The 72,089-nt window shown below is 37.2% G+C and overlaps 4 protein-coding genes and 1 pseudogene across 6 annotated transcripts; 3 read left to right on the plus strand and 2 right to left on the minus strand.

Moving 5' to 3' along the window:
* Positions 1-5,144: 5,144 nt before the first annotated feature.
* LOC121995034 lies at positions 5,145-8,989 on the minus strand (annotated as a pseudogene).
* Positions 8,990-11,985: 2,996 nt separating this feature from the next.
* LOC121996906 (SNARE-interacting protein KEULE-like) lies at positions 11,986-35,115 on the minus strand. 3 transcript variants are annotated; one of them, XR_006116190.1, is made up of 22 exons: positions 34,798-35,115; positions 32,981-33,039; positions 30,063-30,144; positions 28,570-28,648; positions 25,649-25,699; positions 25,479-25,575; positions 25,350-25,382; positions 25,064-25,192; positions 22,025-22,219; positions 21,844-21,927; positions 21,662-21,760; positions 21,506-21,579; positions 16,809-16,905; positions 15,352-15,477; positions 15,182-15,277; positions 14,759-14,875; positions 14,588-14,665; positions 13,186-13,385; positions 12,846-12,936; positions 12,682-12,771; positions 12,339-12,454; positions 11,986-12,253 (listed from the first exon to the last, which is right to left on the minus strand). XR_006116190.1 is itself a non-coding variant. In XM_042551060.1 (21 exons), exons 1-21 carry the CDS (start codon positions 34,871-34,873, stop codon positions 12,401-12,403), a joined length of 2,007 nt encoding a protein of 668 aa, XP_042406994.1. In that variant the 5' UTR covers positions 34,874-35,114; the 3' UTR covers positions 11,986-12,400. The 3 variants fall into 3 exon arrangements, 1 of the variants encoding a protein (XP_042406994.1); XR_006116191.1 differs by lacking the exon at positions 34,798-35,115 and having other exon boundaries at positions 30,063-30,158; XM_042551060.1 differs by having other exon boundaries at positions 11,986-12,454; positions 34,798-35,114.
* A 2,528-nt stretch (positions 35,116-37,643) lies between these two features.
* LOC121996907 (tRNA-dihydrouridine(47) synthase [NAD(P)(+)]-like) lies at positions 37,644-53,033 on the plus strand. Its single transcript, XM_042551061.1, has 11 exons — positions 37,644-38,058; positions 41,195-41,311; positions 41,391-41,627; positions 42,735-42,963; positions 43,063-43,328; positions 46,542-46,814; positions 50,814-51,095; positions 51,235-51,355; positions 52,260-52,429; positions 52,508-52,614; positions 52,736-53,033. The coding sequence occupies exons 1-10, from the start codon at positions 37,789-37,791 to the stop codon at positions 52,604-52,606; spliced, it is 2,064 nt and encodes a 687-aa protein (XP_042406995.1). The 5' UTR covers positions 37,644-37,788; the 3' UTR covers positions 52,607-52,614; positions 52,736-53,033.
* A 1,130-nt stretch (positions 53,034-54,163) lies between these two features.
* On the plus strand, positions 54,164-58,363 carry LOC121996908 (ATP sulfurylase 2-like). The gene is made up of 5 exons (XM_042551062.1): positions 54,164-54,826; positions 56,321-56,726; positions 56,826-57,086; positions 57,724-57,810; positions 57,879-58,363. Exons 1-5 carry the CDS (start codon positions 54,243-54,245, stop codon positions 58,020-58,022), a joined length of 1,482 nt encoding a protein of 493 aa, XP_042406996.1. The 5' UTR covers positions 54,164-54,242; the 3' UTR covers positions 58,023-58,363.
* A 4,227-nt stretch (positions 58,364-62,590) lies between these two features.
* LOC121994176 (UDP-xylose transporter 1-like) lies at positions 62,591-65,070 on the plus strand. Its single transcript, XM_042548303.1, has 8 exons — positions 62,591-62,754; positions 63,312-63,449; positions 63,539-63,723; positions 63,788-63,855; positions 63,919-64,051; positions 64,149-64,310; positions 64,400-64,672; positions 64,768-65,070. Exons 2-8 carry the CDS (start codon positions 63,329-63,331, stop codon positions 64,831-64,833), a joined length of 1,008 nt encoding a protein of 335 aa, XP_042404237.1. The 5' UTR covers positions 62,591-62,754; positions 63,312-63,328; the 3' UTR covers positions 64,834-65,070.
* The last annotated feature ends 7,019 nt before the right edge of the window (positions 65,071-72,089 follow it).

Genomic DNA, 72,089 nt, shown 5'->3' on the forward strand with positions numbered 1-72,089 from the left:
GCTAATTAGATTTGATCAAACTTTAATCTCATCTAGGTCAGGTCTAATTCTCTTTGAATTATGTCTAATTCACCTTGACTTTGACCATACGAGCCATGAGCCATGAGCCATGAGCCATGAACCACGTGGGAGTTACATGCAGGATTCCTCCATATCACATGTAATTGCAAAACTATAACTGTTTAATTTTTTTTAGTTGATCCTAGATGTTTAATTTTTTTTAATCAACTAAACTAATCTTGGGAATAATTCATCCAGTCCAACAAAAATTTTCTATTAATAATTAAGATAAATAAAAAAGTATTAATAGAGACATGTCTGGATAACCAACATTCTTAAACTCAATTTTTATTGTCCCCACGGATGGATCTAAATAGCGCATGAGGTGTTACCACAATGAGATATGGGGTTCGAATCTCGATAAAGCCGAGGTAAATACCTTTCTTATGTGCTAGTCACTATTCCAAAGATTAGTAGCCGTCCGTGATTTACCTGTTCCGTGTTGATCTTGGGACGGATTGACGGGGTACTAGGGATGAACGTATTCACTTTTTACCACAATTAAACTCAATTTTTACTGAAGAAAAATCTATAATAATGCACCGTAGATGAGATCGATTGTCTTTAGCTTTTTACTGTCATTGTTGCATTCATTGTCATGGTCATTTCTCACCGCCATGATTACTAATAGTAGTATGAGATTTCCCCGTCTGCAACTGCACTTGAGGTTTTAATTACAACACTTTCCTCTGGAGAATGAGTGGGAGTGGAAGGGACTGGGAAGGGGGCCATTCTGCCTCCCAACGCAGCAACCAATGGCCCTGCCCTTTCTCCTTCTCTCTTTTTTTTCTATCTATCTATCTTTCTTTCTTTCTGTCAATCCACCGAAATGATCATGAGCTTCTGATACCCATCACGCCCTTCCAAATCCCCCTGGCAATGAATGCTTCTCCCCATTCGACCAATTGCAGAAGAACAAAGGGAACATGAGATCTAGCTGTGTGTCTAATGTGCATCTATACTTTCCCCACTCATTCTCTCACATCTGGATCCAAATACCACGAGAGTGACTTTGCAGAATCCAATATGTATATCTGTCTCTTTATCTCTTTCATTATTATTTGGACAAAAATTTGAAAGACATTTTTTTAAATTTTAAAAAAATTCTATCCATCAATAATTCATGTATAACTACTTAATTATAACATTATACTATCAAATCATAATTGTTATAAAAATTATGATAGCTACAAATTTTATAGCTCTACAGAAGTTATAGTGAATATAATTGAATCCGTATTTACCAACTATTAAGTAATTATTACAATATAAAAACATTTGTAAACATGTTAGGTATGCGCGCTGGATTTATTTAAAATTTAAACAGGATTATACATGAATTATAAAATGAAAAAGAGCTGTTTAGGAGCCCTCTTTTAATATCCTCGTTGCATTTGTTCATTCCCATCTCTTCGGTGCATCTCTCTCATCTCAATTCTCATGGGAGGGTAAGTGTGAGTAGAGTTGACGAGAAAAAGTTTCCTGTGTCTCACATGGCTAGTTACTTACTGCAGGCTTCAATATTCCTTGTAGCTTCTTTCGGCTTCTTGGTGTTATAACTGTCTAGTCAATATCCACTACTATCCGTTTCTCTATGAGTTCAGAATTTTTCATCCGTAATTTACTTCTTTCGTATTGGTCTTATGATAAGTTAACAGAAATGTTGGAGACGAACGTAATCGTCTTTTGCCACCATGAGTTCAGACTCTTCCCCTTTTCGAGCTCGTCACTTGTTCCCCCTTTCTTTTAGGCCACAGGTTTAAAGATTGGATAATTTCTTGATTCACCATCACCATTTAAGTAAGCACAAATTTTCTTTACAGCTATAGCTTTGCTTAAAAGCTCAAAAGCATACTTCTTTGCTTGTGGCAGGCTTTCACTAAGGTCGGCTTTCACTAAAATTAACCCTAGTTCCAAATAAAATGATGCTCCTCTGAAGTAACTATGCTCCCCTTTGTCATCTATGATGAAAAAAGGTGATTAACAAGCACACTACATATGGTTTGAACAAAACATCTAATTCAGCAGCAATTACTGAAGCTTAGTCAATTGCTCAAGAGAAATCTGATGATAATTTAAACTACGGAAGTTTTCTTCTTAGGCACATTCTTGGCTGGAAAAGGAGGAAAACAACTATCATGAACCATAACCCACTCTTCTATGCTTTAATTGAATATAGCAGATGGAACTCAGGTTTAAAATTTCAATTCGTACTGAGATTTTGATTCTGGACTAAAATGATACGATTTCAATATCATATCGTATCATGTCGATATAGTTTCGATATTTTTTAAATATAAAATATATTAATTAAAAATTAAAATATTTAATATAAATATTTAAAAAATAAATAATCTTAAAAAATAAACAATATAAAAAATAATCTTAAAAAAAAAAGAAAAGATATGAAAATAGATAAATAAATAAATAAAATTTTTATTATAATTTTTAAATTAAAATAAATGAAATATAAGATTTATTAAATAATTTTATTAGAGTTTAATAAAGTCTATTTAGATTATCTCTATCATAGCTAGGAGTTAATTAAAATAATTAATCTAAGTTTAATTAAAAAATATCTGAAATCGAACACCACTCGCGAGCTCACACAACTTCGGCGCTATCGCGGGGTTGCGCGACCAGCCATGGGCGCAGGATTGCGTGACTCCTTCGGCGCGACTGCGTTGGTCGTGCGACCGCAGGGTCGCACGATGCCTCCGCGGTGACAATGGAAGGGTTATGCGACCCCTCCACTACTGTTACAAGATCGAGCGACCCCTCCATTGCGACCACAAGGTTGCGCAACATGTCGCATCTGTCGCAGGTCTGATGCTAGGGTCGTGCTTGTGTCAATCGTCGAGCTGAACAAGATGTTTCACCTGTTTTGACCATCTCGACACGACACTATAAACCATGGATGGAACTTACACCTTCAAGATAACCTCATGAAAGTTTGTTCTTGTTTTCTTTTGAATAAGTTCTAACAGTTAAAGACGACAAAATGCTCAATTTGATATAAGGTACTAGAATTGTTATGTGATCCTATCCAAAAATCGGGAAGATGGCAAGGTAAGGATGTGGCTATTGCGTTGACTGAATATAAACTGCGCTCCGCTCTGCAACATAAAAAACATTAGTGTCGAGCCAAGGAAGGGGTCCCAATGTTGACCCTCCGACGCTCAAGTTAGTCACTGGAAAGAGGAAAGAAAACTAGAGTAACCGCAAACACAAACGTGAATAGTAAATCACGCGTACCTCCGCCTGTCCATGCACTCCCTTTATATAGCGTCCCAGTGGACGACATGTACGCTCTTCGTGACATGCATGGGCACGTTCTCCAATTTATCCTATATATAAAAACCTATCAGGAAAGTGCCTTTGACACCATACCTTAACAGGGCATGTGTATTTTTGACAAGATAGTAGAAGCTTCCATCGTATGATCCGTCTGTTGACCATACCTTGTGTCAGTGACAATATCTCTCAGAAGGATATTAAGAGATATATCAACAATCCCTCTGCTCGGCCGAACGGGATAATCGCTCGATTGGAAGCTCCACCGCTTGAACGGATTAGGCTATTCTTCCCTACGATGACTCGACTCAGTAGTTTATTTCCGTCTGATCGAACTAACACTCCGGTCGTCCCAACGTAACTCTGCTCCGTGATGAGTGCCTAATAATCTTGGTTGTACGCCCGTTCTGTTTACACCAGACTCTGTCGATCGGGTGGTTCATGCCTGATCAGTCACCTCGGGAGAGCTATGCTTGGCCCCCTTTGGCGAGTCCGTTGATTTTCTGACGTTGACCTCATTAACTTGACTTTCACGTCAACTGCGATCTACGTCCTTTAACTCACACTTAGTGAGCCCCCCATTATCACCGCATTTCTATACATTAGGAATATTTATGACAGTAAAGTGGCACATCATCTCTTCATATTTTTTATAACAAGTAAATTTGTTGATCATTGTTATTATCAAAATCTTATCCCTCATGGAAGCTCCTTCTAGCTGTCGCTGAAGCTCATCTTTTGGAACCATCTGTGGACATGAACCACCAGCTCATACAGATATCATTTTGAAGACTGGATCTCTTGCTTCAGAGGCAAAAGGTGACAAGAATCCTTCCACTAATAAAACACTATCCACTGGATGTGACATTTCAATAAATATAAATAAGATTTGTTTGTTTTTGACGGCTAAATTGATGTATACTCAAAGTACTTGTGAATAAGATATTAACCTTACTTTATTGTTCTTTCCAGCTCTACTACTTTCAGTAACAATTCAGGTTACAATTAATAGATTTTGGGAGTTCTTCAAACATTAATATTTAATTCAATACTGAGGTCGTAAATGATGGTTAGTTGGATTTAATCTTTTGTTTTGTACTTTTCCCCCCTATGTGTTGGAGATCTCTCTTTGATTTAGTACTTGTTGATGCGACTTAATAACTCAGATGACTCACAACTCCAAAAAAGATTATTTTGCAATTGGGATTGGCTTGTTCTTCTAAATAATCTAGTGTCTCCTAATGGATTCTTTTTAAATACAATCATGAAGAAGGCTCAGGACAAGTGGACAATTTGTGCGAACTGAGTTTCTTAAATTCCTATTATTCTAAGGAGAAGAAACAACACATTCTTGACTGGTAAAAAACATACATATAAGATGAACATATTTAGAACCAGAACCCAGTCTGAGGTTGATTAATGGGCATCAACAAAACCACATGAAAAATTATTGCATATTGTTGTAACAGCTATAGAGTATGCTCTCCACTCTCAGGAATACAGTTAGTATCCATTAGTAATTAAAATTTACTGTTTAAGTTGATTACAACAGTGATGCCCTTTCATAATGATATGAAAAGAGATTGAAAATGAAAAGCAGACTTACCTTTCACATTGAAGTAGATTCAAGTATAATATCTTCACAGGTGTCTCACATCAACCGAGGAATTTTGTTGTTCATATTAAGACAGCTAATAAAGCTCAAATGAACAGGATTCAGAAGAATTTAGTGATGATTATCCTAATAATTTTCAACTTTTCAATTTAGTCATGCCTATCCAATTGCTCAAATTGGCTCCTCCAATAACTCTGCAGAACACTAAAGAATGGAAGATAGATTATGCTAAAAGAACAGTGGTAAAAGTGAAGAATCTTGCAAGGGTTGTAAGAGAGGCATCAATTGAGAGGTCTTGATGAAGGTGTACTCCCTCCCCATGGTGCATGCATTGAAAGAAGAGTTGTAGTGTGTCATAGTTTTCTACAATTACTCCTTGGATGAACAGAAAATATCAATAAACATGCCCTTCATTTTATCAACAATTTGTTCCAGAATCTTGTCTTTGGAGAGAACACTATTTGGGTGACCTTCTTTTGACTGAGGTAAACGGATTTTGGTAATAGTGGAATCACTTTCTTGGGCAAACAACAATTTGGACAAATGATCTTTTTTGATTTGTGCCTCATACTTTTCCTTTTCACCTGTCCCAGATGTAATCAAGTTGTAAGTGTATACAAATTTCTTTTGCCCAATTCTGAATGCTCTGCTGGTGGCTTGTCTTCCTACTGCCGGATTCCATACAACATCAATAAGTATAACCCTCGAGGCGCCAGTTAAGCTTATCCCTTCACAGCAAGCCTTGGTTGATGCAAGTAGCACTTTAGCTTCACTTTTTTCATCATTAAACATATTTATCGAAGATTGACGATTTCGCAAATGAACCTTTCCGGTCATCTCCAAGACCTCCTTCCCTTCAATCAAGTTAAACTCGTTGATTAGTTGTTCTTTAATCATAGTCAGTGGCTGTATATACTGACTGAAAATAAGCACTTTCTCATTCTGCGATTCACACAAGCGAACAATTTCGACAACGAATCGTGTTTTTGCCCCTTCAGCTGGATTGAGTTTCAACTTTTCAAGCAAATCCTTGTCTACCAGCAATTCATCTTCTTTAGACATCTTCAGACAAGTCACCAGGGAAGGGTGGATGGAAGCCAAGCAATATTTGTATTCACAGTCTAAGGCGGATTTGGATCCAATGTGTTTTACTTTTTCAATCATGGCTTTCTGGTGAGGTACGGGATCCAAAAGAATTATATATTCTCTCATACCTGCAAGATCATTTAGAACATTATCGACCTGAATGTGCCATAGGAAGAAAAAAAGAACAACCTGAGTTCTGCATTAATTGTTGCATACCTGGAAGATCATTCAGGATAGTGCCATTATGAATGTGCACAAAAGGTTTCAATATAGATCTGACTTCTTCAACATTGTCATCAGTAACATTGCTAGTTAGAGAAGTCCAAAGTTCTTTTCCACCATCTTTTTCAGGAAAGCCAATGGGTTGCTCGTCTATGCAAACCTTTTGCCTTCCTAATTTCAAATTGTTATTTGTGATCTCCTCTGCAAATTTAGGCCGTACCAGACACAAGATATTGTAAAGCTCATCAAAATTATTTTGGAAGGGTGTTCCAGAAAGGATGAGTCGCTTTTCTGCTTTAACTTTTCCTAATACCTTCCATATAAGACTCCGTTGATTTCTTGGAATATGGCCTTCATCAAGAACTAGCAAACCTGGTTTCTCAAGAAGAAACTTATCCAATCCAGTTGTAGTCCTCTCAGAAGACAGTTTCTTGAACAGATTATAACTTACTCCAAGGATGCTATTGCCTTTGCTCCATGAACACAGTTTCACGAGCCGCACTGACATTTTAGTTCGCGGTTGTCTTGAAGTCAATGAAGAAATTATGGCTTTGTCTTCTTTCCCAGTGTATTCTAAAGAATTCAGATTATGAATGGGAATGTTGACATTCCATTTTCTAGCTTCTGTCTCCCATGTTAGGAGCATTCCTCTAGGAGCAATTATCATAGGCCTGCAATCTGGAAAAACCTTCATATAAGTTTGAATAAAAACAATGGATAATCGGGTCTTCCCTGTCCCTGGGGCATGAGAAATCACACAACCCCCTACCACATCAGGTTTGGAATGGGAAATCAACTTGTTTAGATCAATCCCCCCTGCTAGGTTTCTCCACATAAACTCGAATGCTTCTTGTTGATGCTGGTACATGGTCTGGTAAACACCTGGGATGAGATCCCACACAGTTTTTCTGGAATTATTAGCCGAAGCTTCCCCACTTAAATTAATGGATGCAAGAAGGTTTTCAAAATATAGTTGGTCCTGTTCACTGTTGAAATTTCTCATCTCTGATTTTCGAAACATGTTTTGCCCCTACAGCATGCAAAACAAAGTGAACGATATTAAATAAATGCAGTTTTGGTCGATCAAGGTGTGGTAAAATTAAATTAATTACTTACAAAAAATGGAAGAATATGTCTGATTTCCATCCTAACAAAGGAGCAGAACTTGCATATGAGCCCTATTTGTTCATCTAGGATAAAACAATGCTCCCCACTCAAGCATGATGGCAGTAATCTATCTTCCATATTTGTGATTTTTTCTTCTTGACTCTGATAAATATGAAGAGATTGTAATCTTATAATCAAGAGAGTTATCATATAAATGTACCAAAGAAGTTCCATTATCCAATAGCATATATAAAGAACCATAAAGTTCAAAATCACCCAATCCATATATGTGAATCAAATTAGATAACAAAATGAACCGACTGCTATATTGATCTCTAAAGCTCAAATTATTTAAGAACTTCAAAAATGATCGAGTTAAATAAGTATCCTAACTACTTGAGAGACCTTTCTCATACACCTAGTTATATAGAGCTATACAATCAAAAATATTAAGGAAACAAACCTAAAGACAAGGGGAAGAACTTAATGCACACCTTATCAGCATTGTAGGAGCCAATATTAGTAGAACCCATGGCAAAATCAAAATCAGCCCAAAGTTCATCTATAAATTTCTCATGATCAGACTTTTCAACAACTTTGAGTTCTTCATCATTCCATGAGAAAAAGTCAGGTTCCTCATTGCAAGATTCCTTTGTAGGAAAGATAGAAGGAATATCTATTGTATTGTCGCACATCGTATTAACAAGGAGCTCTGGAATAAAATACTCTTTGGAGGGGATATCCCTCTTTCTTTTTCCAGATTTTGCATGGTTTAGTAAAGGTGATGGTTCATCTATCCGAGGTTCCGAGGATTTCTTCTTGTTTGATGAAGAAGACGCTCCATCTTTCTGAGGTTTTGAACACTTGTTCTTCTTGTTTAATGAAGACAATGGCTTGTCTTCCCGAGGAATGCATGTTTTTGAGAAGATTTTTTTCTTTGACAAAGACAACGGTTCATCTTCATCTTCCTGTGATTCATTATCCTCTTCTTCTTCTTCTTCCTCCTCCTCCTCCTCCCACTCCTCCCAATCAATGTCAAGTGTTCCGAAATACCTACAATAAGAGATTTTTGGCTGTTTTCCAAACCATGATCTGGTCCTCGTTGCAGGACAAGTAAATGGCAGTGGATGACAAGGTTTTAGAATTTCTTCATCACGTTCATTTGCTTCCCTATATTGCTGATCTTCCTCCATATCTGTCAAGATTATGATGTCAAAATTATCTTCAACCTCCATAGTAGTTTCATCAGATGTGGAGCGTGCTATCTCTTCTTCATCTACGATTTCACATCTCCCATCATCTTCAAGATATGAATTTGTTGCATCCATCAACTCTGAGCTGGAACTGGAAATATCAGTTGTATTCATATCATCCAACTCAACGCAGGGATCATCCTTTTCGAGAGCATCAGCCCGTTCAATTTCCAAATCATCATCTGGTACTTCCAGAAGAGATGGAGAATCAACTATCACTTCTTTTGACTTCACATTACCCTCGTCACTACCCGAATCTTCATCACTAATTGTAAGAACCGTGGGTTCCAGAGAAGCCGAAGAAGAAACAAGAGGAACCGAGCTCTGTCCTCCTCTTCTTCTTTGATCCTCCATCTCCTACTCTTTAACGCTATCAAAAAAGAACTTAGGATCATTTTCGAGTAATGGGAGCTCGAGGAAGGCGAAGAGGCCCTGTTTCCGGCGACTACAGTAGAAGCGATGGAGACGTACCTCTTGCAGGTAGCAACGCGATCGACGGCGTGAAGCTTGCATCCGAGGCGACGGTGACGCGGCGGGAACGAACGAGGCGTCGGTCGGAAGAGGGCGCAGCCGGAGAGTTCGATTGCAGTGTAAGTTTCTTCCTCTCCAAGCTAACACTGCGGAGCGAGTACGAAGAGAAGCAGAGGAAGCGACGGCTGCCCACACCGAGGCGCAGCCTCCACCGAGGCAGTTTCCGATTCGGTAATGGAAGCTGTCATCCGAGTCAAGGCATTTCCTATTATGGCGTAATAGAATGACGGGATTGCCCTCATAAAGCGTAGACCGTAGGAGTTGGTAGGGGTATAAAGGTATTTTTATAGGGAGGAACATGAATTTTGAATGAGGAGAAATGGTTGAAGGTCCCCGCCTTTTCAACACAAGCGATTCGTTTCAAGTGCAAGCTTGGCGCCGGTTTGGGTGCCCAAGAACGTGGCCAAATTAACATCCGCGGGTTCAGTCGACCCAACTGAATTATGTACTTTCAAATAAATAAATAAAATAAATATATACAATATAATCATAAATTATCAATCCACATTGATGGTAAAAGATGAATACATTCGTTTCTAATATTTCCGTCAATCCGTCTCAGATCAACATGAAGGAGATAAATCTAAATTACCAGTCCACATGTTAGCACAGTTGATTGTTGATCGATTTCCAACTGATGCTAAATCCTCCATTGATTCTCTCAATCTCTCTTTATAATGTACTGTAGTTGCTGAGTGAAATTTCCCATAATTTATCTCGAACCATCCTTAAAGAATTGTTCAGGTGACGATTTTTGCTGGCAATAAATTACCAGCATTGCGAAATCCTATTTCGGATATTCCTGCACATTATTCTTGTTTCCTATTTCTTGTTTCTCAACTATTCAGAGAAAAGCGAAATATCCTATCAATGTTGCTGTGAGTAGGGTTGTAAATAAATTAAATATTCGTAAATAAATTTAGTGTTCAATTTGGTAAGAATTTATTTATGTTCGTTCAATATACACAAGATTAATTAAATAAATAAGTTTGGACAGTTCGTTAAATTAAACAATCAAGCTTGAACATATACATATTCGGCTCGTTAATATTCATGAACAATATTCGTGAACAATATTCATGAACTATATTCATTAATAAAACTCTTTTTCAATATGCTAAATGATCCGGTAGCAAAGGAGGGATTCCGTACGGACAGAGGTTAAGGACACGTGGAGGTCAGGGTCGAGGCGATCGACGTTAAAGATGCGCCGAGCGAGGGCCACCTTGCTGAGCGGCCGCAGCAGAAGGCCAGGTCGGCAAGGAGATAACTCGGCTAAGGTACGAGTTTCCGACGCTCAGGAATTCACATACGATAGTTGATTGGGCCGAAGGGTCGCTCAGCTGGGTCGTAGGCCAACATAGGCGCTATTCATCCGAGCATATGACCGAGCGGCCCACTCGTTCTGCCCCCCCCCCCCCCCCTCCCGGACGACCAGTATTGCCGAGCGGCTCTCCTGCTCGGCCCGATAAAAGACAGAAGGTGTAGAAGAGTACAAAGTAGACGGCCAGAGATGTCCTTTTCGAGATAGGTGTCGCCAACAGATAGCATGGTCGGCGGCTGGACCAGACAGAAGATCGTACGGTGGAAGTTTCCACTGTCATGTCAGAGATATGCTCGGACAATTGCGGTATGGCATCGGGCGTGCTTTTCTGACACATTCATTTGAAGGTATGTTTGGGGAAGCGCTCATGCGTCGAGGAGTGTGCATGTGCCTCCTCGGGGGTCTATATAAGGACCCTCAGACTTCGACGGAGATATGAAATCATCCACATTGTAGCTACAGTTCTTATTATCTTACTCCAGTTTTCTTCTCACCTGACTTGAGAGTCGGAGGGTCGTCGCCGGGAACCCCTTCCCGGCCCGACTTTGTTGCAGGTTCGTCGGAGGTCCACCTCATCCCGACGTCTACACGAAGCCAGCAGAGAGCGCTACATCCCCAGCTTTCATCAGCTCACAGTTCGGACAGGATCACTAAATAAATAATAAAATAAAAATAAATAAGTTTAAATTATCAAACTCAATAACCAAACAAATAATTAAAATTTTCAAACAATCAAATAAGTTTGAATTGAGAGCTCGATAACATCTAAACAAATCAAGCTTGAACCAAGCTCAAGCCAAGTTTGAATTGAGAGCTCGATAACATCTAAACAAGTCAAGCTCATAAAAAATAAAGTAAATCAAGCTTAAACAATCATTTTAAAAATTTGATTTATTAAGCTCAGCTTGACTCAATTCAAGTTTAAATATTCCAAAACTCACTTGGCTCGACTCGTTTGCTGTCCTAACTGTGCAAGTCTAACTCATGGTAAAGGAAATTGTTTTATGCGAGGATACGCTTTGCTAAGCTCGAAGGGTATCTTTGAAATTTCCAGAGTTAACTTTTCATTAAAAAAATAAAGGTAATTCTGTATGTCATTAAGACAACAGTAATGTCGGAATAAGAAAAGCTGAAGGTAAAATAAAATTGATCTTCTTTTATCCTCAGGTAAAAATGTACAGTGAGTCTGGCATGTTCGTCAAGGGCTTTGACGACATTTAACACATAAATCTAAAACCTTTGTGATTTATTCATTCGTAATATTCTTTTTGTTTGATTTTAGTATATATATCCAAGGCAACCAGTTTTTCTATATTTTCGAGATCAACCGATGAAAACCTGGCACTGGTCTTAAATTTAATCAAACAAAATCAGTTGGCTGACTAAATTATGAGTTGCATTGCAGCAGCATTTGGCATGCACATTACTTAATGAGTACGTGACCAATTTGCATGCAAGAAAAATCATAGAGATATATCAATAACCCGCTCACAGCATAAAATGGCTCAAATATCTAATAACAGTGGAGAAGCACAATGATACTTTGCATTCGACTTTTGAGTCAGCAAACAGCCATTTATAACAATCGTCAAACTCTATTGTCACGGAAGGTAGCTCAATCAGACTAATCCACTCTGATGTTACATTTTGATGTAGTTTGTATGCCAATGATACAGTTTGTAATATGAACTGGACTGCTAGTTTTATGTCGTGGAGCTTGTAGGAAAGTCAATCTGCTTCACCTTAAACACAAATAGAAACCTTCAACCAAAATAGAGGACATTGATCACTGAGCCTGCGGAGATTGAAATAATACTTCTAGACAAATTGAAATCTAAAATGTTACATTTGATTACATCCAAGACGACCTCAAAGAAGGCTGTGATCAGCAGGACAAAAATGCACAATTCATATCTGAAGTTCGTCCAAAGAAATTTCTTGAGCTGACATGAGCTTCAGTTTCTGCAATCACAATTTACATGGTAGAATAAATCTGAATACAGTCAATTCATAAGCATCCAGGAGATGGCCCATAACTTCTATGATATCATATCATTTTGCATATGTTTAGTGAACCACAAACTGCAAAATGTATGATTCTAAGTATGAAAAGTATCAGAATAGCAACTTCCTGATGAAACTACCTTCGTAGACTGCAGAATATGGATTTTGGAAGACTTTTTACTCACCGTGATAAACTGGGGAGGATCGTCAAGACTGGAAGAGCCAAGTATGATTTCCCTCTTCAGCTTGGAAGTAAGCTTGTGAACTACACGAAGCTGGCGTTGCAATAAAAAGGATTAATTAAGACATATCTAACAAAGTGCAAAATAATATATGCAAAATGTGGTACCTCAGACCGTGTGGCCCCACCAATGATGAAGATAAACATTCGCTGGCCCATCCTTTTGAAATCACTCGAGGCATGCCTCAATACAGAATCACTACAAGGAACACCATCATTCAGTTAAAAAGCATAGACTTGCAGCAAAAAAAAAAAACATCTAGATTAATCATTCACAAACGACAATCCTAACAGATGGACTAACTTAAACAGGAATATATTTCGTAACAGCTTTAACACTACCTTCTATACCTTTATGTTCCTGTATAATTAACATAACTTTCACCAGTTATTCACACACATGAAAACTTAAAATAGTAGCAATACCAAGACTATCTAGAATACTTACCTTGAATAGCCGTCATCCGAGCTACGAGGTCTAGCCCATGTAGGAGTAGGCCTAGATCTCACAGACTGAGCTGGTGCAGGCATAGAGTGGGTTGTCCTGACAGATACACGTGAGGTTCCATCCACTGTTGCACAAGGATCATTCAAACAGGGATAATCATCCTTCGATAACTCCCCCTTACTAAGTTTCTCAATCAACTCCTAAATGGAAATAATATAGGAGAAAAACAATGAGACAAGAGACAATAGATGGGATGGGAAGTATGTAAAATGAATTTATTTACTGCATTAATATTCATAACTTAAAATGAAAATCAAAAGACAACATAAACAATTAACAGTTATCTAAAAATTCAATGTGCTGAAAACATTTCAAATTACAAATGTAAATTGTGCAGATATATATAAAGCATTAAACTTTTGGTAGAATATCAATAAACACTATCTTCATCAACATTACACTATCCTTACATCATGAATATTAAATTTTAGGATTCTGAATTCATCAACTATGAAAAAAGAAGAAAAATATATTGGAACGCAGGGGAAAAGAAATGCAAGAATATCATCTTATTAGAATGTGCGATGTTGAAATGGATAAACCAGGATATGTTCCTAAAATGCTTATAATCAATATAATACACAGGGACCCAATTCAGAAACATATGAGCCCGCCTATGACAATTACATCTGACTTTTCAATTTTCTAGCTGTAATTCACATAATGCAAACAATTGCTAATAGGAAAAAATGGTTAGAACCCCCATGAAGATAAACCATTAAACAGTAAAATCAAAATTTGAATGAATGCATAGATAGTATACATAGCTTAACTCCAAATTGTATGGAATACATAATTTCAACTTCCATTCCCACTTGACAATATAACCAGCAGTATTAGTTCATCTTTGAGCATACTTTGGATGTTATAATTTGCAACTGAGTATCTCAATACCTATTGATAGATTTCAGACAATGACTCTTATATTTGAGAAGCTCTGTTCATGAAAGTGACTGATTTATCATGTATGATTATCTATTTAAATTGTCATCTCAGTTACTTTAAATACAATTTTACAGCCACCTAAACTTCACCTATAAATTTTCATGTCATTATATCAGTAGAAATCTAGTTCAAATTAGGTAGCTGATATTTTATGGATACAGCACATTTTACTCAACAATCAATAATCCCAATGCTACAATTGTAAAAGAATTAATGAAATCTTTAGGTAAACAATCACATGAATGGGTAGAATGTCAGTTGCAATTTTTTCTTAAAGAAGCTAACAGAAAGGAAAATAAAATATCAACTAATGGAAAAGATTCAAAGTAGTTCCCGTTCTTATCAACTGATAGCCATATAACTGAAGTTAACAGATTTCAAGGTAATAAGCATAAACCTCTATCAAAGGATAAAAACGTGAAAGTTGCCAAGTTTCCTCCTCTGATTTCCTTTCTTTCCGTATTCCATGTTTCTTCTGAAACGCCATAGGAAATAGAAGTTTGTAACAAAACTGAAATCACCAGAGGCATTTTAATTCACATTTCTTAATACAATCAGCAAAGTTTACCTTACTCATATCAAACTTGAGAGAGAAAGTACTTCCAGATGCTTTCTTATTATCAGATGTTCCCAAATAGCGCATGTTGTTTACAGCAATCATGTCATCAGATGACAACTGGGCAAGCTAGAAAAGAATCAAATTAGACCATGGAAGACTTTTGCACGTTACACACACACACACACAAGCAGAAGACCATCTACGAGGTAATCAAAGACAGTAATTAGAAGTAACTTTGAATTTCATAAATTCATCAGTATGTAGGTGCCCCTAAATAATTGGGACTCACATCTTCTTCTTGTTGCATCAACATATATACTTTTCCAATATATGAATATTAAAATAAGAATATCAACACATAAAATGCCTAAAATTATTATTTTCTTGAAGTGATTCATTAATAAGCTATATAATGTGCATGTGGTCACTTACTTGCATTAACTTTGAGGCTCTATCACCTTCAAATTTCTCAGGATTGATTGATGCATATATCATCATTAAACGTAATTTGCTTTCACGACTAGCATCCTGCAGAAGAAAGGTGCTTAACTATCATAAGATACCTGACACAAATCTTACTGTTAATAGATAATATCCTAAACCTGCTTTGTCCTCAAAAATTGTATTAGTTCTTTAGTTCCAGCATCTCCAAAGACAAGATCTTGCTCCAGTTGTCCAATTTCTCGAAGCCCTTGTTCTCTAATTATTTTATTAATTTTCCCTGCAATCTGCAAAAACATTAATTTTTATACAACAATTTCAAAATGTCATCATTCTCTTATTATCATACAATTGACTGGTCCAATATTTTAGACTTTCATTTATAAAGGATGACAGAAAAAAAAATCCATTCTTCTCTTCCACTTTCTCTAAAATCTTGAAATTCTACCTCTTAAATTTTTTCCAGGCTCAAGCAACAATCTCAGATAGCAACATACTATCACCTTCCATGGTTCTTTAGATTTTCTTTAGATTTCTACATTAAAAAATTTCAATAGTTATTGCATATCAAATTAATATATTTTCATTAAGTCTAATCAACCAGTTACCAGAGTCAATCCTCAGTCTGGTTTTAATATGATTAGATGAGAAAAAAAAAATAGACATGGACAACTGAGCTGAAAGCCACTAACTTCAAATAGACATTTTCTAGTATCTATGGGATATAAATCCTCATTGTAAACAATGAACTAAGAAAAGCCTCATGATACCCTAATGAACCATTAAGATGCCAAAATATGAAAATATTAGGAGCATCTTCACATCAATCTCTATAGCTCGGGAAAGTGAATGAGATATCAGTGGCATTGATTGCATGTTGAGGCGGTGTTGGTTGGTACCAATCAGGAAGCAGAAGAATCTAGAGGAAAGAAGAAATGAGGGAAAACCTAGCTCACAAATAACCTTGCTACCGATCAGGAAGCTGAAGAATCGAAGAGGAAAGAAGTTTCAAACTATTTGAAATGTTTCAAATGATTCCTTCTATTTTGTTCTGTGTTGGCACAAGCACGCGAGAAAACCCATGAGTCCATGACTGACCACGGGAATCTCATGCAGTATGCCTGGCAAAGTGTGCTGATGGATTTCGGTGTCGGTCCCATGTCAAAAACGATAAAAATGGACCATATCAAGTGGCATGGGTTCACACTGGGATCTCTAGTAGCTAGTTTAGTTAACTAAGCAAATCAAATAATCCGTGCAAGAGATGGACCTTCAATGTTTAGTTAAACATCAATGTCCAGAAGAATGGTTAACATAAGACACTCAAGAGGACACAGACATCACTACAAATGTAAAAATTTATAGAAACAACGTTGTTGGACACTTATATCCACAGCCACATACTCGTTTACAAGTCTGCATAACATGTAGATAAAAATACCAGGGACAAAGATAAGTAAAAAATCCTAGGATAAGTGGACAAATAAGTGAATCATGATACCCATGATTCTATCACCTTTATGTTAGGAACAAATATGACCCAAAAAATGACCACAAATATATGTATGTATATATACACCAGTCAATTGCAATCAGAAATCATAGGAAAAAGACTAACCTCTACGTGGAGAGAAAGTTTGTCAATTTGCTCACTGTACTGTGGTAAAGCTTGCACCATCTTTTGCAAATCTCTAGTAGACAGTTCACCACCATCTCTAATAATAAGAGCAAAACAGTGTCAAATTCACCATTATGATAATTAAATTGACCAAATTATCAGATAAAATAAAAAGTCACCAAAACTAATTGACAATCTAAATTAGAATGGCCTGTGATTTTTACCTAAAGAAACTTAATCAACAAAAGTCAATTTGAACTTTTAGAAAGGAAGATAATTTCTAGTTTCTAAAAAGCCTATATACATTTGAACAACTAGTTATATTGCTAACCAGACTGTAACATTGACAATTAGGCATAGTACAACATAAGTGTTGGAACCCCAAAGAGTTTTGATGTGATCAAACAAATTAAGTTAGGTCCTATTTTGTCTAACCCTTATGTCTAAGTGTGCAGGAGCTTAGGAACACAGGAAGTCGAGCGGAAGAAGCGGCTAACGAGAAGGACGGCACGGGGAGAGAGCCGACGGGCTCGGTGCGTCCGAGGGACGAGGTAACCGCGGAAGAGTACACCGGTGAATGAGAAGAACGTACGCGACGTTCGAGGGACGAGAAACCGCATCGGAAGCTACTCGTCGGCCAAAGATCTCTGGGAGAAGTTCCTGGAGCTCCACGAAGGAACATCCGAAGCCAAGCTAGCAAGAAGAGACATCCTCCGGAACAGACTAACGAACATCCGTCTGGAAAAAGGTGAGAAGGTAGCCGATCTACACGCGAAGGTAAAGGAATTAATTACTAGTCTCGAGAACCTCGGTGAAACGGTAACAAACCGGGACATCATACGCTACGCACTCAATGAGTTTCCTAGAACTCCAGAATAGACATCAATCGTCGACGCCTACTATATTTCAAAAGACCTGGAGGTAAATACTTTAGAAGAATTGTTCTCTACTCTTGAATTACATGAAACCAGGTGTGCAGGGACAACAAAGGAATCAAGCCAGATGATCGCACTAAATGCAACCAAGAAGGATGAACCCGAGTCAGATGCAGAAGAGGATCAGGAAGCATATATGGTAAGAAATTTTAAAAAAAAATTTAGATCTAATAAATTTAAAGAAATGAAGAATAAAAAGAATCCAAGAAATAGAAGAAGGATGCGTTGCTACCAGTGTCAAAAAGGACACTTAAAAGAAGACTGCCCAGAACTAAAGAAGGACAAAGTCAAGATACCCAAGAAGCACAAGAATCTAAAAGCAGCTTGGGACGATAGTTCATCATCTGAGTCCGAGATTCAAGAATATGCTGGGATAGCACTGATGGCAAGTTATGAAGGGCAAAGTACATCAGAACCCAGCATCGATGAAGGGGGAGGGACGTCAGATGAATACAGCGAAGCAGGGGGGGAGTCAGGCTTCAAGTCTGATATGGTAAGTGAGGTATATCTCTTACCTCCTGATCAGCTTTATTTCGGTATTAAGGCTATGGCTAAGTCTATGTACAAATTAAAAGATAAAAAAACTGAATTAAAAAATGAAAACTTAGAAATAAAAAGAACTTTAGCAAAATCATGTTTATTAGAGGATTTTGATAAGATTAAACTTGAAAATGAAAAATTAAAAGAAGAAATAGAAAGATTGAAAAACTCTACCTGTTCAAATATTTCTGGTTTTAAAAATTATAGAGGACTAAACTGGTACTATAGGTTTTACCAAAGTCAAATCAGAAAAATAGCAAAAGCCTATGTACCTAGAAAATACTTGATTAACCCTGTAGGAAGGAACCTCTATTGGGTTCCAAAAACTTGCTTAATTTAAAAATCAAAATTAGATTTAGCATTTTCAGCAAAAGAATTAAACATGTAATTTCTTTATGCGGCTTTGTGTAGAAAGTGGTTGTTGCTCCAATAACCAAGAAGGTCTAGTGCCTCGCCACTGCCTGGAAGCCAAGTATCGAAATGAAAAGTTTAATTGACTGACTGAAAAAATATTAATTTAAATCACTTAATGCTTTAAAAGAGTTATTTAATTGTTCTAGAAAACATATTCAAAAATATTTTTTACTTATGAAAATTTCTTCTAAATTCTGAATTATGGTTGAAACTTAATTTGAAACTTAAAAATTATGTTTGTCAAACACTTCGAAATTTCTTCTAAGTTAGAAAAAAAAATTTTGTTGCAATTTGCCTTAATTTTTTTTTTTTCTCTCTTATGAAATTTTTTTAACACTTATAGTTTCTTTAAGTTAGAATTTACCTTAAACTTGTTAAAAAGAACCCTATTTTTATGTGATCAAAGGGGGAGAAGAATGTTAAGTCTAGGAGGAGGTATACATTCTTTAAATTGAAAATTCTTTTGGACTTATTTGCAAATTAATTGTTTTAATTGCATATGTTTACCCTAGCTTAACTTGGGTTGCTCACATCAAAAAGAGGGAGATTGTTGGAACCCCAAAGAGTTTTGATATGATCAAACAAGTTAGGTCATGTTTTATCTAACCCTTGTGTCTAAGTGTGCAGGAGCTTAGGAACACAGGAAGTCGAGCGGAAGACGCGGCTAACGAGAAGGACGGCACGGGGAGAGAACCGACGGGCTCGGTGCGTCCGAGGGACGAGGTGACCGCGGAAGAGTACACCGGTGGACGAGAAGAACGTACGCGACGTTTGAGGGACAAGAAACCGGGAAGGAAGGTTGCTCGAGGAGAAGGTCGGAACTTGGGTTCGGGTGAGCCCTATTCCAGATGGTCGAGATCACCCAAGCTAGCGGAGCAGGAACAGAAGACCCGGACCGAGACAAGCTGAACCGGAGCAGTGGAACCAGACCACAAAAAGTCAACTAGGTTGACTTAAGTGTTCCGGGCGCCCGGAACCATTCCAAGCACCCGGAAGTGGATTTTGACCAGATCGAGGTTTGACTCGATCTGAACGTTGAGGGATAAAGTTTTATTCCCCCAGGGCGTCCGGAACCCTTCGGGGCGCCTCGAACAGTGCTATAAATATAGCACTGATTTGCACAGTTTATTCACTTCACTTGTAATCAGTTTCTCTACGCTTTACTTTTCTGTCTGTGCTGTCAAAGTTGTAAAGAGGCAACTCCGCCCGAACGAGATCATCAGATAGTGCACCGTATTCGTCTTGGATTAGCAATCTTCTGATTGCAAACCAAGTAAATCCCCTGTGTCTGTTTTCTTTTAATTAGTCTCTGTTTTTTTTTTACAAGTGTTTGTTATTTAGTTGAAAATCCGAGAAACGTTAGATTTATTTTTTCAGGGCAATTCACCCCTCCCCTCTTGCCGGCCTCCAAAGGGACCAACAATAAGCTTCTGGTCTATTGCCAAGGTTCTAAAATTCGCTAGGCATTAGTTGGGCGCTAGTCAGGCGTTTGGCGCCTAGGCCGCCTAAGCGTGGACTAGGCACCGTTAGGCGGATTCCTCAGTAGCAACATAAATAACATAATAAATCACATATTATAACTCCAACACAATACATTAAATTTAAAATGAGTTCAAAATTACACAACTAATAAAATATCACATATTTGTTCTACTTGTTCTCCATAATTTTCAACAACTTGTTCTCCATCGGATAGAAACTCAATATCATCATTGTGATCCTCCTCTTTTTCTTCGGATGCAAAGTCATCCTTGTGAAGTTCTCTCACTCTAGAGCTTCTTCGGATTGTAGATTTTCATTTGCTCCACTTGCTTCATAACCATTTGCCAAATAAGTCCAGAAAAAAAAATTATATATAAAATAATGAAGATATAATTATATAACAAGTCTGAGAAATAAAAAATATATTTTTATATATTTAAATCTGATTTACTGATTTATATAAATAAATAAAATTTATTAGAATTTTTTTAATTTTAAATATATTTTTTATATATTTAAATCTGATTTATCTAAATTAATAAAATTTATCTGATTTTTTTATTTAAAATATATTTTATATATTTAAATTTTATTTATATGACTTAATAAGATTTATCAAAAAAATTTATTTAAAATTTATTTTTTATATATGTAAATCTTTTTCATGAATTAATAAAAGTTATTTTAAATATATATTTTTATATATTTTATTGGGATAATTTAATTAGGCTTTCTGAAAGCCTGTTCGAAATACCCCATTTAAGTTAGGAGTTGATTGAATTAATTAAAATTATATCTAAGTTGAACTTACAAGGAAACGCTCGGTACCGCTACCAACGGCCTGCCTTGTGACCTCGATGCGTCGGAGGCATCCCGCAATACTTCCAACGACACCGAAGGCGTCACATGAAGCTTCCAGTAGCACCAGAGGCGTTGTGGGACGCCTCCGGTGTCGTTGGAGGCGTCCCGGGACGCCTTGAATGATTGAAGAAGAAACGAAGAAATTAATTGAAAGAAATTAACATAGATTACCTCGAATGATCGAAGAGGAAAAGGCGGTCAAAGAAGCAGAATTCGCGGCGATGAGATGAGAGGCAGACAAAAATTTAAAGAGGGTTTAATTAGGGCTTTAAATTTATATGGGTGGCTGGGCTGCCTAGGCTAACCGCCTATCACCGTTTCAGTGTGGTTGGCGGCTGCCTAGTGCCTAGGGCCGCCTAGAACACTGTCTATTGCTAAGGCTAGATCAGTTGATATTAGATGGCATGCACCCAAGACAAAAATGTACAGTGCAGAACATGAAACAATATCTACCAAAGGAGTTACCTTGAACTATGGATTTGAGCAGCTTTGTTCTTTGATATAAAGTTTGTCATCTTCTCATGCAATCTCTCACTGGCCTGCCAAATGACAAATTTAGTAGTAAATGCATCTTCCATCATGATGAAACAATAATCACCAATCTAAGTTATCAAAACTGACATCTGCTATGTGTGAATCCCGAAGTTCAAGCCAAATTGGATCATGATCTTCCAAAAGAACCTCTTTCTTTTCAGTTGTTGATCCCATTTTGCTGGGAACCTTCACATGAAAAGTATATATCAAAATCACATACCATGAAGAAGAGACACTAAATCTGCAAAAATACACATCCATGTACTAACCTGATGTGTATATTTATTACCCTCCATGTTCAGTAAATCATGACACATTGCATCATAAGTCCATTCATGTATAATAGGGGCAATCTGGCAATTCAACAATAAGATTGTCGCATATATCAAGTCTACTATTTAAGAAACAACTAGGCATGTCAAATTGCAAAAAAAACAAAAAGAAATGTACCTGATCAATTGAGCGATCAACAATAAGAAACTCACATGTCTCCTTTTGGGGAAAATCAGGAATTGTACTTTTGTACTTAGCAATACAGTTCCATATTAAAGCAGCAAGCTTAGTTGGGACTAGATCACGAAGTGTTGTCAATGTGGAAACATCTGAACATGACTTAGCAGCGCGATATCGCAGATAAGGAAATTCCTAGAAAATGCATGTACTCAATGAAATGTGTATGTACTCGCATATATATGTCACATGACAACGCTTTAAAAAGTTCAAATCCCATCTAACACCAATCTCCAACACAAGATCATAATGCAGTTTTTTAATATAAATGACAACAGTTAAGGACATTAAAGAATTTGAAAAGTTGTCTTGCTTAATATGAATAAATAGATAATCTTATGGAAACAAATAAGTTCAAAGGAAACAACGCCCACAATACTAGTTTAAATTAGAATCCTTTCAGGACAATTTATCTTATTGGTTCTGTGTCCTAACAATTCTAGCTTCTGTTGTATTTTATTTTCTAGACCACATTACTCAGAATTGATCAAAAAACAAAAAAGTTGTGACGAAAAGTTGTACAAACCTTCATAACTAGTATGGATCGTAGAAAGGTCCCTAATTACATGCTCAATTACATTACAAAGCCCTCCTATTTATGGGTCAAGCTAATGAGCAATAATGCCTTCTATTTTTCTCTATCCAGTGAATTCAAGTACGATGCTAATTAATTAATGTACTGAGACAAAAACTTAGATCCACTCACATAGTAATGTCTCCAGTTCACATTCTAATGTGAATTCTTACTGTGATTTTTTTTAACCCAGATAGATACATAAAGTTAAGCGGAAAGTGGTCAAGAAAGTCATCCACCGGCCCTTCAGCCCTAGATCCAATTGCTATTTTAGTTTTCTTGGTTGTTAAAATTGTTTGAACTTATAAAAACCTCCCTCGCCCTTGTTCCAACATCTTCAATCATGACTCTACAAACTTCACAACTCTCCTCTTTTTCATTTGAATTCTACAATTTTATTTTCCTATTGCTCTAAAAGTGCCAACTGTTAATCAAGATTTAAAATAGTGTTCCACGCCTAAGTTTTGGTCTGCGTTATAACAATACAGTTTCAGTACCATAAATGCCAACACTTGCACACTTTGGCACACTTATGTGATGCTCTATGATCTACTTTCACCTAACTTGTTTCCCTCCAAATATAAGCTATAACAACTAATTACATCAATTGAACATAAAGTTAGGAGCAACAAGTTAAAAAATTTGCCATACATCTCAACAACTAATACTAAAATTAGTACTCTTCATCAGATGGATGCATTGCATGAGAATATTGGTTCATGTAGTATCCTAGTATGTAGCCCCACAATTTTCAAATGATTAATGCTCCCATAGCATCTAGTAGTACAATTAATTTCTCCACGAATTAACAATTCATAAACTTATCTTGATTAACCATTAGGAGTTGAATTTAGATTGGCACAACTAGAATTGGAACTAACACAGGTATAAGATACGGCTATATATCAGTTTCTCAACTTTGGCATCACCTCTCCTCTTTTGCTACTGCTGATGCCACAATTGACGCTTCCCCCGTTCCCTTCACCACACATTTTTATAGTGTTTCATCTAGCCCATTGATAAGCAAACAAAAGCTAAGGATAAATCATGAAAGACAATTTTCTTTTCTCAACCAGCTCCATCCAAAACCATCTAAAACAAGCCGAGATAAGCTTGTATTAGTTGGCACCAATGAACTTATGTCAAATTGGGAGGCACATTGGCATTTATCTGTGCTGACATACCTAGTCATCAGTGACCGGAACAAAATATGTTGCAATTTTGTCACACAATATCAAAAACATTTGTCCTCTAATCCATTAACTTATTATACAACAAAAAGGTCATATCCTTCTAGAGCAAAGGATTTGTTAGCCTTCATAATCTAAAATTGGCTTCAACTATCACTTATAGCAGGGACCATCTGACAGTGCAGAACATTCATAAGGTATTTATTAGTGGAACTTTTGGTGAGTTAGTAGTTGTATGAACCTAATAATAAGATAATTTGTGTGTTAGCTCGATTGTTATGCACTGTTTGCTTTTTGGATGAACATATCGGTGGGATACAAATGGATGGGATTGCTCCAAAATACTCCAACACTGAGACTGTATTGGTCATTATTTTTATAGGTGCCATGATTTTGAATAAGAGGTTAGCGGTCAATTAAATTATATGCATTGTATGTTACCTTTTGAGCATGGATGGATCTCAATAAGAAACCAAGATTAATAATCATAAAACTCACAACTAGCGTACCACTTATTTATTATTTATTTATCTTTTTTATTAGTTTGGCTTGAACATGATATACTAGTGGACAAATGAAACCACCAGAACTGGCATCCATCTCATACCAATTAGCAGTGTTGAAATTCTTGATTATAAAGAACCATCCTTATTGGCAAGAACCTGAGATGGGTAGGATATTGAGCAAACCACAAAAATTCTGACAACTCTTGGATTTGTATTTGTACATCTGACAGCAAACTAAAAGGATACAAATCACAAAACCACTGGAGTTATATCTTCCTCTATTGTTAACTATTTAGCTGTTTATTTCTGTACAAGGTAATTTATTAGCTAATCTTCTTTCTGTAATTGATTATTCACCATTTACTTCTAAATATTATGAGATAACCATGGGCCATGTTTAGTTTAAATTCCTGCATGCTGAAAATCTACTACATATCACAAAATGCAAGTGCCTTGAACACATATCTATTTTGTAACAGATCAATCCAACAAATTTTTTCAGAAATTAGATCTTGATCATCAATCAGTAAAAATTCAATACCGTGTAAAGCATTTTTTTTACTTTTCAATGATTCAGGACTCTAGGTTCATATTGCATCACAACAAATATCAATCAAAATGAAACCACTTTTGTAAACCAGCAAGAAATTCAAAGGCAAGTAACATTTCGCAATGGAAAACACTAAATTGTCTCATCCTACCAACATACCCTCAAAGAAGCAAGTACAGTAGAAATGCGAATAGCCATTGTATTCAAACAAGCATTGTACTTGTGAGAGCCTTCTGCATTTTCCCCAAATAATTCCTCCAAAGCCCTCTCATGATCAGTTACAAAACCCTGAATACCACATGTCACAATACATGGCAATTAGGTGTGTGCATCCTAAAACAATTGACTAACCAGGAAGTATAGGATCTGGATAATCATAGTCATCAGCAATTTGAAGCAACAAGAAAAAAACAGAATGCAGGGAACCTGAGGACAAAAGAAATACCTGACTATCAATGGCAAAGTATTCCAAATTCGTCTGCAAATATCCATCAGAATCAGTAAAATGAAACAGATCGTTTTAGAAGATGATCTCCAACAGCTTAAAAAATTTAGAACAGTAATAATTCTTGACCTCACTTAATGCGCCTATACGAGGTAAGACACTTGAGTCCCTCTTGATTAGTGCCACTAGATCTTTATTCACAGGTGAACTAAAGAAAACAAATGCCCTAGAAATGCATAAACCCCATATCAGTATCATAAAAAGTTTGAATTGGCTCGAATGAGAGGATACCTACGTACTTTTTATACAATGGGGACCTTCCTGACATATCTGCCAGGAACCTAACCACACTGCACAGATGCATGTAAGTGTTAGAAGCATCAAAAGGTTATTATAAATAAACATGTCATAATCTAAGTCATCTCAAGCATATGCATCTCGCTTCTTGAAACTCATAACCTGGAAAGTTCACATTTTGAAATTGCACCAATGAGAGTTTGACAGATCCTAGACAAAAGAATGAATATTTGACATTTATGAAGTAGCAAATTTGAATGATCTATAGTCCATTATCAGATAGAATGAACAGGAACAGAAGTGGCAAAATACCAAATTATTCTGTGACCTATTGCCAATATCACAAAGGTAGCATAGCCAGCACGATGTCCAACTTCTGTGACCCTTTAAATCTCATGTACACACTATAGGCAAAAAAAATATAGACTATGTTTGGTTAGAGGTAATGTAATCAAGCTTGTAATGTAATTGGACTTGGAATGTAATTGGATTACATGTTATTGGCCTTGTAATTCAGATTACAAAACTTTATTACCTTTTTATTACCTTTTGTAATTCAGATTACATTACATTGCAGTTTTAAAATTGTACCAAACAAAGTAATCAATCTTGTAATGTAATCAAGGTTGATTACCCCTCACCAAACATAGCCATAAGTTTAGGAGTTTCCCACTTACATCGATCATCTTACTTGATATAGCAAGCTTTCCTCACCAGCCTATTAACTGCTGGAGATACAAATGGAAATATTTTGGACCCAGTGGTTGTCTAGCTGCTCCTTTCATCAATTATTCGACTGGCGTAAACCTAGGTAAGGCCACCTCACATCTAAAATTTTTGTTTGTTCATAAGTTTATCTTGTTTCACTCAAACTTTGAATACTCTCCCTATAACAGATGCTATCGTCGTCATCATCAAGCCTCATTTTCACAATCATTTAGCTAGCTTAAATCTGGATAAAGATGTTATAGCCCTAAACTTTTGTTTTGTTCGTAAGTTTTATCTCGATTCACTTAAAACTTCAACCATCCCCTATCGCTATATGCTATCATCATTGTCATCAGTCGTCACCAAGCCAGCAATTGACTATCAACTTTATAGACTGTATCCCTCTATTAAGCTGTATGCAAATCTATATTACTATTAATATCCAAATCAATTAACTTATTTCCATTACATTAACTAAATTCTACTTGGTCTTTCTTCACCCCTTGTATTTTCCATTCCAATTGATCCAACTCTTCTTACTCTAAAATGATTGGTCACTCTGAACATGCTATGTTATCTCAATATACCCAATTTCTGTTGGAAAAAAAGTGTATTATTATTTTATTATTTCTAGTAGCCTACACGTCATCTAAACACTCTCATCTCTGTTGCATTAATTTTTTTGATGTGCTATAACAACTCAATAGTCAGATCCAACAAGTATGCTAGATCGTACTACAACTTTATGAAAATTTTCTTTTGCCCTAAGGGGCACATAAAGACCACAAAAAAGAATCTAGAAACTCCTCTTTATTTCAACCACCCTAAAAAGGAAACAAGTAGCATTTCATTCGACTCTGTAGCTGTCGTGAAAGAACCACATTGGAGGGGGACTGTTAAGGCAAGGATCTTAGAGGAGGGTGTTGACAATGCAGCACATTGCAAGCTTGACAGCAAAGAAGGTTAGTCACTGAAACATGAAAACACAAATATGCCACCTTTTTGTCTTTCTTTTTTCAAAAATATGCATTCAATCCCACTCAAAACAAACATGGTGGCAAGAGGCGACTATGCTCGCCCCCAGCGCCCCCGCCAACCCCCGCCAACCCATCCCAGGGCCAACACAGAGGAGATAAATCACAGGTGGCTACTAACCTTTGGAATAGTGACTGACGCATGAGGGAGGCATTTACTTCGGCTATGCCGAAATTCGAACCCCAGGCCTCATGGTGGCAGCACCTCATGCACGAGGCAAGATCTCCTGGACCACTTTTTGTGGTCCAGGGGATGTGCCACTCGTATTTGTGGCCGGATCGTGACCGCGATCCGACCGCAAATTGTTACGATCCCTTCTTGGGTTCATCGTCCCCACCAGGTTATAGTTTTTGTTTGGAGTGGGCGGCCGGAGGTCGCCCGGAGGCCTCCGGTGGTGGATAAGTGACCAAGTTACTGGGCGCCAAGCGAGGGTGTCCTCCGGACGGCCTCCGGCCGCTCGCTCCGAACAAAAACTATAACCTGATGGGGACGGTGAACCCAGGAAGGGATCGCGATCCAATCCGACCGCAAATACGAGTGGCACATCCCCTGGACCACAAAAAAGTGGTCCAGGAGATCTGTGCTCCCTCATGCACTAGCCACTAGACCGTCCCGAAGGGACCCACTCAAAACAAACATGCAAGAGTAGGTTATCTATTCAACAGATCAGCAAGTACAGACAAACAAGATGCAGAACTGCAGATTGTAAAATTTATTATTAAAACAACTGATATTCATATCCTTTTGTAAATATCTGATGTGACTGCTAACTCAACATTCTGCTTCTGAAGTACACATTTTTACTAAAGAACATAGATCGTCAATCTGAGGAAGTCCATCAAGTCTGTAGTTTTGAATTTAAGATCCTTACTTTTTATCTTTAATTTCATCTGTTTGACTGAACAGATCATATATTAGCATGAAATGTAACTATCCGATTGAAAATTTGAAATGCTTTTAGTTGTGCATTCTTCATAGACATCTAATTTGTAGTACAGACAACAAATAAAAGTCTCAGGCTAATTATTGCTTAAGGAGAATATCAGAAAGTGAACTTGATATAACTAAAATATGCCTTGAAAATTATGTAAAAACTTGTAAAAAAATAATGTCATAAAAAATATGCCTTGAAACTTTTGTGCATGACAGACAAAGAGACTAGATACAAAAAATACATTACTTCTCTCTTGTTGGCTGCATAAAGTATATAGCATCCATTGAGGGTAATGGTTGTCGCCGTTTGTCTAGATCTTCAACCACTGGAGGAAAAGTAATGTGTCATAAACTGATACAATAGAAGTTCATCAAAATGGAGACAAATATCATTGGTAAAAAGAAGTTAAAATCAACAGCTAAGGTGCAGGAAGAAACAGGTAATTAATCGTCATGAGCATTTTACTCATGGTTTCCAAGATGAGAAGAAATTGTTAGACTTTGCTTTAGTATCAAAAAGTACCATCCGCATCAAACATAGTTTACAGTTAGGTAGATTAACATCAAAAGTTGTTTTTGAAACTACTTGTATCACACTGTAATTTGGTAAAGATCTAATTGGAAAATTTTACAATTGACTAAAATTAGCAAACAATAATATGAAAGCAAACAAAATAAGGCAATGCTTACAATTAGAGTATAAGGTGCTTTGATGTTTCAATTCAATCATTTTACAGTTTATTTGAAAATTTAGGTTATTCGAGATCATGAAAATAATTTGAATTGTTATGAATTTAATACTTAGCATATACTCACAAACTATTGACTTCAATTATCTAACACACTGGTGCTGATGTCTTTGAAAATATTTATACATTTATTTAGTACAACTTACATTTCATTGAATGATAATATATGCATTTTTATTTGATATTGATAGTTATCGATTCATGTTAATGTCATGAACTAAAATCTAATTATGGTAGATTTTAATTGAGTTTAAATAGAATCTAAACTTTTATTTGATTTAATTGAATTTGCTAAGGCTCAGATTAGATGCCAACAACCAAAGGAAGGTGACAACTCTGAGCTAGTTCTCATTCGATATAATTAACATATATTGTCAGTTGATTTGTTGTTAAATCAGATCTTGAAATGTGTAGCTAAGAGACAATGAGTGAACGAAGATTTAATTGAGTCAACAACAACAGCCAGCGACTTTCAGCAGGTTCAACTCCAGAGCAAGAATTGTGATTGAGGGTAGGATCTCAACCTTAATTCTTGTGATCGAATGTTAGCTGGATAAATTATATGAATTCATGCCAATGATATTTATACAGATAGATGGAGTGTGAATAACCAAAGTTTATTCTCAGCCATGTTAGCTCAATGGGGAGTGGATGTGAGAGTTCTTTATAGAATTATTGTTGCCTTGCAATCACTCGTCTTGCAATCATTCTTGTGGGAGAAGAGTAATGTCTTTAATTTGGTCTTAACTAGTTGATCACCTATTCTTGATGCAGGTGATTCTACAAAAATAATGTCTCCAAAATTTAGCATCATAATTTATATAAACAATAAGATAATAGTCAAAACAAGAGGCACTAACAAAAAGTAAAGTCCAATAAATCAATGATGATAAGATAAATCAATGACAACAAGAAACATCATATGAAAAGTATCATGAACATATTTATTCAAAACAAAAGAAAAGAAGCAAGAGCAAGATTCAGAAATTACATGAAACCCCTTCTTCAGTAATATCTGCCATCTTGCAAGAATATGACATTACTTTAACAGTAATTTTATCCATGATGAGTACCTACAACCAATGTACTAAAAATCAAATATAAGTGTATAGGAGTACTTAAATAAAATGCAAGGTGAAACAAAGTAAAGCATAGCCTTTAGCTCTCTAAAGACATTATATGAACAGTGTAGGGTCAGTGAAAAAAATTTAAACAAATACCAAAAAAGCAAAACTGGTAGATATGGAACCTGATAATGATTTGGTCAACAGCAGGAAACACACCAGGTTCCAATAACTCTTATGTTAATATTTTGCCAAATATCTCAAGCGACTAACAACAGATCATGTAAGACCATAATTGCTAATGCAAGGAAGAACACTCAACATAATTAATATTGTAAATGAAGATATGACCAGTATTGTCAGTGGTGGTCAGATACTACATGGAGGATAACTAGCATTCATTGAGGCTGATAAAGGAATCGGGTGTTCATTTTGAAAAAGAAAAAAAAACAACAATCTTCTTAAACTAGGATAAATGAGAGGGAATTATTTGAACTAAACTTGTTTGCACATTGCTGTAAAAACAATACACCTATAGAGATTAAAATCTTTCCCAACTCTTATGAACTTAATCCATTTCAATAAACTTGGCATATAAGTCTCGTTACTTGGATTATTCCCTAAAAAATAAATCCATTCCTAATGCCTTGGTCCATGATGGACAGACTCCCTATACGATACTTCCAATAAAAACCAATTGCAATTATATAAGGTGACTTTTTTGTAAAAACAAGATATAATGACTAAACTGAATACAATCATTGAAAATGTGTCATGACAACACTCCTGCTAACGCAGAGTCTAGTCTAATTCAAGTGACATGTCTATGGTTTTAGTAATCGTTAAAACAAGAGATAGTATATAATATCTAATGAATCACCAGAGAAGAAACAAATGAAGAACAAACAATTATCCTAAACATAAAAAATAAAAAAACATAAAAAAATTTGGTTTTCCCCCTAGAACAACAAGTAGCATATAGTAATGAGAAAATATTTCAGCTGGTAAAGCATCCTATATATTTTCTAGTAGTTGAAGAATACTTAACTGGAAATAATAGTCTGATCAAAAAAATTATCTTTTAATCTAAATTGACTAGGTCATAGAATACTTCTCTGTAGCTATAAATCAAGGTCGAAAGATTATTAATATGGAAATCCAAAATGACCACGGTGATCAATTGAGGTGCATATGGAGTAGCTCTCTAAGCTTCAAGAAAAATTGTGTATTGCAGGGTTTTAAATTGCATTCCATGCCAATCAGAATGGCAAACTTATCATGGGCATGCAAAACACTTTCAGGTACATAATATTAGTGATCACAAGTTCTGTTTAATTTTCTAAGCCACTTCAAGTCACAAGTTGTCTTCCTTGATTCTACAAGCTGTGAGCATCACAGTTTCACAAGCCATGACCATGAGCAAGGGATTTCAATGACTGCAAAGCGCAGATACACAACTTGTGACCGCGAGCTATGATATGAATATTGATGAGGCAGCTCAGTGATGGACTGCCTCACCCTACTCCTACTTGCTTTCCTCTTTGATTTTTCATTGTGGCTTCTCCCTCTTCCTCTTCCTCTTCTACATTCTTTCCTACTCAATTTTGTGCCCCCAGGGCTATGGTGCAGCAACAGGGCATGCAGGTTGTCACTCAGGCGCCCGCAATTCGATCTCTAGCTATAGCGAATTTGCAGAAATTTTTCCTCCAAATGGGACGCATAACCAAAGAATGATGGGCTTCTTGGCCGCCCGCTGCGAGTGCTTCCCGATTTACCTAGTGGCCGGTGGGAAAATTCCATGGGGTCGTGCTGGGCAAAGACAAAGGAAGTATGATATGCATCTTCTGTGAGAAATAAACCTAGACACAGATCAGCATACTTGGAAGTTTAACTTGATGAAATTCTCTGACTTATGATATGCAACGTATCAATAAGATTAAATTTTATATGGAAGTTCACTTCATCATAAATATCTAATTTGGTATTAAACGGATCTCTATATCTTAAGGAAAGTATGCTATGAATTTTATGTGAGAAAATAACTTAGATACAAATCAGATTCTCCACATCGAAGCAATAAATTGAGGTCACAAGAGAATGATCTTGTCTCTTGCTTATATTTTTCGGATATCAATACACTTGCTAAAATCTTCCAAAAGGGTAAAAACTTTCTGAGGGTCGTTTCATGGATCAGCAAAAAATAGTTGATTTCTTCCAATAAATCAAAAAGTGTATCATGCTTGAATCTAATTGGAGTTCATGTTGGTGGAGGTGGGGGAAACTGGATATTTTTCAAAACCTAAAGTTGGTGATGGTATTCGAGGACTTGTAATCTTCTTCCTCAACTTTCTCTTAAATAAAAAATAACACAAGATTTTGAGGTTTGCAAAGTCTGTGAGGATGACACCTTGGGAGAGGTTGCAGAATGACACAAATTGATTAGGATTTCAGTATTCACTCTTGACATAAGGAACTAATAGAGGGAGAGAGACTAAGTTTGCCCAGAGACTGAGTAAAAGTTCTGACATCTACTGGAACAAAACATGATACTGGAAGAAGACAAGAACTAGCCTTATCTTTTTGAAATTGTAATTGAAGAAGACTAGTAGAAGTGATAAAAGTGAATATAACTAACAATACCAATAACCTAGTACTTGACAACACATGGAGAAGTAAGAAGTAATGAGCTCACATGTTCAAGTTGAATACAAAATCATGGCACATGACTTGGAAGATCACAAGCAATAAACGAACAAATAATAATCTCACATTCATAATTTCATATATCTTAAACCAATGCACAGAGGTATTCATTATTCAATTTTACTGTAACAAATACAGATACCTTCCATTTTGACTTTGAATCCTTCACTTTGGTCGACCGCAACATCTCATATAATAACCCTATTAGAATCAGGAAAAAGAACAATGACAAGCAAGGGCAAACATATGAAATATGAATTTTGGCCATATATAATTTATATCAAAATACCACATCTACAAATGAAAATAAACAAATCATGTGGAATCCATTCACATGATAAAAAGAAGTTCAAAAATAATCTCTTGTTTTCGGTAAAAAATATGAAATCAAGAATTAGTTTCATGGGAAAAAATAGTAAGAAAAGGAAAACATAGTAAATGTGTTTTGGTAACATAAAATTTATAACAAACATTGCATTGTGAAATGAAAATAAACAAATTAAGTGGAAGTTCCATTCGCCCATGAAATAGAAAAAGACAAAAAAAATGAAAAGAATCTGCCATGTTCTATAAAAGGTATCAAAATAATAACCATACTTCTGCCTCTTTTCCATATTTTTATCTCATCTAGTGAACTTTAAACAATATGAACAGAAGATATTTTTATGTTTATACACCATGAAAGCTATGGTGTATGACGATTTAACAAATAAGAAGATTAGATGAACAAACATGTTATCTTTAGAAAAAAAAGGTAGCATTGTCAAATGAAAGCTCTTAATGAAAACACAACTTAAGATGAAAGACATGATATTGATTGGCTCATTAGTTGTATAAGTCGACAATATCCTCATGTAAATGTGAATTAGTGTGTCGCATTGTATGTGAATGAATATTGCTCCTGTAAGACAAACTCTCCACCATGTAGTGTAAATGAATCATCACTTCTAGTTATATGATTACCACCCCTTTTCCACATCTCTACATTAGCCTCTAAATTGCCCAAAATTTCACCTCTCCCTCATTTTTTCCTTTTCCTTTTTTGCTTTTACAGACTCAAAAATGCCTGAGGTTAACTCTTCATCTTGGAGGGGATAGAATAGACTAAGCAAAAAGAAATGGCTAGCACATACAGACTAATAAGTTATAAAGAGAAGCAAAATTTGGTTGAGCAAGATGTTATAATTATGAAACAGGCTGCCAATCATTTTTCTCCTAAACAACAAAAAAAAAAAGTCTCCATAACAATGTAACAAGACATACCGTTATTATAAATCTATAGACAATGTCTAGAGACAAACAAATTATGTTGATATAACATGTAAAACATTAAAAAAAATGGATAGAGGTAGAGAGTGAGTCGGGCAAACTTACTATGCAATTCTAGAAAGCAAGCAGGCAGGGAAGAATATGGTTTTAGAGAGAACTAGTGGAAAAACAATTGAACAAAAAAATGGCATTACTACATTGGAGCTCCAGTTTGTATTTGTCCTGTCAAAAGTATCATGGACTAAATCTAGGTTTCCAGGACTCATCGTGACTTATTTAAGAAACTTTCGTCCATAGACATACTTGACAGTTACAAGGCACTCAAGAAACGAAATATCAGGGGATTTGTTTCTCCTTTTAAACCCAAGATAGAAACTAAAGACGCTCTCATCCTCCTTAGCATCAATTACTCTTTGCCAGAAATGGAAACAGTTTTAACTTCCATTGGCAGTCAGTTCCCGATCATTTTGCCAAATCTTGTGAGCTAGCATGCATGATGCTGCCCCTTTCGCCACTTAATTTAACCTTCTCTACTATTAACTAATGGTTCCACAAACTAAAAGTTTGAAATCAAGGAGAAACCACATGTGACGAGCAAACAAAGAAAAGATATTCGTCCTTAATCGCCAAAAAATAAAAAGATGTCATGGGCACGCGTAAAAACAAAGGAGAAATGGGTGAAGAGGTTACGGTCTCTTCCGATCTGGCGGAAGGTCTTGTGATCTCCGAAGTGGGAGGAGGAGGAGTCGGAGTCCGACATCGACATGATGTCCTCGACGACGACGAATTGGAGATCTATAATTTGGCGAGTGCGAGGAAGTCGACGACGCAGGCGGCACCGGCGGGCGGTTGTGGGTTTGACCGGTGCAGCCAAGGAGTCTATCCCGTTGCCAAAGGTTGGGAAATTATAGAAAAGGGCAACGGAAGGAAGGAACGAACGCCGAAGAGGAATGGGAAAACGATGTGGCGCAGTCACACGGGTTTTTTTTCGGGAAGGTTCTATTTGCTAAATCAAATTAATGCGAAGCTTCGCATTTCACATTATTTGCTATTAAAAAACTTTATTATTAAAATGCCTTTGTTAAGATAAAAATACATATTAAAATGCCTTTTGTTTAAGATATAGTGATATACTTAACTTTCTCAATTATAGATTTATCAATAGAAAAAATATTGTAATGATAAAAAAAATTCTTAAAGGCTTTTTTTAAATAATAATAAAGTTTTAGATGATATTAAGAAGGCGCAAAATATTTGTTCGTTAAAATCAAAATAGTGGGTCTGATAATTACAACCCATGGCAAGTAATATGATAGACTATAGGAGACCGAGTGGCGTACGCCCTTACACGATGACCAGTTTAAATTATGTATTAATAATTGATAAAAAAAAATAATCCATATTGATATTATTTTGAATTGACTCCTAAAAGTATCATGAAACTTATCGCTTTAAATCCGGCAAATAATATCTTTTATTGATTATATATACCCAATTTGCAACTACTAGAAGATTGTTATTTTCAAAATGACTTAATTTTGAAAATAGCATATAAGAATAAAAAATAAATAAAATAAATATTTACAAAATATATATGTATATTTAGGGTTGTAAACAAGTCGAGTCGAGGTTTAGGATATTCAAGCTTGTTTGATAAGGTAACCAAGTCGAGCTGAGCTTAAAATAAACTAAACTTTTGAAATGAGTGTTCAAGCTTGGCTTGGTTTATTTTTTTATGAGTTTTAGCTTGTTTGAGAAGCTTGGCTTGAGCTTGGTTCATCTAGATATTATCAAGCTATCAATTCAAACTTGGCTTGAGCGTAGTTAGAGCTTGGTTCAAGCTTGGTTCATTTAGATGTTATCAAACTCTCAATTAAAGGTTGCTTGATTGTTCGAAACGTTTAGTTATTTAATTGGTTATTGAGTTTGATAATTTAAATTTATTTATTTTATTTTATTTTATTATTTATTTAGTATATTGAAAATAGTTTTATTAATGAATATGGTTCGTGAACAATGTTCACGAACGTTAACGATCTGAACACATATGTGTTCAAACTTGTTTATTTAGCTTAATGAGTTGTTCAAACTTGTTTGTTTAATTAATCTTATGTATATTGAATGAACATAAATAAACTCTTACCAAGCCGAACACCAAACTTGTTCACGAACGCTTGGTTCGTTTATAGCCCTATGTGTATTTATGTTGTTGTTTTATCGGTAAATTAGAGATAAATTCGCAATCACAATTTTAATTTTGTATAAAGTTCTCATATATAAAAAAAATTCTATTTCCACTCTTACATGTAAAATTTTATTTGCTTCAACTTGCTCATACAAATAGTCTAAAAACGAGTATAATTTATGCTAAATTTAATAATTTAAACTAGAATCGATTATATTTTTTATTAAATTGAGCATGATTTTTTTCGTACTTAATATAATTTCTCCTAAATTCAGCATCATTCAAAGAAAATCTATTATATTTTATATCCGTACTATTTAAAAAAAATAGTATATTTTTCATCAAATTGAAGTGGAAAAAATTCATGCTCAATTTGCTAGAAAATATATTAGATTTTAATTTACTTTAAGAAAAACTATATATATATTTCGATTTTTATATTTAAGAATAGTAAGAATAATTAGATAAATTATATTAGTATCTTGATTAGGGAGTGGAAATAAAGATTTTTATTTGTGATTGGAATCTGCATGTAAATTTTTCCGTGATTTATTGATCGATATCGTATCAGTTTATTTTGGACACCGTATATATATTTAGACCATCTCAATCGGTGCCCTTTTAATACCATTTTGGTGTAAAAAGGACATAAAATCTCCTCCAATGGGGATCCCAAAACTTGTACCAAAATGGTGCAAGTACGGATTTTTAAAATATTATATATTATAATATTAAATTTATATTTAAAATATTCTTAAATATTATAAATTAATATTTTTTATAATATGATCAAGGTGAAATCTCGTCGACTGTAGATGTTGATAACAGTAGATGACAATACTTGATTTCAAGAGTTTCTTGCTAGATATGAAGGAATCAAAAATAAAAATGCTCACTTTGTCCTTAGAAATGCATTAAATGAGGATTTGTGGGAACAATTTGATAATTTTGATAATTAAGGTTCATAATGATGTATTATTAATGAAGTATTATTTGGTTTGTGAAAATATTTTTAAAAAATTATCTAAATTGTTTATTATTGTGTATTATCTTTAAATATTAAATATTAGGATGTTTATTAAATTATTTATAACAAAATACTAAATTTTAATTTTCTTGTAACTAAAAATATAATATCATAAAAATTAGTTATCATGTACAATAAAATTTTTAATTTTAATAATAATTATTATCGTAATAAAAATATTTAATAAATTAATATATATGTTGAATAATATATTATAAGATGAAAAAATAGGATATTTTAAAAAATATATATTTTTTTAATGTAGGAAATGATACTAAATTGATGTTGAATGTGTATCAAAATAAACTTTGTAATTGGAGATGGTCTTGGTAACCCTAAATCCTATGAATCTTAGGAGGTATCCACACCGCGCGATGAACTCAGGTAGTTCCTTTACCCCACTACGAGTATAACTGGCTCACGGCTGCTGCTCCGAAAGACAGTTGCTAAAAAACCTCGTGCCTTCGCCATGGAACCTCCACTGGAGATGGAGTCGGCGGTCGGCGGTGAGAGTGTCGGGGTTTCCGTATTCGAGGGCGCCGCCTGTCCGGGACCGGAGGATTTGGTGGCCAGAGCAATAGCCCCTGTAAAATCCCAGTACTTGCGTGCTCCTCCTCCCAGGTCTGGCTCTCTTGGCAGTGCAGTCGTCGACAACGCCAACGAGAAGAGCAGTGTTCCGAAGGTAGTCGTTACGAAGGAAAAGAAATCCCGGCGGCAGCTCAAGAGAGAACGAAAGCAGGTTGCTTTTTTTGTTGCTATTCTTGGCATAATTTTTGCTTGGTCTCCGGAGTTCTGACTATACTAATAGAATAGAATGGTTTTGTGACCACGTTCCAGTGTATAATTGATACGTAGAATTATTTGAATTTTCGAACGAGAATGCTTTCAATAAAGAAGCGATTGCCATTTCACTTACATCAACTAATGTTTTGCAAATATTTGTGTGCTTCACTTTAGCGCCTCCTCTCGTGCAAGAATAGAATCTAACTTGAAAAAAATAATATTATTTAGAAATAAAAGACCAACCTGGGTTTCTTGCAATTCTAACGACGATACTGATTTCTTTGTGCTTTGTCTATGATATACATTCAAACCATTTATATGCCTTAGTTCAAAAGGTATTTTATTGCTTATTACTATTATTTCCTCATCTCGTGTTTGAAGCATATGAGTTATTATCTCCTTTTTTCCCCTAATCCGTCAATAAAGTTTCTCTCCATTTGAATCAGGTTATTGGAATATCTTGACTTGAATATTGTTTCCACTTGTTTAGGTTTTTGACTTTTTTCTTCTTTTGCCCTTTCAATGATTATTCTCACATGACATGACTTTATCTACTTAAAAGTCATTTTCCATTTTCAACTTGTGTGTCAAGAAGTTACACACTTATTTTTGCTGTGAATATTTTGTGTTAGACTTTAAAGATATGTCTGGGAATACGTGCATTTTATTTTGTCTTTATATATGATGGTACACAAAGTGCCTAGATTTCTCATCAAAACTAGATTGCTGTAGATGTATGATTACTCACCTTTAGATATTGTTTTCTCCTATAATAAGCCCGCCATTTTTTTACGAGAAAAAAAATCTTTTGCAGTCAGAAGTGTTGGTTCCTCCCTTGTTATTAAGGTTTATTATGGGATTTTATCTTTGATAAAAGATTAAGTTACCAGTTCATATTTGATATACTATTTGAGCGAGTAGTTTTAACATGCCAATTTGATGATCCGAAATCATGTGGATTGGACTCAAGGGTAGGTAGCCTCGATCAAGATAAAGCTTAGATGATAGACATCATGGATCAATTGTGGAGCCAAGCATGGAGTCAGAGTTGAATTCAGAACTCGAAAATAGTTATCGAGCTTGGATAAAGATCCGAAGACATGCTACCATGTATTGTGTTTGATGTTGTACTTTTGGGTTTGTTTTGAGTAAATCAATTGCATTAAGATATATATGAGTCTCTAACTAGAGTTGTTACTTAGGGGTCATCTTGTTTCAAACTTCCACACTTGTGGAAATTCCATAAGTTTGGGTTAATGTTATTCATCCTCGTGAGGTTTCATTGTTGACTTGTAGACAGTGTTTCTTGTAAAGGGGTAGTTTAGTGGATTTGTGAGTAGTAATGCACCTTATACGACGTAGGCTGTGGAGTATTTGAACCATGTTATATATTTGCATCAGCATTATTAATTTTATTTCACACTTTTGTACCCACATTTATCACATTTATACTTGTTACACACACTTGCTGCTAACATTTAATTGAGATGTGTTTAAAATTTTTGGGCTGTCTATCAAACCCCTCTCTCTTCTAGCTGGGCAATTAGGATCCAACAAGAGTAACAGCTCATTCAATATAATTTCAAACCACTAGACATTATTTTAAAAATCATTAAGCACTCTTTAGTATTTGCACCTCTATTTATATCAAACAGTCTGAATCTTAACTGGGGATGGAGCTGGATTCTGTGTTCTAGGAGAGGGAAATTCTGACTTGTCATCATGCATAATTTGCTTCAACCATTGCTTGACTAAGGCTTACCAGTATGATTCAGTAAGAAAGTAGATAGAAACTGACAAACTGACAAACTGCTGCATAAAGAACAGGTAAATCTATCCAAGGAAATGTTATATGAGTAGCAGGATGTAAAGTGGAATGCTGTTATGAAGAATGTGTGTGTCCTAGGTTGAAACCTAGGCAAACTAGTGGGCAAGTTAAACATGGAAGTTGGAGTGCCTAAGTTGATGTGGTTGTTACTTTGCTAATCTAAATAGAAGGAGATGTAATGGTGGAGTCTGGAGAGGATAAAGAGCTCGTGTACTTGCAGGTGGAATTTAGAGATGCAAAATTTGAATGGGGAAGAAAGAGTCATAGTGCCCACAAACTTTTGGATAATGAATGACAAAAGAAGGGTATCTTCTTTTTTTTTTTTAAAAAAAAGAAAGAGGATACTATCACAAGAGTCAAAGTTGCACTGTGAAACAAGGTCACAATGGCCACAACCTTTTGGGTAAGGACTATTTTGAAAAAGACAACGAATAGAACAAGTGATTATCATATCCTAACCTTAACACATTAGCTAAATAGAAACAATTGAACACCCCAAGTCTGAGGGGAAAATGATACTGACAAGAAATCGAATATGAGAATGGATTTTGTCTACTAAGCAAAAGAAGGTAATAACTAATGAGAAAACATGAAGGTGCCTTATGTTTAGTTTGCATTTTGGTTTGAAGTGAATAACAGACACCACCGCAAAGTTGTTAATGAACATAAGCTATATAGGTTCCTGCAACTGCAGTGAATCAAGTGCATCACTTATATTGATTTTTTATATACAAACAAATCTATGGAATTTCAACATCTGTAAAAAAATATACAAGAATTATCCCAAACTTTTCTTAGAAGCACCCAAAAACATTACTTTTTTATTAGTTATTTGAAATTAAAACTTTCATGGAAGTGTATAATACAAAAGATTTTGTTGAGGTGTAGTTTTCAAATGTAGTAGAATGAGGATGCAAGGAACTAGTCGAAGTAACATTATTTAAAAGTTCTTTTGAGCTTTTCCTCCAATTAGTGGATTGATTTCTTGAGTTTCTGCCCCCAGCAAGCTTCTTTTTGAGGATAGAGCTATCTCTTTGCTTTCACAAAACTTTCAATTATTTTTCAAACAAAAATAGCTATAGCCTACATTTTTAAATCCTCAAGGTTCTGGCTATCATGTGCAGTGATCTTTAGTGTTATGTGCCATCACACAGACTTTTCTTAATTCGCTTCAACCTCTGTACATGCATAGTTGATAACTTTTTTTTTTATTCTGTATTGTTATACCTGAAAGTAAATTTTTTTTTTTTGAAAAAAATTGTAGGAGCAAGAGTCTGCAAAAAAAATTTGTCCTGAAATTGCCAAAACTGGAAATATTGGTGCCTGCCGTTATAATGATAATTGTCGCTTTAGTCATGATTTGGATGCATATTTGGCAGAGGTAGTATCTTCTCTGGGATCATTTTCCATTCTACTACTGGTTAATTTCTGAAGAATACTTGTTCTATGCTGTGCTGCAGAAATCACCGGATTTGGAAGGGATTTGTCCATTCATTAATGTTGATGAAACATGTCCCTATGGGATAACTTGTAGATATTCAAATACTCACAAACAATGCACATCATTAAAGCCCAATTCATCTGCTAAGAGGAGCTCTGAGGTTAATTGTCTAAATAAAGATCTGCAGAAGCTATTGTGGAAGGATAAAGTTAGTTTTCCTAAGGCAGATTTTCAGCTCCAGCTCCTTGGTCTAAAGGTAGGTGGAAACTCCAAAGGTCCTTAATGAAATGTAAATTTAGAAGTCATCAATCACAAACCCTTGCTTGTATTTGCCTCAAAAGATGCCTCTTCTTTTGCCTTTGCTATGCTATGCCAAATTATCATCTCTCTCTCTCTCTCTCTCTCTCTCTCTCTCTCTCTCTCTCTCTCTCAATAGAGATTTCAACCAACTTCACACCTATTAAGACATTATATATAACTTTCATTTATATTCCATGGATTAATAGGCACATTTGGTTCCAAATATATAGCTTTGGGAAAATTATATCTTTTTTGAAACATCATCCAGCAATCTCATTTTGGCCTAAAATTGATCCAAATGTCATTCTTTACCCCATGGAACTCTTTGGATCTCCTATCTAAAAAATAAATGGTTCTTGCAGATCATCAGCAATTCTGTTTAAATAGGAAACATGGCAAAACAGGGGGCCTTTTGGTGCACTCTTCTGATATTTCCAGGAAATAAGTGCTCTTCTTGTAAATATCCCAGTTACAAAGTATTTATTGCTTGAAACATCTTTATTATTCTATATAAGCAACTAGTAACAGAATTTCATTCATAGTAAGAAGTAAACTTTGCGCAACGATAAAGTTGCCTCCATGTGACCCGGAGGTCACGGGTTCGAGTTGCGAAAACAACCTTTTGCAATGCAGGGTAAGACTGCGTACAATAGACCTAATGTGGCCCGATCCTTCCCCGCAACTGCCCTTTTTAGCAAGAAGTAAACTGAAAGACTGACATTCAGACCATTGCAGGACAGTATTCTTATTTAATACTTTAATATTAGTGACTTTCTCAAGATCAAAGAACATACCAAAACTAATTTTCCTTTTGTAGTTATGAATTCAAGTTAATATAGGTTATTACATAAATATCTTCACCACCTCCTATCTCCCCATAAATGCCTTTGATATGTTCTGACATTGGACCCGAAACTAGTTAACCAAGCTCAACTACTCATCTTTGTAAAAAAAAAAAAAACTGAGTTTCACCTTAATCTATTTTTTTAATTCATGTTCAAATTATTTAAAAACAGAATCATGGTAATTTTCTCTTTCACTTGCCATTAATTCTTCCATGCAGGTGGGTAAGAGTAAACATATGAACTCAGAAGCTGATATTGTTAAAGACCATCAGGAAGCTGATAACAAACAAGTGCTTTGCAGCTCTGAATTTACACAAGACTGTTCTCCAACGTATATAGAAAATGAATGTTTGGGGAGTGATTTTATTTCTGAGGACCCCGCCAGACTCTTGAAGAAGCCAAAGAGTAAATATGATGAGGGCAACTTTGAATCAGATATTAGTCATGGTATGCTCTATGATTCATTTTGTATAATTCTATTGTGTTGAATTTCCTTTTTCCCAATTGGTACTAACGGTTTATTTGCTGATTGAAAAATGTGGGCAGGAACAAACCTTGAAAAAGAGAAAATTCAAGATGGTCAAGATTGTAGCTTACATAATGGACAGGATAGTGTTTCATCTGACTACTTGTGTTCTGAAGTTGAAAGTCTGAAACCACATGCTAGGGAAAGAAAGCTCATTGACTTCAGAGGGAAGCTATACCTCGCCCCCCTAACCACAGTTGGGAATCTTCCCTTCAGAAGGATATGCAAAGGTTTGGGAGCAGATATTACATGTGGGGAAATGGCTATGTGTACAAATCTCTTGCAGGTATGCTGTCAAAACTCAAAACTGTGGTGGCCCAAATCATTATCTTTATCCAGTTTTGGTAGTCCCTACTATTTGAGCATGCAACATGAATTATCCTCTATTTTTTTTTATACAAAGCTATTTTTACTATAATGTTGGTATCTTAAATCACTTATTATTTTACATTGATGCTTGCATTGGTTTTTTTCATCACTCACACTTTTAATTTTAGTCAACTCAATTTAATCTCGCTATAGTATCGATGGGTCATGTTTGAAAATATCTATAATATTCGAACCTATTTTTCTCATTTTATCATTGCTTGTAGCTACGTCTAATTACTTTTGGATGGTAATACTTTGTGTTCATATTTTCTAATAACTTCACACATCTATTTTAGCATTTTTCATCTCTGCTAGATTATCTTTTTTGTATTAATATTTTCTAATTGACCAAAATTGATTGATAAAGTACGGTGAATTATATGACTATCATATAATCCTCTAGCCCAAGGGATGTTATAATCACCTAAGAATCTAGAAATTCCTTCTCTCTTTTTTTCCCTTTCAATCATCAATTCAATTTCAAATACCAACATTATTCATAGACACATTTTATGGAGCTCCCTTCTATTGCCCATCATAAGGATGACAATGGGGTGAGGTAGTGAGAGGTATGGGATGTATGCTTCCTCCAAATCCTTACCTTATCCGGTTTTTCATGTAGGTCAAAGTTAGATATGGTAATAAAATCTAAATTAAATACTTATATATATATATATATATAATCTATCTCACTTTACCTCGTTTTGTATATGTAGGATATATTTTATTTCATCCCCTTTTTAAATTACAGGATGGGACGACCTTAATTAAAGAACCCTCAAAAGCTACAGAGAAGGATGTTGTCCCAAGGACATTGCCACTCCCTCGTCAAGAACCTAAACCGTCATCGTTGATGATTGATCCCAATTTTTTCACAAAACTTGTTGCAGCTAAAGTTATAGGTTATCAGCGCCCCCAACTGCCATATTGCCAACCCTCAGATATTACACTGTTAATATTGAGGCTATCCGCTTAGCAATTAGTATTATTATTAAACATTACCTAACTCAAAAGCTCTGTGATGACTGATGCTCAGGTTGACACTGAGGTCAACATGATGACTCCAATTATTGTTGCATGTTTCACCGCTTTATATTCAAAGCTATGAACCATTCATAAACAATTTCAAAATTATGCAAACCAATTTCAAGCCCCTCCTATGCAAAGGAGATTGAGTTGCCTCTGCCTTTTGCAAATGCAATACAAAATTTTGGTGTCTTCACACCACATGGAATACAGCCAAACTACCTTCGCATTCCAGTTTACGCTGAGAATGTACAGAGAAGGATAATCCACCTGGTTTTGGGATGCGGGTCCTTACGAAGCATATGTTCCGTAATTGAAATCACTTGGAATACCTGTCAAGTCAGTTGATACCCAATTGAAGACTGGCTTTCCTTGGTGGACTTATAAGTACCAGCTCTACCATGATCATTATGATCTACGTTGCATATTTCCTCCGAGTAACTACAGCGATCACACCTGCATACTGGCTAGCATGTTCTTAGGTACTATTGGCAATCCGCCTTCTCCGACTCAGATCATGACTCATTTGTCTAATGACGCATATGCTCCCGGATGGTTACCAGTTCAGAGCCTTTGCTGCCCTGTGCCACGCTCCCCGCGAAGAGTGGAACTAATAGTTGCTCTTGAAATGAGCACCTTTTGATGTAGTTGCAAACTTACTTTCATTTTGCTACTTTATTATCAAATGGTAATGCTTGCATTTTGAATTCATAGAAGACTGTTTTTGTTTTTGATTATGGTGTAACAACTCACTGGAAGTTATTAATCATGAGAAGCAAATTGCCATTCCTACAACCAATATGTGACCATCACAAGTCTTAAAGTTTTTTCTCCTAATTTATTTTTCTTCCTCCCAAATCGTCTTCTTACTCAAATCCTCTTCCTCCTCATCTGCATTAGTCACAGTGTTGCTGCCTTTAAGGTCCTGACCCTGTTGCTACATTTGAGGTTTTGTACCAGATTGTCAATCTGCTGTTGCCTTCTTGCTCAATGTGATCACGATGTTACTATGCTTCACTAGTAGCATCACCCTTATTGTGTGCTTTGTATAGCTAGGAATGCCCTCCATGTTGGTGGCCAAAGTGTGCTCTAGGTGATCTCATCAACATTGAGCAGGTGCTTACGGGCATGCCATCGACAAGGCTGTACTGCTGAACATGATGTTGAGGTGATCCTGGTTGGTAAGGGTGGTTTCAACAGTGCGTACCACCTCAAGCCCAAGGTCATGGTTGGTGAAGAGCCTCTCATTACACGCCCCAAGGCTGCTCATTCCGCAAGTGATATAGAAAGAAGATAATTTGGAGGAGAAAAAGAAATTAGGAAAAAAATCTTTAAGATTTGGGATAGGTCTGCGTTAACTTATGGAGGCACCCTCCATAAGATAATGTATGGAGATTTCAGAGAATGTGTCCCACTATTCACCTAATCACTTTATTCTAGTAATGATTCTACCATATCAGTTGAGGCCAACTGTTCAGTTTGAGACCATGTTTCAGTTGTTTGTGTTCAATAGATGCCGGCGCAATATGCGAATAGTATATTGGGTTACAGAGTTTACAAAAAGAAAACAAAAGGAGTGAATTAATCTAATAACACAATAGGGAATTTTGTTTTGGAATGAAGCCACACTACCTAGCTTCATCACATAGCATTTTAAGCAGAATTTTCTTCAAGTTCGTAGATTTCCCATATGATAGGAAATTACAGCTTTGTTGCTGTTTGATTTTTCTCGTATTATGTTATATTCAAATGTATGACTAAGTACGTAATTTGAAAAGGCTGGTAGCCTGGTATAAATTGGATTGACCCACTAATAACTCAGGGCCCAAAAGCTTAAGCTTCTTGAAATGGCCTAATTTATAGATCAACTGATTTAGAATGAATATCCAGATGGCCTGTATGTTGTGGTAATGATTTGTTTATTGTAATTGTTTTTGGTTTGAAGTGTGATTTGAATTAGAAAATTCAACAGGAGAAACCATGAAAATCAATCATTCGTAACTATTTCAGTTAGCATCTTCTTGCCAAATTGTAATCAGATAGGGACCTTTTTCTACAAGCTTGAATTTTCCCCTTTATATACTGAAATATTTTGTTGTATCAGGGACAGGCTTCAGAGTGGGCACTGCTGAGGCGGCACTTGTCGGAGGATACTTTTGGTGTACAAATTTGTGGTGCTTATCCTGATACTGTGGCACGTACTATTGAGCTCATCGACCGTGAATGCACAGTTGACTTTTTTGACATCAATATGGGATGTCCAATTGATGTTGTTGTAAACAAAGGTGCTGGATCTGCTCTAATCATGAAACCAATGAGAATGAAGAGCATTATTCAAGCTGCTGCGTCCACAGTTTTGACACCTTTGACAGTGAAGGTATACAAACCTTGTACTTTCAAGTAATTTCTGTACTATTGTTTTGTAATAACTTATTTAATTTTGTTTTTATTATGTATACTATAGCACTTCTTTTTGAAATTCTGATATAGTTATCGAAATACAAAACTGGACAGAGCATCAACCTATCCAAGTTCCATTTCATTGGTTCATCAACAATTGGACTGATCTGTTGGATTGGCATATATATTAAATATATCAAGGAAAATTTCTACAGGCTTCACTATCTATTTCAACTACTGTTTTTGTAGAGAACAACTCCAAAAATTAGAAGAGTTGAATTTTTTAAAAGAAGATGAAGAAGAAGACGGAGATCTTAACTTGGAGAGGAGAAGAAATTTGTAGCCTCCAACAACTATTTCAACAGCTATGTTGAAAGGAAACAACTATAATGTTTAGAGGATATGAGAACTAGAGATGAGAAGAAGATAAAGATCTGCCTTGTATAGGAGAAGAAATTTTCAGCCTCCGATAACTATTTTTTAAATAACTGATTTTAAAGGGAAACATTAGAGGAGATGAGAATTGGAGAAACATTACTTTGAAGTGGAGAAGAAATCACAGTAGTAGGATGAAGAAGATGATGAAATCATTGCATACAACCTCAATCCTCATTTTCATCTGCTGCCGGTTGGCATGAGACAAGAGACTAGAGGATTTCACATGACATTTGAGGGAGGATTAGGTGATAGCGGAATAAGTTAACCTTTGCTATAAGGTAAAGCTGTTTTTGACAAATCTGGTCCATTTAGTTCTTCTAAACTGCCCACGCTTTCACTTCATTTGCCTAACTTTTATGTGCAATCCGCCTGGGCCTTTTAGAATGGCTGCATATAGAGGACCAAATATAGGGTATGTGAATTGAATCCCTATTCAAAATGCTCAAGTGGCTATTGAGATTGATTTTTAGAATAATACACTTAATATATCTAGGAGACAACTTTTCTTTGGTAGGAGATAATAGATGAACAAAATAAGTACAACAAAATGATCCTGGTGCATTCAAAAGAATGGTAAAGCAGATCTAACCATGAAGGATAGAGGATGATAATATTTGAGGTGGTAATATACATGGTATCTCTATCATGTGTATTTTTTTTTAACAACCCCTTTTTTGCTGGGGCATCTGATAACTAGATAGCTGTGAAAGAATGTTCTAACTAGAAAAGAAAGACTTGAAAGTACGGTAGAAATATTCTAAACATTCTCACTAAAAATCCTAATGCACAAGATGTGAAAAGTTTCAGAACATTCTTTCAGTAAGAAAAACTGTCATTCTAGAGTAAGACATAGTCATCAGATGGGTCATTCTAGAGTAGGACATAGTCATCAGAATGTATCAAAATATTTAATCCAAGTTTTGAGTGGACACGACTAGGATGTAGTCATCAACATGTATCAAAGAAAATGGCGCATAAGCATGCTTATGGACACTACTAGGGAATAAAGACTGGACACTTAAAATTCATTAGCTTCGCGAAACCAATATTTTGCAAGGTATGTAGATTTTTGGATTGCCCCACCAACAATGGATCTGAAGAGATGTTCAGAACAAATGCAGACAGAGGTGGAGATAAAGCTTGCGGGTAAAATCCTCAAGACTTGTGTTCTATGCCAACACTCTTCTTGGTTCATGGAGTTGAGACTTGTGTTCTATGCCAATACCCTTCTCCGTTCATGGATCTGGAAACAGAGTTGCTATTTAGCAATTTAGTGTTGTTACTAACAATAAATTCAAAGGAAATTCAAGTTTGTAGGGGGAAAGTGATAATGATGAAGCAATATGGTCCTACCCAATGTCTTTTATGAGTGTGAGAGGCCCTTTGCAAGCATGACACTGATAGTAGATGCCGGTGACGTAATACTAAAGAAAGGATTGTTGTTATCAGATATGTGTTCAGAAGTTCCTGAATTGAGGATTTAGGTAGATGGCTCAAAGTACGTGCTAGGAAAGTAGTGAAATTATCTCCATGAGTTAAGAGGGATAGAGAAATGAGTGGGGGTGTCGATTGTAGCTGGAGCTGGAGTTTCCGAGCTTACTCTTTAACAGAGATGAAGACAGTGTAGCTGGCATTGGATGACTAACTAGTGGTCCATCATTTAACATTGGATCTGACTGAACCACGTGAGAGACATGTCCTTCAAATATTCTCATTCCCATAATGGATGCCCATCTCTGGATCTGCCCTGGATGCCTCTACCAGACCCTTCTAACTCTGGATGAACTACAAGAGCAGAATGGTCCATTCTAGCTCAAACTTGTGGGGCAGAAGTAATAGAGTCGTGTAACATCTTCATATAAGTATCTGATAGTGAGGGAATAGATGTTTCTCCAAGAATCTGCCTGCATTGGCTCAAGTTCAGTGTGCAGTCTGAAGAAACATAATAGCAATAAACTTATCATCATGAGTTGAGCATCCAATTGACACAGTGGAGAGCTGAAGTAAATGTCTGTAATCAGTAGCAAAAGCTTGAAACTGACCCAGATAGGTAATCATTCTATTTCAGATTGACGAAATTGGAAGAGATTCTCAATCACCTTGTAAGTGCGACAGATATCAACAAAGCACAAATCATGTGCATTGAAAGAAAAGAAGCATTGAAAGATGCTCATAAGATTTGGATCAATGGCTTGCCAAAGCAGAGCCGATAATTGTCGGTCAGTCCTCTCTTGTTCAGCTCTGTCTCACTATCTGACTTAAGAATATTGGCAGCTCATGTGATCAGATGTGTTAATTACCCTTGATCTATGAACCAAACCCTGATTGTTGCAACCCAGGATCCATAGTTATTCCCATTTAGTTTCTCAATGGTAATAAGAAAAGAACCTGCAAAGAATAGAGTTGATAAAGTTGGAATTCTTGAGGATGAAGGGATGGTGAGGTGGTTGAGGAATACAACCTTGTGGGGACTGAAATCCAATTCCAGCAGCCACGCAAAGCTGAGAACAATCACTTGGAAATATAGGAAGAAGCAACATGAAGAATACTGCAGATTAAAGGGAGAATACTAGTAGCAAAGTGAAGAACAATAGCAAATCTGTATATGGACAACATCAAACTGCAGATGCAGCAGGGAAATCGACAACAAAATGCTCCTCCTGTATCTTCTGCTCTTTTGGTTCAGAAGCAAGAACCCAAGACAGAACTGTCCAGATGAGGAAATTAAGAGGATGAGCTGTCAGCTCCAGTGATGAGGAAGAATTAGCTGATCAAAGGAGGTGAAGAACAATTGGATGTTTGTTGTAATGGCTCCAAGCAATTCATAACTTAGCAGAATTTAGAGTGTGGTTCTATGATCTCAACATTGTATAGAAACACCTAAGATTGAGTTGAATCACCTAAAAGGTGGAGAGAGGAGCTGGAAGGTGGCACACTACCATATGGGGTGCTCTACCTTTGCTTCTGTTGACAGGAACTATGTAAGTTAGAAAGGTCAGAAAGTGGTGGTGTTGGGACACGAGAGGAGAGTTCCCCAAGATTCTAGCTCGGCCATCTGCTGCTAGTAGGAAGCAGGAAGAGCTGAGGAGGGAGAGAAGTTGAAGGTGAGCTTCTATTGACAAGGATTAGGAAGAGGGATCATACACTGATAGATGATGCTGACTGATATAATGATATTCTAATGGTGAGGCCAGATGTGCCATCTGTGATGAGGGTAGGGGGCCACTCAGGAGTGAAACTCTTGTTGGAGAAGGAAGGATGAACAAGAGGGGTGATGGTAGAACAAATTCTTGCAAAACCATTTTCTGAATTACCATTAGGCTAGTGACTGATTCAACATGCTTTTACTGGTTTTGTAAAAACATTTCCTCTCTTATAATAAAAGTGATCTGTTGATGGGCGATTACAGTTTTTCTTAATCCAATTGCCTGATCTGGTCTTGTTCATGTAATTACAGTGCTAGCTTAACTTCTTCATAATTATATGGTAACATAAGAGGGTATGGTCCCTGATTTGCAGTATATTTATGATGTTCTAGGTAAGAACAGGCTATTTTGAAGGGAGAAATCGCATTGATTCTCTAGTATCAGATATAGGCAAATGGGGAGCCTGTGTGTTGACTATACATGGTCGATCACGACAACAACGATATAGCAAGCTTGCTGATTGGGATTACATCTATGAATGTGCTAGAAAAGCCCCAGATGATCTGCAAATTTTAGGGAATGGTGACATTTTCTCATATACTGACTGGATCAAGCATACATCTGACTGCCCTCCACTTGCATCCGGCATGATTGGTAGAGCTGCTCTAATAAAGGTTTCTCCTTGCCTACCATTTTTCATATTAACTTCTAAAATTTTGAATTGTTTATGGTATTTAATTTGAAACTATTTTCTTATTTGGTAGTCATGTCTTTCATGCATCACTAATTTCTGTTCTTTGTCCTAAGTAACAGCCTTGGATATTTACTGAGATTAAGGAACAAAGACATTGGGATATTACATCTGGAGAGAGATTTAATATTCTAAAAGATTTTGTACAATTTGGCCTGCAACATTGGGGCTCTGATGCTAAAGGTATGTTCATTGAGGCATTAAATAAGTAGGCTATTATCCAATTTTCAAGAGACATTGGCAATACTTCTATATTACATTCATAGTTACTGTTGCTCAGAAAGTGGTTGTGTATAGGTACCACTGCAGTGTTTTTGTGTTTTGACAAGGAAACTTATATGCCTGTACATGCACACACGTTTGAAATGGACATACTGTTAGAAATGGATACAAGCACAAACTTCATTCCCTACATAAGTATATGGTAATGGAAGTGTATATAAGCCCCCGTATAGATAGCAAATTTTGTTTGAAATTACATCATAATTTCTATATATGAAAATTCTGAGTGCTATATTTTGACTAAACTAACACAGTCCATGTAGAGTAATTCTTGTTCCAAACTACATCATAGTTTCTGTAAATGAAAATTCTCAAGTATTATAATTCTAATAAACTTACACCCAATTCAAAAATTACAAATGCAGTTGATGATGAAATGATATTGCTGAAGGACATTTAAGTAAACACGTAAAACAGTCTGAGTTATATAGTGGCGAACATTACTATATGATTAGACTGATTAATTATGATGGATTATTAACATGACTGGTCTATTCTATGCTAGCAACATCACTGTCTTCTAGATGTTTATTTATGACGGTTTAATCAACATTTTCTGATTTGTTATTATCTTTTGTTATTTATCTTTTAGATTATTGTATAAAAATATTTACCTGTGCATTTCATGGGTATATACAATTGAATCAAGTTTTAAGGTGAAACAAATCACTAAATCAACTATTGTAAGAATTTTTTGTTTCCACTTTCATTTATCTTCTGTATAAACTCTGATGCTGGATTTTTCTTTTCCTTTGTTCAGTTGATTCATATTATGATTACATCCTCAAATTTGAAACCCTTGTAGGTGTGGAGACAACACGACATTTCTTGTTGGAATGGCTTAGTTACACATGCCGCTATGTACCAGTAGGTCTGTTAGAAATCATTCCCCAACGTATAAACTGGAGACCACCCAGCTACTATGGTCGAGATGATCTCGAGACCTTAATGGCATCTGATTCAGCTGCTGACTGGGTATGGATAATTGATAACGTGCATCTAACGAAAGAAGATTGTTGATTGTTTACAATGGTTGGTTCGGTAACAATGCAGATTCGGATAACTGAGATGTTGCTTGGAAAAGTTCCTGAAGGCTTTAGTTTTGCACCTAAACACAAGTCTAACGCATATGACCGTGCTGAAAATGGCTAACACATGAGGTTAGCATTTTTCTTCTTTGTTTTCTGAATTGCATATATAATCCAGTCATAAGTTGATATTGTGATAATCGACGTGGATGAAAATATCTGATGTGGATAATTTGGTCTTGGAACGTTACAGCACACAAAGCATTCAAGATCTCGGCGTTTGGCACAGTAAGCTTGATGTTAGTTTCTTGATTGTTCTCCTGTTGCTACTATAAGAATGCACACGCAAGTTTCAAGGGAATGGGAAAAGAGTAACTGTAAAATTTCCAATGACCGGTTGGAGTGTCTGCCTGCATCGGATCACCTTTCAACTCTTCTATTTACAATGTAACTCAGAATCTGTGCATTGCTAATGTTAGTACTATTTATTTTACGACTTTGAAATAATTTGTTTTCTAATGAGGTTCAAGATATCATGACTTTTACTTGCAGAAATTATTCAAGAGATTAATAAAAGTATTTGGTGATAATTGTATTGCCTTATGTGGGTCTGATTTAATTCGTTCTGTAAGCATCAATGCTAACCATCCATGCAAATTATTAATGCCTTGTCTATTATGTTATGCTATGAAATAGAAATGTGCAATTTTCTTGTTTACATAAATGCATATTTTTCCTTCCTTTCTACGCCTCTGACACAAATTTCATCACCTTTTCATTGTGAACGGCCTTTTAAGTTGTGCCGGTCGTTGTCTATGACTGATGTGAAGATAAAAAGAGCGGAGAGAATGGAATGGTGGAAAGAGGCAAGCGACGAGGAGTTAAGAACCAATGGAGCCAATAGGCCACTTTATGCGACTTATTCATTTAATGGATGAACAGGAAAGACAGAAAACCAACAAGAGGTATACTGGGGACTTAAGAGTCTGTTATTGCTCTTGACTTGAGATGATCATTGGACAAACAAAATTAAAATTGGCCACTTCTTTGCACGTGTGTGCGTGGGCACAACTTGAGCTGTTAGTATACTTGGCCACCAATTACTTGAGCAAGTGTGCTTGTGCTCTGACGAGCACATTGTGCACATGTGCTTTGGCACAACTCCCTTGAGCCAGCCCTCCACGCCTTTCTGTCATAACTTTGTTTATCTAGTTTAGTTTGTTCCTCTCAGGTCGCAAGAGGTGATAAACCTTGATCAAGCCCCTCATTCGACCTCAGCCCATCAAACTGAGTCCAAACCGATCGTCTCACCGGTTTAGTCCAATCTCATCGACGCACTCATTCGCCGGACTCATTTATATTTAGGAATAACCATTCTATCCTAATTCAGTGGGCCTGTACAGGGAATAAGAAGGTTGAATTCAAACTTACTTTATTTGTTTTGTTTTTTTTCCCTGTCCGAATCAATCTCCATCCAAAATTTTGCATGGCCATTTTTGAAAATTTTCCCCTTTTATTGTTATTATTATTATTATTATGGACCTTTACATATCTGGCTGCAAAGCTATGGTCTCCCGCAGAGCCAATTCCAGCCGTCCATCGAACATGCGGCTCCTGTGCATTATTCCTTATTCTTACCTCTGCCATTAAACACTTCCTTTATAGCAATTTCCTAATCGAATTAAAAATTCTGCATTCCCCCCCTGTTTTGGAGGCACCAAAGCAGGAGAGCCACTCCCGAACCAGCTATAGCAGCAACCATGCCTCTCTCCGCCACCGCATCCTCGCTCTCCGCTTCCACACCCTCGCCATTGCCTCCGACGCCGCCGTCGAGATCGGGATACGCCGCGGCTTGTTACTCGCTTCCCAAGTTTCCATCCCACGTCCGCCTCGTGGTCTCGAATCCCTTGCACAAATCCAACCCCCTGACTCGTTATTGCCTCCCGATGTCGCAGCTCGGTGCCCCGGGGCGCGGCGTCGTGCGGAGTTCGTTGATCGATCCCGACGGCGGAAAGCTCGTGGAGCTGATCGTGCCGGAGGCGGAGCGGGATGCGAGGCGGGCGGAGGCGGCGCGGCTGCCTCCGGTTAAGATCGGCGCGGTCGACCTCGAGTGGGTCCACGTGGTGTCGGAGGGATGGGCGAGTCCGCTGAGGGGGTTCATGCGGGAGCACGAGTACTTGCAGAGCCTCCACTTCAACTCGTTCCGCCTCGACGACGGATCCCTCGTCAATATGTCGTTGCCGATCGTTCTCGCCATTACGGACGAGGATAAGCAGGCGATCGGGAATGCGCCTGATGTCACGCTGGTTGCGCCTGGCGGCGGTTTCGTTGCCATTCTTAGAAGGTTCGTGATTTGTTTCTTGTCCATTATTATAGGGGTTGAAGTCGTCGGTTATCCTCGTTACAGAGTAAATTAATCCAATGACACTACTGTGCACACCAAATAAGGCCATCGGCCATCGATTTTGGTTTTCAACCTGGAGCAATAATATAATTCTTCGGCATCTTGACTACCAATGTCCCTTTTCGATTTCCCCCCAAATAAATGCTTCTTGTTTGCTTGCATGCATCGAACTTTGTATGCAGATTTGGAATATTTTTTGCCTAACATGATTTATTTGGACTATTTTAAGTTTCCTTAGTTAAGAAAGAAGAAAGATCCCTTGTTGCATCAAATTTCTGTGGCATAGTATTAAAAAGAGTAATTCTAAGATCAATAATTTTTTTCTTAACAATTAGACAAAAAATTAGAAGAAACCGAACGAAGCCAAGAAATAAATCTGTCCTAAATCCACGTAGGGTGACCCAAACCTGAACCCTAAGGATACAACTAGGAAGTCTTTGTGGGTCGTTTTTCATGAGGCATTCTCTTATGAAACTCATAGAGTCTAAGAAGCAGAAGGTGATTGAAGAAAGTGGGAGAATCCACTTTTTTAGTGATGCAAAAGATAGTAAACTCCTCTTTAGATACAAGAGCCATCCAAAGCTAGTTGACTCTTAAAAGATGAGATTCAACCCAATAAACTCGGATTGTGATATGATTTGATTAGTGTGGATTGAAACTACTGGACCTCTACAACGACAAGTATACTTAGTCTCTTAAATTTGTGGCTTATCCTCAGATTGGAACTTGACCATTGGTCATATCACTCAGACAACTATATATGGGATGTGAACTTAGTATAAGCTTATTTGTTGAAAAATAACTCAATAAGAATGTACAAAACAAATATATAGTTGATTTTGGAATCAACCCCAAGAAAGCCCTCAATGGCCTATCATCCTTGTCAAGATAATTAAATATAATGACAATTTAAATTGTGTAGGCTCATCAGTGAGCCCACTTTCCAAAAGACTTGCATGGCTCTTGAAAGCTTCTTAAGGGGTAATTAAACAATATATGAGAGAGATAGAAACCACAAATGTTAGATGTGTGACTAAAAAGTTGAAGGGAACATTTCAGTTTCCTTTTTCTATATCTATTTATTGAACAAAAATTGAGGCGATTTTAAAGAAATGAAAGTTTTTCTTTTTTTTCCGTGTGAATTAGAGAGCATGTTTATTTTGCAAGAATTTTGGGACATTTTGTCTTTCCAAAATATTTTGGTATCATATGCAGTGAACATAATATCCTCGTAGACATGCATTCTAACTATTTTGAAAGTTTCACTCAATGCTCACTCATCCTTCTTTCAAGGCAGGTTCAAGTTATATATTGATCTTATTAGGTCAAGGGCATATATTAAAGAGTTTAGTGTATCTTAGTTTGCTCACTGAACATGAATAATATATGTTCATATGCACAAGATCAAGAGAATTTACTGTGCTTGTTCTGCAGAATTGAAATTTACAAACATAACAAAGAAGAAAGAATTGCCAGAACATGGGGAACAACAGTTTCTGGGTTACCCTATGTCGAGGAGGTAATTAGTCCTGCTGGAAACTGGCTGATTGGCGGGGATCTTGAAGTGTTAGAACCCATCAAATACCATGATGGCCTTGATCATTATAGGCTTTCTCCCAGTGAACTGCGCAAAGAATTTGACAAACGCGGGGCTGATGCTGTTTTTGCTTTTCAGTTGAGAAACCCTGTACATAATGGCCATGCTCTGTTGATGAATGATACACGTAAACTTTTGTTAGATATGGGCTACAAAAATCCCATTTTACTATTACATCCTTTGGGTGGTTTTATCAAGGCAGATGATGTACCATTGGCTGTGCGGATGGAACAACACAGCAAGGTCATGATTATTGTCCATGCTCAGCATTTTGATTTGTTAAGTTTGCACCGTTGATATGCTTATGAGTGAGGCATGACTGGTGGTGACATATTTGAGCAGGTTCTGGAAGATGGAGTTCTTGACCCAAAGACAACTATTGTGGCAATATTTCCTTCTCCTATGCATTATGCAGGGCCAACAGAAGTACAATGGCATGCTAAGGCAAGGCTTAATGCTGGTGCTAATTTCTACATTGTAGGTCGTGACCCAGCTGGAATGGGTCATCCAACTGAGAAAAGAGATTTATATGACCCGGATCATGGCAAAAAAGTTTTAAGCATGGCTCCAGGTCTCGAGAAGCTTAATATTTTGCCTTTCAAGGTATATTCATCCTATCCAAATTATAAACTCCAGTTAAACTATGCAAGGTATTGATGAATATTTACTGCATTCATTAGCTGTTCTCTTTGTGAAAGGCTTATGTTAGGTTTCAGGAGTAAACATTAATTTTGCCATAGTAGTAGACTCTGCCTTCTTTCCTTGAATGATTTAGCTACTTTAATATTTGATTTGATTCAATAGATATCTAGTATAATTGACATTGTATTTTCCAGAGTGGTATTGGCTTCTATCGGGAACGTCTATTGTAAAACTTTTAAACGGACTGACAAACTAGCATTGCTATATCCATCATGATACCACTGTATACTACTTCCTCTAGGTTCTTCACGTTGTTACAGAGAAAGAACTTATATACCTGTGTGTTAACATAGTCATGTATGGCGTGGGACATGGAAATATGCAAATTGGAGTTGCAAAAGGGATGATTTTCATAAACCCTCATCTTGCTGCACCTTGCCTTCGCCATTCTATTATGGCTAGAGCAAAAATAGCATTTGTCATATGTTGATTAAATATTCAATTAGGAAGTTTTTTGGTTTTATTGAGAGATCCAGCATATGCTTCACATTTCTTTCGCCAGGTTAGTCTCTAATTGCCCACATTTTATCACTGATAGGTAGCAGCTTATGACACCGTGGCCAAAAAGATGTCATTTTTTGATCCTTCTCGGGTTCAAGATTTTCTCTTCATCTCAGGAACAAAGGTATTGCATCTATCCTGATCTGTTGCTTTATTGTCTTGTTCTAATTTGTCACTGAATGATTGATGCAGATGCGCACGTATGCAAGAAACGGAGAGAACCCACCTGATGGTTTCATGTGCCCCAGTGGATGGAAGGTCTTGGTAAACTACTACCAGAGTCTCCAAAATGAAGAGCTAGGAAACGAAGCGGCAGCTGTTGGAGTCAAATCGTAGGAAATTCTAACGCCGGCTTATGGAAGCTAACAAGAGTTGATTGCTTCGCATACTGTTCCACCTTTTCTCTATTTTGTTTTACTAGGTCGTCGAAATAGGTTTCAGATTTTTCTTTCGATCGATTGCCATTATTTGGTAAATAGGGCTTCCGCAATTAATTGTGAAAAAAAGGAGGTTAGACTACTTTAGCCTCTTTATGTATCTTAGCGGAAGAATTTTGTGGTTGAGGTCTCTTGATTAAGATGAAGTTGAAATTTCACAAAATGAGAGAAATCTGATTCTGTTCTGAGTTTAAATGGATCAAATATCAAAAATTAATCTGTGGACAGATTGTGAATTTATCTTCTTGTTAATTTAAAATATTTTCACTCTTATGCAATCCCTCTCTTTGATCCGTCTTGACGAGTAAATTAAGCATTATCTAATCTACTGTAATCTGCAATAAATTGTGAATTTAGAGAAAAAGAGCTGACACTGCAAGTTTTGGGAGAGTCAGGTTTCTTTTGTCTTCCGTTTTATTATAATTATGAGAAAATTGCTTTGAATATCCAAATTTATGACAAATTTCTTATTTTAATTCATTAAGATTTTCTAATTATCAGAAAATAATTAGCATTAATTTAGTGATATAATTATGATATTTGATTATATAATTAAGATTATGAAGAATAAAATATAATTTAATATTTTATTTTGTTCAACCTTTGAACTCATTTTGAAAAAAAAATAAAAAAATTCTGAAATCATATAAAATCTTGTACTTATAAAGTAATCATATTCTGAATTATATCCTTCATTTGTTGACATAGTGGTCATGCTCTATCTGAATTATATCCTTCATTTGTTGACTTAGTGGTGATGCTCCATTAGTTGAGAATTACTCATTATTTAAATCATAATTAAATAATATTAGATTGATAATTAATATTATCAATAATAATTTTCAACCAAACGTACTCTTAATATTAACCTTGGCATGTGAATGCTTGCCCGCAATTGCAGACCTTCCTAGATAATTTACTAGAGAGGTTCCTTCGGGACGGTACAGTGATTGAGATATAAGGTGTTGTCACATGAGGTATTGAGGTTGAAACTCAACGCGTTTGAGTATTTTTTTTTTTATTCTTGGTCATCTATACTAATGATTAGTAGTCATTCATGATCTATCTTTTTTATGTTGACTTAAGAACGGATTGACGGATCATCTTTTGCCACAAGAGAGAAGAGTATTATTATGTATATGAACTGACAATCTTATCAGCATTAATAGTATTGATTTTGCCAGCTTAATAGAAAAGATAATAGATAAGAACTAAATATACATGAACCGAAGTGAAAGTATATGAACACGAGCAGAGTACTGAGTACACAGACAGTACTAAACATCTTCACTAGTAAATCTCCCTCTCCACCCACAATTGGAAGACTTGTTCAGGAACTCAATGCAGTCTGTGATGGCCTCCTCATAATGCGCGTCCAGTGGATACAGATTATAATAACTGCACGATGTCTTTGGAGCCTCAGGCACAGCCTGAATCGAAGCCCTTCGTGGCCGTCGAGCAGGAGGAGACACGGCCATCAACCCTCCGAGCATCCTCCTAAACCCAGCCAAAAGCTTCTGCGACCAATCAGGACTGCTCGTCGTCGTCGTCGCCGCCGCGGCCGCCATCTTGGGTGCCAGCAGTACTGCCCTTCTGCACCCAAGTTTTGGGGCCTTCATCAAGTGGCTCTGACGTTGGAAATTTGGCATCAGGAAGAAGACTAGTTTGTAGACACACTTAATTAGCTTGCTATTTATCACTGCAATTAACGCTACATTAGTGATCCTAATAATTAAAGCTACCTCCTCATTATGGTGGGTGGGGTTAAGCTTAATGTTCAGGAAAACTATTCATGTGACAGAATCATTGATAGGAGACTCCGATATGGTTTCCAAATGATTAGTGGGGGGAAAAAATAGGATTGATGTTTGCTTTTCTCTAAGATATGAAGAAGAAGAAGCCTTGATTGTTAACCCACACAGCATCGTGCCGCTTGAATCGTTAAATAACTCCACCTAAAGAGATCACTTGATGGGATGCAATCGATGAGGAGGAAAGAGCAGTGACCTTTTAAAATTAAGACAATATCTTTTTAGCTAAGTTCGATGCACAAAAGAGATCTAATATTTATAGTGGTTATTGAGTATCTTGCAAGGAATTATAGATGGGGAAAGATTTTCTCATAAACAATTTCTTCACGTACGTACAACAATTATTCCATCTCGTCATGTTAAATTTGCCCAGTTCACTCGCTTTAATTATGTAGTTGCACTGTCATTATATTTCTACATCATGAAGCTTTATTGCATTTGGAATTAATACGCATCATTTACTTATATTCCACTAACTAGGTCCCCGATGACTATTAAATTTGTAAGTACACAATGTAGCACAATAGGTTTGGTTGCCACCATCCAATAATTGTATAAGACCATTTTTTTAATCAAGGTGTTCAAGTTTGCCCAGCTGATCTTGAAGGTAGAGGCTTCCCTTTGATTCGCCTATTTGATAAATTTAAAGCACATCTTATGCACACTAATATATTTGTCCTTGATATGGTGATGAAGATGGGCCCACAAAAGAAAAATTAAAAGGGAAAAAATGTATGTTAACATGGAGGTCAAGGTAAAAAATGGTAAAAGGAGGGTCAGCTGTTCAAACAGACAATTGGGAGCCCCCAGCTAGCTAGGTGAGGATGTCGAACGACCATCCTCTGATCAGTCGGCCATCCTCCGATCGGCCAAATAACTGGAGTTAAGAGGTAAGCAACAATCCACGAGAGGTCAGTCATTGCTGATCGAGCGGCATTGCCTGTCGGACAAAGGCAATCACTGTCAGTCGAGAAGCAGAGAGGGGGACAAGCCAGCAACTCCGAACAACATGACTGAACAGGGACAATTAGTCTGAGCAGGATCCGATCGGCTTACGGTGGGACCCAATTGCATATCTCATTGTACCATTTTGGAGGTTAGTGTTACTAACAACAGAACATGTCAAACAGACAAATCGTATTTTAGAAATTTCCAACCTGTTATATTAGAGATTTACATGCCCGCTTAAGAAAATGTGTCAGAGATACTTTTTTATTTATCTCGTCCTAGGATGCTTTAGAAAATGTGTGTATGCTTTGAAATACGTGAGTGAACACTACAGTGACACTATAAAAGGGAGGTTCCCATTTACAGGCAGAGGAATTTGTAATATTCAACACATTCTTTACTACAATATTCTTACTATTATCCACTGTGCCGAGAACTGACTTGAGCGTCGGAGGGTCAACATTGAGAACCCCTTTCCAGCTCAACATTAATGCTTTTTATGTTGTAGAACCGTGCAGAGTCACCGTTTAGATAACCCCACAGTCACGTCCCCAGCTTGTCATATTCTCCCATTTCGAACGGGATCAATCCCATTTACAATTTAAACTTTGGTCTTCTTATTATTCGTCTAGATGTTTTATCACTACACCACCATAGTTATGGGAGCTATATAAATTTTTTTACTCCTTTTGTAGCAAAAAATAAAAGGTCTAAAATTTCCATGGTAGCTAGACTTTTGCTCTCATCATTCAAAAGAGTATCACACTTCTTTGTTTCCTTCCACTACCACCAATCCATTCTCATCTCCATCTTTGGCCTACTTGCTTTAGCACTTTGATGCCAATATTGTCTAACTTTACCTTCCTTAAGTGGATTCAACTCAACGGCTCAATATATATCTTATCAGACAAAGTTCTTTCAATTTACAATATTTAAACGTGATTTGTTGCACAATACATAATACTCTTAATAACTATTTTAAAAGAAAAAAATAAATAAGCAAGCTTAATTGGTTTCTAAGTAAAATAAAATGTAAGGAAATAAAATAAAATACATCAATCCTAAAATTTGTTGATTTTTGTAGTGAGATCCACCAACTTCGCCCTTCTCTCGGCTCAATTTCTTCCATTCCACACTAGCAAATACTTCACCACCTCTTTGGCTTCCAGTAGACTCTTTGATTTTAATTATTTTTCTAAACCTCCAATAACTACTTTTCTTCAAAATTACTTAGCAATTATATTATTAATTAGGGCACTTAATGCATTCAGAGCTAGATCAATCGGTAGCAAGTGCTTAATACACGTTGAAACAAATTCATATATATCTGTTTACTCTGGCCTCGAACTTTATCAAACAAATTAATTCAAAATTGATGATCATCTAACAATTTAATATCTGTTTTGGGACTTTATCCAACTTGACCTTGAAGTCCAAGCAATATCACATAAATACAAATAATTTCTTATATTATTATTTTTTAGTGTTAAATTAATCACAAGATTAAATTAAATATTAGCAGACGAGAAGTCGTGATCTGAATGTGACGGGAGGAGCCAGGCTGGAGAACCAATTTGCCCTCCATCTTCCCACCATACTACCGTTAAATCGTTGACTTTCATTACCCCAAATTAACGTTGACTCATGGATTGACTAACGACGACAATTCCACGATATAACGCCGCCAAAGGCCGAAGAACCCATCGACGCAAAGATCCAATTTGCATCTCAAAAAAGTCAATAAGCCATCGCGAGAGAGAGAGAGAGAGAGAAGGAGAGATTGCCGCCGGCGATCGGTGCAGGAACGGACGTCCATCGAAGAAGAGGAAGAAGCAGTCTCCGTCGTCGTCCATCGGAGAGAATCAGTTTCAGGTACGTTCGTTCTGGTAAACGCGTTGGTTTTTCGATCGCTTGTTTCATGGTTTCGATCGATCGATCGTCGTTTGGCAGTTGGACTCGTTCGAATCAATATGTTTGTCGCATCTGTAATATTTTTACGGATTAATAAACCTATATTTAAACGAATTCTTGAACCCTTCGGTTAATAATTAATCAAAGAAAGTTTAAAAAGTAATTTGATAAAAAAAATGACTATAAAACATTAATTCAAGAGGATGATAAAAAACCAAGGGGAACATTTTGGCAAAAAAGTTTCAACATGATCATAATTCATAAATCTACTACAAATTAAACAAGTACATGATATATTTATTGATTATAAAATTTTATAACATATTTATCAAAATGAAGAATGGATATATACAATTCGTAATAGATTTAGTCTTTCCTTCCCATCACTCAATTTCTAGACACAACTCTAAGACATTCTGCCTAATCTTACAGATCAAGTTTTGTGTTGTTTTTGATAAGATAATCAAGTCAAATTAAGTCGAATCTAAAATAAATTAAGTTACTGAGTTTAATTGCAGGAAGAAGAAAATTAAGGATGGCGGGAAGCTCTGGGTTTCAGCTGGGTGTGGTTGGATCACTGACTCTCTCTGTCGCCTCATCAGTTTCGATCGTCATATGCAACAAAGCTCTGATGAGCACTCTTGGCTTCCCTTTCGGTCAGTAGCTTCAGCACCTCTCTCTCTGTCTCTATCTCTGTCCAATTGAACAAAGTGAAAACTAAACTAAAAGCATGAATCTGATGCAGCCACAACGTTAACAAGCTGGCATCTAATGGTGACCTTTTGCTCGCTCTATGCCGCACAGCGCTTCCACTTCTTCGAGCCGAAATCCATCGATGCGAAGACGGTGATCCTCTTCGGCTTCCTCAATGGATCCTCCATTGGCTTCCTTAACCTCAGCCTCGGCTTCAACTCCATTGGATTCTACCAGGCTAGTACTAATAGCTTTTAATCTCCAACAATCGCTAGCTCATCGCCTTCACTGATTTGTTCAGATGACCAAACTTGCCATCATACCTTTTACTGTCCTGCTGGAGACTCTGTTCCTCAACAAAACTTTCAGGTTCAATTGCTTCTTCTTCTTCACTGATAATTGAAGAACACCTAAATAAGAATTTGTTTGCAGTCAGAGCATTAAGCTGTCTTTGCTTGTCCTCCTGCTCGGTGTCGGCATTGCTTCGGTTACAGATCTTAACCTCAATTTTGTTGGTTCTGTCCTCTCTGCTCTGGCCATCGCTACCACATGTGTTGGACAAATTGTATCCTTTCTGTATATTCACTCATCTGTTCAGATTTTCCCGAAAGAAGAAACAATGGATCGATATTTGTTGTCTTGACCATGAATCTGAATGGCAGATGACAAACACAATTCAGAAGAGGTTGAAGGTTTCCTCCACGCAGCTTCTGTATCAGTCATCTCCGTACCAAGCTGCTATTCTATTCGCCACCGGCCCATTCGTCGATCAGTTGCTCACCAATCAAAGCGTGTTCTCCTACGACTACAAACTCATAGTTCTGGTACTGTGCTTGCTCAAATGAATCCATTTTTTTTAAAAAAAAAAAACAAACAAACTTCCCTGTCTTATGCATGTTGTGTGTATTGACAGGCATTTATAGTGCTGTCTTGCTCGATCGCTGTAATTGTAAACTTCAGCACCTTTTTGGTGATCGGGACGACGTCGCCGGTGACATATCAAGTGCTCGGCCACCTCAAGACTTGCCTCATCCTCTTCATCGGCTACATTATACTGCACGATCCTTTCACGGTCAGGAACATTGTGGGAATCCTAATCGCCATCTTCGGGATGGCTCTCTACTCATACTTCTCTGTGCAAGAGAGCCAAAGGAAATCAGCAAGTGATGTGTTGCCCGTTTCACAGGTTCGATCATATGTTTTGCCCTTATCAATCAATGCAATTCAAGAGTCCGATTCTTCCTACAAGTCAAAGTGATGACGAGAATGTCGTCGTTGCAGATGGCACAGAAGGAGGCGGCGCCACTTTTGGCTATCCAAAATAACGACGATGGGACCGCAAAATGAAAATGGAGCTCCTGCAGCTGATCTATAAGGATTCTCTTGAGAAGCACCGCCAAGTTCTTATATCAAGACGTTAAAATGGATAGGTCTCTCTCCATTCCTTTTAGTGTGCCTTGTTTTTGCAAATGTTCACAAGCTATTCTTTCATTCATTCATTCACGCGTATGCTCGGTTTTGCGGATGTGCGAGTGGGAGAATGCTTGCAATTTTTCTCCTTTGATTCTAATTATTTAGCACTATCCATGATGTTACCTCAAGGCTTAAGATTAGGAACAAATGGACTTGCCAAACAAAGAACATAAAAAGTCATAACAGAAATATAAAGGGGTAAAAATAAAAAATATATATATATATTTTTTTTTTTGAATTGTCAAAAGATATTTTTTTCATTTATCATTAAAAATATTCTCAATTCATATTATAACAATGATGAATTGTAATTACTATAATATATTATTATTAGTAGTATGACTTAGAATTAAAATATGAAAGTTCAACTGGAGTATAATGTTGGGGTTGCAAAGTTACAAACATAGTCTCATATTGGAAACACATCGAAAAGATCATGAGTTTATAAGAGAAAAAGATATCTCTATTGACATGAGATTTTTTTGGGAGAACCCAAAAGTAAAGTCATGAGGGTCCAGATTCAAAGTGGATAATATCATACCATTGTGGAGATATCTAAATTGTTTTCGATCCTACGTATAAGTGGCAAGTGTAAGATGGGGCTTTAGTAAAATTTTATGATCTATTCAATAAAATATCATTTGCCCAAACAAGTTGAAATTTTTTAAAAATGCCCAAACAAATTTAGAAATTATACATCAAACTGATGCAAATTTCGTACAAATATCCAGAGAAAATAAATATCAATTATTGATATCAAAATTGAACTCAAATCGTATAAATCAACTCAAAATTTTATTCATCCTCAAATAATCTCCAAATTCTCAATTTCGGTTTGGAATAAAGCTCAAAGCCTCTTAAAAAAGACCATCCCAGGTCGCAAGGTAGTCGGCGCCGGCGAACAAGTTCGCGCACAGCTTTAATATGAAATAAGTCTCAATGGTTCCTCTCAAGATCTCAATATTAATTTAAAATTTTGGTACCAAACTACCATTAGAAAGCTTAGGTAATGAGATTTCTGAATATATAATCAATTTAGAATTTCAACAGTCGATTATAAAAATAGTAACAAAAGTTTTGACGAATAATTAGGGCATCTTCAATAATTAAATCTTTCAATAATTTTTTTTTATAGTTCCCAATATGCCACATCAATACCATATAACAAGTATAAAAAGCTCTTAAGACATCTCCAATGGTTAAACATCTCAATGAACTTTTTGTAATTTTTAATATATCACATCATGCCACATCACAAGTATAAATACCTACTATGATCTCCACAATGAAAAAACCTCCATACAATTTTTTTTTTGTGTCCTACATTATAAATTATATATATATATTTATTTTTTCATTTAATATATCTATATAATTTTCATTTAATATTTTAATTAATTTATGATTCCAATGTAATTTATTTATAATTTTTAATTAATAAATTTATGATTTTAATTTAATTTAATTTATAATTTTAAATTTATTTATTTATTTATGATTTTAATTTAATTATAATTATTTCTATATTTTTTAACTTATCTCGAATATATTTATTTTCAAAAGAAAAAAGTACCATTATAATTATTATTAACTATTTATGAAATAAAATATTATAATTAAATGTTTCATCAAATAATTTATTTTTAATTAGTTGAAAATGGTCCACATTAATTACTTACTTAACTTTTAAGAGAAAAAAGCAGGTTTGAAAACTCAAACCTGCTCTTAAATTTAAAACCTCAAACTTCATCTACACAATCATAAAAACTTTTTTGGTAAGGTTTTTCAATTTTACAAACTTTTCACAAAGCTTGCATTGGAGATGCTCTTAGGGCATCTCTAATAGTTAGAGTTCTACAAAAGCTTTTTTTATGATCTCAATATGCCACATCAACATTCTAAAAACCCATTTAAACATCTCTTTAGAGCTTTAAATGATTTTTATGTGATACATTTTATAATATGTAATTGCATGACTATATGTTAGATCTTTAAATGATTTTTGTGTGATCCATTTTATAATATGTAATTGCATGACTACATGCATATTACATCAATTTCAATAAAAAAAATAGCTTTGAAATTTCACTACCGCTCTTTAACAACAAACTTCAAACCTTACATCCATAATGGTTAGAACTTTTTTATTTAACTTTTTCATTTTACAAACCTCTTTAAAAACCTTGCATTGGAGATGCTCTTAGGGCATCTCCAATGGTTAAATCTTTCAATAAGCTTTTTTTGTAGTTTTCAATATGCCACATCACAAGTATAAAAAGCTCTTAAGGCATCTCCAATGGTTAAACTTCTCAATGAGCTTTTTTATAATTTTCAATATGCCACATAATGCCACATCACAAGAATAAATACTTATTATTAGGGCATCTCCAATGGTTAAACCTTTCAATAAGCTTTTTTTTATAGTTTCCAATATGCCACATCAATGCCACATCAAAAGTATAAAAAGCTTTTAAAATATCTCCTGATCCTGTCCGAACGCTGATTCAATGGACGCTGGGCACGTGGCGCTTCCTGGCTGCTGGTGTGGATCTTCGGATGGCGGCACGAAGCTCCGGCGAACCTGCACAGAAGTCGGGCCGGGAAGGTGTTCCCGGCGGCGACCCTCCGATGCTCAAGTCAGGCAAAGCTCAAGGAATAAATAACGGCTTCCAAATGCGTAGAATGCATACCTCCGGCGAAGAATGAGGGCCTTTATATAGGGCAGCGAAGAAGTGAGTGTACACCTGCCGAGGTGTACACGTGTCCATGACCCATACCACAGTAAGGACTTGTCAGTGAGCTTCCCTAACCCATTCTGCTACAGTCTCGGCATGTCCTCGATGGGACAGCGAAATCCCCTGTCACAGGATTTGGAGCATGGTCTACACGTAAAACATACCTGCTGTCAGAAAAAGACGTCCCCTGTCCTTTTCCCCATTGCTCCAGATCTGGCGTCCGGGCGGACAGCAACCTCAACATCCGGCTGGACATATGCGATGGTTTACTTGGGGAGATTTTCCATCATATACTTTGTGGAGACTATTAGCAGTGTTACCTTATGGCTTTGGCCGAGCGTGAGGTCCGCTCGGCCCCACGACCTTTTCCACAGCGCCGGAACCCTGATTTCGACAGGGTGTCTTTTAACCATCAGCCGACTATCGTCCGATCGGGACGTTCGATTCCACCGGACGGCCGGCCTGCCGCCCAGTCGGACTCGGCCCTGCCGTCCGGTCGGACCCGGCCCTCTCCGGATGGACACCTGCCACTGTGACTTCTACGTGGCGTTGACTCCACAAGGTGGGGTCCCCTGTTCTTACTACCGGATCACTTGCCTTCCCTTCAAGTCTAGTCGAAGGAGGCGAACAGTCCGACTGACTGGACTAAGAATCTAGCCGAGCGGTTTCTCCGTGCTTGTATCTCCCGCTTGGCCGACCATAGAGGCAGCCTTGAGCGAATCAACAATGGCGTTCACCGGATCTCCTCGTATTCTGCGCCAATCTTCGACATTAAGGTCGAGCATGCTTTCATTAAATGCTCCGAATGATTGAATGCCACGTGGAGCAATGCCATCGGCGTACGACGGCGGTGGCATGGTGTTTTGATGTGATCGAAGCAATTCGAAATGGACGGCTCGATGCATGCTTGGATTCACGTGACCTGGATCCAACGGTGGAGGCCGCCCGACCTTCACCCTATAAATTCTTCGTTTTCTTCTATCCCCTCACTTGCCTCTGCGATCTCGACCACTGCCTCCTGCGCTTTAGATCTCCGGCGATCCTGTTTCTGCTCTCCGACGCTCTCCGGCGCCTTTCCCTTGATCCCTTTCCTCGCAGCAAGGTTTTATATCTTTCCTTCCTCCTTTCCGGTGTTTCCTCCGCATTTCTTCCTCGGTTTCGATCCTTGAAACTTCCTTTCGTTTTCTAGTGTTTTTCTTCTGCCTTCTTGCCTTTTGACTCCTTCCGATCGATCTATGGCTAGTTCTTCCAATTCCGAAGATCAGTCACTCGACCCATGGTACACCACCATGCAGTCCCGATTCGAACAGCGGGACTTCGATATTTTGACAGACAATTTCGAAATCCCAGAGGATTTCGAAATTTGCTTAGCTGGTCCTTCCGCCCGGCCTCACAGACCGCCGCGCGGAGCTTTCTGTGTCTTCCGAGACCAGTTTACCGCCGGTCTTCGTTTTCCTGTACATCCTTTCATCATAGATGTTTGTAATTATTTTGGTGTGCCGCTCGGCAGTTTAGTACCCAACACCTTCCGTCTCCTTTGCGGCGTAGTTGTTTTGTTTAAGATTCACAACATCCCCCTCCGACCGGAGGTCTTTTTTTATTTCTACTACCCTAAGCAAGCCGAGCCGGGCACCTTCATGTTCTAAGTTCGACCCGGCTTGGTTTTCTTCAACAAGCTTCCTACTTCCAATAAACATTGGAAGGATTATTTTTTCTACATCCGCATGCCCGCTCGGGCCAACTTCCCTACCCAATGGCAAGTCAGCCTACCTCCCACTCCCGAGTTGAAGAAGTTCAAGACCCGACCGGACTATCTCCACACTGCAAATATAATGGCCGGTCTGCGACTTGACATCAACAAACTTCTCCACGAGGGAGTGATGTACATCTTCGGGCTGAGTCCTATACGGACTCCTCTTCCGACCGGCTTCGGTAAGAAATTTGCTTGGGCATTTGCTTTAATTGCTAACTGATTTCTTTTCTTTCTCCTGCAGCGGACATCGTCATGGATTCGGTCATGGCCGGTGTTTTGAAGAGAAAGGCGGCTGCGCTAGAGGCCGCGACCGCCAAGGAGATGGAAGCACTGGGTATCCAGCCGGTCGGATCCCATGAAGGAGAGAGAGGAACTCAAGCTGAGTCGGCCGCTCAAGCTTCCCAACAAAATGTGGCTAGCGGCGCCATCCCCTCAAGAGAACAAACTGCTCCCGAGGAAGGTTCCGCTCGGGAGGAGGAGCAGCCCATACAAAAGAGGCGTCGAGTGGAGACTCCACTACGCTCGGCTACCTCATCTGTCCAACCCTCCAAGCGGGTCACTGCAACTGCTCGGGGCAAGGCGCCAGAGACCGAAAATATCTCGTCCGACCGGACGCCTTCGGATTGGGACGAGCCAGCTGCTCCAGTGGAGGCTATTCCAAACAGCACCCTTCCGCCCGCTCGCCATTCAGCCCAGCACTCGACCATTCATTCCCAGTTTTCTACGCCGACTTATGATCCCCTTCCGACTGCCGGTCGGACGACCTCCGGTCATGGCCGCACGATTCGGGTCACTCTTCATCTACCGACTGAAGAGCTGCTTCCAGAAGCCGACCGTCCATCTGCGCCCGAGCACACCATCACCTTGAAAGGGCCTCTGGCTGAGATGTGGGCCGATGCTCGGGCACGCACAGCACTGATACCCCTCGGAAATTTAGCCAATAGCCACATGCGGGAGGCCACTAGGGTAAGTTTATGCTTCCAAGCTTTGTATGCCTTCCTTCCGATCGGCCGATAATAATTATAATTTTCGTTTGCCAGAGATGGGTGGAGGAAATTACGGTTTCCAACCGCTTGGCCTTGGTGGATGAAGAGCTGCGACAATTGAGGGCCGCAGTTGGTCCGTCCGGTCTTCAGGGCCCTTCCTATTCCGAGCTGCAAAAGGAGCTGAAGAAAGCTTAAACTCTTCTGGCGGCCGAGGAGAAGAAGACAGCCGACCAGGCCCATGCCCTGGCCGAGTCCGAGCGGCAAGTCAAGTCGCTTGAAACAAAAATAACTCTGGCCACCACTCGGAAGAATACTGCTATCTCCGATCTGGAGAAGAAGAACGTTGAGGCTCGGAGCCTGGAGCTGAAGATAAAGGAATTGACAGAGCAGCTCGACCGGGAGAAGGCCGGCCGCTCGGCCGACGCGGCTAAGATTCAGAATCTGAATGAGGCTCTTACTGGCTCCTAGGCGGCGTTCAAAGAATATCAAGATGCCGAGCCGAGTCGAGTCGCGACCTTAAGACAGAGCTATATCCGCTCGCCCAAATTCTCAGAGAAGATATGCGAGCGGATGTACACAACCTTCGACTTGGCTATGACCGCCACCACCACCTATCTAAAGTCGAAGGGTCTTCTTCCGGAGTCTACTGCTATTCCGGCCGGCGACCAGGTGGCGCTCCTGAATAACATTCCCAGGGACCTTTACGATAATATTGAGTAGCTTTCTGCATTTCGGCCACTCGCCAGGATATCATCCTTTTCTTTTTTTTTGTGTGTAATTGGGCCGCTCGGCTTAAAACTCTAACTTTAATGCAATGTTTTCCTTGTATTAGCTGTCTCATTTCATAACCGAGATGTGTGTTTATCCACTCGCCCATAATTATTTCATGTGCTCCCCCATAAGGGGTCTTAACAAAGTGCTCGCCGTGATCTCCTCGCTCGGCAAAATACACCGCGTTCTTTGCGGGCATAGCTCGTTTACCAAGTGCCCAGTAGTTTTGGATACTGGGCCGCTCGAAGCGTGTATAGACGATCGAACGACATCGAAATCGCGTGCCTCGGGACATTAGATGCTTTAATCCACTCGGTGGGTTTATAGATGCCAGCTATCTTCCGCTCGGATGATTTATAGACGCCGGCTCGTCTCTCGATTTTTAACGTCGGAGCTCGACGGTCTTCCGCTCGGATGATTTATAGACGCCGGCTCGTCTCTCGATATTTGACGTCGGAGCTCGACGGTCTTCCGCTCGGATGATTTATAGACGCCGGCTCGTCTCTCGATATTTAACGTCGGAGCTCGACGGTCTTCCGCTCGGATGATTTATAGACGCCGGCTCGTCTCTCGATATTTAATGTCGGAGCTCGACGGTTTTCCGCTCGGATGATTTATAGACGTCGGCTCGTCTCTCGATATTTAACGTCGGAGATCGACGGTCTTCCGCTCGGATGATTTATAGACGCCGGCTCGTCTCTCGATATTTAACTTCGGAGCTCGACGGTCTTCCGCTCGGATGATTTATAGACGCCGGCTCGTCTCTCGATATTTAACGTCGGAGCTCGACGGTCTTCCGCTCGGATGATTTATAGACGCCGGCTCGTCTCTCGATATTTAACGTCGGAGCTCGACGATCTTCCGCTCGGATGATTTATAGACGCC

The sequence above is a fragment of the Zingiber officinale genome, chromosome 6A, assembly GCF_018446385.1.
Source record: "Zingiber officinale cultivar Zhangliang chromosome 6A, Zo_v1.1, whole genome shotgun sequence".
Lineage (NCBI taxonomy): Eukaryota > Viridiplantae > Streptophyta > Magnoliopsida > Zingiberales > Zingiberaceae > Zingiber > Zingiber officinale.

Coding starts and splice junctions, on each gene's coding strand:
- LOC121996906 (XM_042551060.1), bottom strand. CDS start 34,873: ATGTCGATGTCGGACTCCGACTCCTCCTCCTCCCACTTCGGAGATCAC. Junction 21,761..21,843: donor GTAATAAATATACACATCAG/GTTAGTACATGG, acceptor TTTCATGTGAAG/GTTCCCAGCAAAATGGGATC. Junction 15,478..16,808: donor AACTTTCTCTCCACGTAGAG/GTTAGTCTTTTT, acceptor ATGTTTTTGCAG/ATTGCAGGGAAAATTAATAA.
- LOC121996907 (XM_042551061.1), top strand. CDS start 37,789: ATGGAACCTCCACTGGAGATGGAGTCGGCGGTCGGCGGTGAGAGTGTC. Junction 41,312..41,390: donor TGGATGCATATTTGGCAGAG/GTAGTATCTTCT, acceptor GCTGTGCTGCAG/AAATCACCGGATTTGGAAGG. Junction 46,815..50,813: donor TGACACCTTTGACAGTGAAG/GTATACAAACCT, acceptor ATGATGTTCTAG/GTAAGAACAGGCTATTTTGA.
- LOC121996908 (XM_042551062.1), top strand. CDS start 54,243: ATGCCTCTCTCCGCCACCGCATCCTCGCTCTCCGCTTCCACACCCTCG. Junction 57,087..57,723: donor TTAATATTTTGCCTTTCAAG/GTATATTCATCC, acceptor TATCACTGATAG/GTAGCAGCTTATGACACCGT. Junction 57,811..57,878: donor TCTTCATCTCAGGAACAAAG/GTATTGCATCTA, acceptor TGATTGATGCAG/ATGCGCACGTATGCAAGAAA.
- LOC121994176 (XM_042548303.1), top strand. CDS start 63,329: ATGGCGGGAAGCTCTGGGTTTCAGCTGGGTGTGGTTGGATCACTGACT. Junction 63,724..63,787: donor ACTCCATTGGATTCTACCAG/GCTAGTACTAAT, acceptor TGATTTGTTCAG/ATGACCAAACTTGCCATCAT. Junction 64,311..64,399: donor ACTACAAACTCATAGTTCTG/GTACTGTGCTTG, acceptor GTGTATTGACAG/GCATTTATAGTGCTGTCTTG.